The following is a 72,089-nucleotide window of genomic DNA, read 5'->3' as shown; positions in this document are numbered from 1 at the left end:
ACAAATTTTATTGCCAGTGTTAGAAATTGATTTTAAAGTCATCATGAAGATTTATGTTCTCCAAAGTGCTTTTCAAATGAAGATTTGAGGTGGAGCTTTTATTTTGTTCTCATAACGCCTAAGTCTCGTAGAAACTTTATCCTTTTCATATCATAATAATAAAAAAAGTTAACTATAACAATTTAAAATGGTCCAAGCTCCAAGTTGAATGTTAGTCTCCTCCAAGCTTCAAGTTAAAATTCAAATGGATAGTAATCTTAACTATTTTTCCTAAATTATCCTAATTTTAGAAAAAGATTTTAGAAAATATTTTTAACATTCTAGAAAATCTTATGAGTGATAATGTGTCACTAATTGAGAACAAAATCCAAAACAAATTTTCTCAAAAGCTATGATACATTTTAATATGTTAGATTTCACATCCAATCGCTAAAAAAAGTTGACCTTTTTGTAAAAAAAATGAACTCTCTCATATTATACAATCCCATATTTAATTACAGTTGTACTTATATTTACATAATTATTTTAATATTTTTTACAGTATTACAATCATATTATTAATGTTGATTTTTATATTATAATAATAAAAAATATTAACTATAATAATTTAAAATAGTCCAAGCGCCAAGTTAATTGTCAGGTGGAATTTGATAACTTTAACTACAGTTTCTCTAGAAAAATCCCTGATGTTAACTTTCTTAGATTTTGGAAAGCAGATAGAAATTGGGAGCCTGAAAACTAGAGACCTTGTTTGATAAACTGTGGTGCTAGTATATATAGAAAATCATCTTGTTAGCCCATGGGCTGATGGATCAGTGTAAGCTCAACAACTCAATCTAGGCCGATGTGATGGTCACAACTTCAATTTGTAATATATTATATTATATTATCTAAAGTTTTAAAATTCGATAATTCCGATCGAAATTGGTTGGGCCAATCTGGTTCCTATTAGATACTAAGAACCGGCCGTGTACCGACCTGAATTGGCTGGTTTTGATAGGTCAGTATCGGTTCTCCGACTGAACCGGTAAGTGAGCCTTTATGACCTTAGTAAAATTTTTGATAGTTTTGAAATTTTTTAAGTCATCATCCTAGTTTGAAAGTTTTGAAATCTTTTTAAAGTTTTGTAAAGTGGACCGTGGTCCACATCATCACAATTTAGGGGCCAATAATTTCCCTCGTATGGGTAGGCATGAGATAAATTATTGGCCCCTATAGATAAGCATGGGGTAAATTATGCTCTCTTTCCCTCTTGGCATCTCTCCTTGGCATCATTACTCTCTCTCTCTACCATTGGCATTTATCTCTCTTTCCACTTGGCATTCATCATTTCTTTTTAGTATCTTTCACTCTTTACAAACAATCAATTCTATTAATTTTTTTTCCCTTTCTCTACTAACAGTCTCTTCCACTAAATTTGTTTCAAATAGTTTCTTTTAAAAGTCAAAACTATTAAGTTAATACAAAAATAAATAAATTGAGTTTGAAAAATTCATTTTTTCGTCTTGAGTTGCATTTTAAAATTCATTTTGACTATAAAATAAACTTAATAGACAACAAACACTCAACATAAGATAGATTATCAGCATATACATTATTTTGATACAATAATGAACAAGCATAATGTAATTCCCACTATTTTTTTAGAAAATTAGATTTTTGAGAAATTATAGTGATTTTTTGAAATTGTTTTTGGCTAAGACTGGCCGATTAGGCGGATTTTCCAATCCGGATAGCCAACCCACCGATTCGACATGGTTTTGGGGTGGCCGATCCAAGTCACTGATCCATTTTTTTTAAAATATTGATATTATTGAATATTATTATAATATTATATGTATTATTATTGCATTATTATATATATCATCATCATTATCATCATTTTAGCATTTTCCCAATTAATTGGGGTTGGCTACATGAATCCTGATTCTCCATTCTACTCTATTAAAAGTCATATCTTCAATGAGGCCATAAGTCCCCGTATATTTTTGGACTCCAACCATGTCTTTTTGTGCTTACCCCTTAACTTTTTTAATCACAATTTATATGTGTATAATATATAATATGACATTATAATATATTATATAATTATATTATATATAATATATTAAATATATTGTTTACAACATAATAATATTAAATTACATTATTATGTAATATAATATGTTATAATGTCATATTATAATATGTTACTATATTATATTAATGTATTGTAATATATTATATATAAGAGAAAATATCTCTATAGATTTCATTTTCAACTTTCATTTCTCCATTGACCCAAGGCTGCAAAACCTATCATACTATATAAAAATTCACTCTATTATATCTCCTAATCCTCTAAACATATTTTATTTATTATTTTACAAATCTTTTTTACTCAAACAAATTTAAAAAAAACATTGTTTCTAAACCCCCCTCTCTCTTGACATGATTCCCTTTCTCTCTTCCCCGATCAACCTCCCAAACCCACGCTAACTTTCAAACATGATTCACCCTCAAGTGTACTCTGAAGCACAGGCCTCCAGCCCCTGTGTTTATCACCATTTGTGTTCATGAGCTACTCGATCATCTAATCAATGAACATGCCATGAAGCTCCATCTTTCCCAAGAGCTCCTCAAGCCGTTTCTTACTGATTCTTATCTTCACCTCTTTAGAGTCCCCACCATCTTCTCTCCAGAACCTATTTTGCTCTCTCTCTCTCTGCCCAAACACACGCTAACTTTCAAACATGATTCACCCTCAATTATACTCTGAAGCACAGGCCTCCAGCCCCTGTGTTTATCACCATTTGTGTTCATGAGCTGCTCGATCATCTAATCAACGGACATGCCATAAAGCTCCATCTTTCCCAAGAGCTCCTCAAGCCGTTTCTTACTGATCTTTATCTTCACCTCTTTAGAGTCCCCACCATCTTCTCTCTAGAACCCATTTTGCTCTCTCTCTCTCTCTCTACTGAAACCCTAAACTCTCACAAAACCCATTTCGGTCACTCTCACAAAACCCCTAAATACAGCTTCCAAAAGGACTCAAGCTTCATCATTTTCTCTCTCTACCACAGGGGATGTGATATGTTCCACTCCCAGCTCAATCAAATTCCAAATCTGGAAATCTCTCCCTTTCGGACCGAACCACACCCATTTTAACCTAGCATTTCCAACAAGAGGGAAACTCCATCAGTGACTGTTTTTCTGTATTTCTCTCTCAACAAGATGGGATTTTTTTGTGTTTCTCTCTCTACAAATGCTTTCTCTCTCCAGAAACCTCTGTAATAGGGATGATGATTAAGAAATGGTGAGGTGGGCTTGTTTCATATATGGAGAGAGAGATAGAAGATGGCCTGGACTGATGGGAGAAGGGGTTGTTTTTTGTAATTCTCTCTCTAAAAATACTCTCTCTCTCTCTCTAAAAACCTCAGTGTGACAGGGATGAAGATTAAGAAATGGTGAAGTGGGTTTTGTTTTAATATGTGGAGAGAAGAGAGACAGAGAGAAGAGGGCTTGTAAAGATGGGAGGAAGGAACTGTTTTTTATGTTTCTCTCTCTAAAAATTCATTTTCTCAATCTAAAAACCTCTGTGACAGGGATGAGGATTACCTTCCAAACCCGCGCTAACTTTTAAACTGTTTAGAGTTAGAAAAAGATGTTTTTTTTAATTTGTTTAAGCTCGAAGTTGAAATAAATATAGATAAAGTTGTTAAGGAAGTTAGAAGATAGGTCTCAAAGTTGAAATAAATATAGATAAAATCATTAAGGCAGTTAGGAGATAGATTTTGAAATTTTGGGTTTAAAAAAAAGTAAAAGTTGAAAATAAAGTATATGGAGATATTTTTTTTATATATAATATTATATATTATATATTATAATATTATAATATACATTATTATAACACTATTGTTCCAGTGTTAACTTTCACTAATGGCGTGAACTAGTATCTGTTCCTTCGATAGAATAGTCAGGAGAAAATTCATCTAAGTTTTATTTACTGATATCTAGTTCAAATAGTACATTTACTTTTTTTCTAAAAGATAGTTTGAAAATTGATTGGTTAGGGTGTCAAGCTCATCTATAGATGTTTTTAGAGGTTCTTTTACTAAATTTGTTATTTCTGGAATGTTAGACATTAATGTAACTAGTAGTTCTATTTCAACGGGTAAAGGTTTTCTTAAAATACTTTTCCATGAACTCTGTTGGAATAAATATTTTCCTTCTTTCATAAAATTAATTTGTTTTATAGGCAATATATTAAATATAATAAATAATATTATATAAATTACATTACAATATGTATTATATGTTATATTATATAATATTATTATATTATATTATCATATATTGTTGCAATATTATATTATATGTAACAAGAAGAGTAGAGACTGCATCTTGTTCTGGTGGAATAATTATTTCAATTTTAAGTCAATGACAAATTATTTTTATATACAAAAAAACATATCATAATAATCAACCCTTTTTATTTTATATTTTTATTATTTTGATTATTATTATTTTTCTACATCTGTTGCAAGATGCAATATTTTTAAGACTCAAAATCTTTTTTTTTTTTCTTCATATTTATATATCTCGATGTTGAGATGATCAATTAGATGGTTTTTAAATATTAAAACAACTTTTTTGAAGAAATTTTTGAGGTACACCTTAATTCTACATTTTAAGGTCGCAATCTTATATAATTTTTTTTCTTTAGTCAATAAGTTAGTTTACTTATTACTATTGAGTATAAACTAAAATTGGCGGCAAAGCAACTTTTTTAATCAAATTAACAAAAAAAAAAAAAAAAAACGAAGGAATCCAACATTAGTATGGCTTTTCAAAATTGTTTGGTTTATTCCACGCTCTCAATTTTTAGTTTTCTTGTCAAGCGAAATTGAACAAACTTGGGGTCAAGGCTATGATGAAGGTCGTCCACCAGGTATTGGTGGAATCTATCCTTCTTCCTGCTTTGTTTTCGTTATATTTTGCATTATTTCTTTCTTTCAATTATCTACTCTTTGTATCCGTTTACTAGTAGATGGGTTGTATCCTGTGTGCATTATTTATTTATTTTTGACCTATCTGGCAATGGCAATTACAACATCAGACAGGTTATATGATCTAGTATACTTTAGGTTGACTCCCTTGGAAAAAAAAAAACCGACTTGGGTATATCTTTTCAATTTTGAATAGATACCGTCCAATTTTTAGAGGTTGAAATCAAAGTGTTAAAAAACTCAAATTTTAAATTCTAGCTTTTGAAAATCGTCATCTAATAACTATTAGGTGGTTCCCAAAATTTTAAATTGAAAAAAATCATCCCAAATAGGTCTTTTTACTGAGGGAGTAAACTTAAACTATACTCCCTCAAAAGTACATCATTTTTTCATTTAACTAAAAATGTATTCAACAAGCCTGTGGGTTTTATCACCTGTCCGGGTGTTGTAATTGCCGGGCAGGTGGGAAGTTCATGAAGAAAAAATGCACGACGAAAGGGGGTGCTCCTTGTAATTTTTCACAAAAGGGAACCTGTATGGTAATATGCCCGTACATAAGTCACCGGTTGCTTTTGTTCCATACTAGCTGCACAATATTTTCTTTGTTCTTCCAATGGATCCCATAATGCTATCTCTCTTTCGTTCTGCGAAGGATTAATAACCAGGCATATTAGCAAAATTTAGGTATTCATAGGATCGGGATATGAGAACATTATGGTATCGAATTTAAGAATTTTGAGTTGCAATAATTTTTTATTAACTTGTAAGGGTGTATAGAAAGAGAGAGAGAACATGGCATCGCATTTTTTGGATCAACAGGAAGAAAATGAGTAGCATATTTGGGAAAAGATAAGGCATCAATGTTATCTTATAAGGAGAGAACATGGCATCGCTGTTATATTAAATTGAGATATGTGTGCGTCGTTCAGATAAATGGATGGTAGGACATTGTGTGACATCATGTTAAAGTTACTATTTTATTGGTAAAAAATACAAACTATTTGCTCGTTGGCTGGAAGCGTGGCGTTGGCTGGAAGTAAAGTGAAGGCTACTACATTATATCTAGAATTTTTTTGAGTAATTTACGTAAAGGTATAAAAAAAAACCGAAAATACGAAGAAAAAAATTAGGCAGAAAGTCGGTCAACCCCCATTTCTTTATTTTTCAAAATTACTTTGTAGTTTGATGATGCCATTCTTGAACTACTTTTTTTTATTTATTTTTTATACATTTTTCGAAATAAGGTTTGTGCCCCCAAGTTTTATGGCACTGCCCAGCCAGTCCAGGGAACAATCCGAGGTTCCTATCTTCGGATAACCTTTCTCTTCATTGCCAAATGAGAAAATATGGATGGTTCATGATGGGAACCTAGGACCACTCTTTGGATTGAGCAGAGCACAGTTCTGGAGCATTCAAGGTTCTCATCCTCGGATTGCTCCTTTTTTCATTCCCAAATGAGAATATGGGTTGTCCGAGGATGGGAACCTCAAACCCCTCAAGAACATAGCTCTGCTCAGTCCAAGGAGCGGTCCGAGGTTTCTATGCTTGGACCGCCCATTTCTTCATTCCTAAGTGAGAATATGGGCGTCTGAGATGGCTTGGGCACTGCCCTAAAACTTGAGGCATAACCCTATTTCGAAAAATGTTTTAAAAAAATAAATAAAAAGTGGTATGAGGATGACACCCTTAGACCGAGGGGAAATTTAGAAAAAAATAAAAAAATGTGGGTTACCAATCTTTCACGTAATTTTTTCTCAAAATTAGCCCATTTCGTAGTTTTTTTTCTTTTTTTGAATATGTACGTAAATTACTCTATTTTTTTACTTTACTTTTTGTTTTTTTTAAACCAGCGCTAAACTTGGACGAGTTACTCAGCTAAGGTGTGATTTCTTAGTTGGTTGCCTTGCTAGTTCTTTACATTGTTTTTTCCCATTTCAATGATATTTTTGCATACATGCACAAAATCCCTAAGGAATCACTTGGAAAAGATAGAGATTAACAGCAAGACAGCCTTGTAGTTTTCAAGTTCAGACCATACTCCTGATCATCTACATATAAATCCAAAACCACATGGAATCCAAAGCTAAAAATCTCAGAGGCGAGTTGAAAGTTTGTTGAGAAATCCGAAGCTATCAATCTCAAAGAAGGTACGAGGTTTTGAAGGTCAGAACGAAGAAGAGAGAGAGAGGGGTGAAGAAAAGGCTTGGTTATATTTGGATGCAAGATAATAAGATTCATATGTTTCTGGTGGGTGGTGATACATATCCAGATTCCAGAGCGTGAAGAGATATATGAGGCTCTTCATGGTTTGTGTCTGAAGCTATGGTTTGGGGGGGACATATCTGATATGGGCAGCGGCAATTTAGTGACTTAATACATTGATATGGTTCTCTCTCTCTCTCATTCATCAGTAACTAATCAGTTCACTATTGGAAATTCTTTTATTGTTCATGTAATTTAATGAATTATTTGTGAATTTGTTAAAGTCGGGAAAGGTGCGGTTTATATAGAACTGACGTTCTAAACAATCAAAGTAAAGCCCACCTACAAATAGTAGCGAGAAATGTGGTTTCAATACCTAAATCTTTATGATAGCCTTGAAATATATTTTCATCTTTAATTATAAAATTTAAAGCTTAAAAAATAGTGTAGATCGAACAGATGTATAAAAACTTGAAAATGTTGAAAATTATCGGTAAAAAAATGTGTTACATACAGGATGCACTATTTTTAAAACTTGAAATCCATTTTTTTTCTTTTGTTCATGCATCTTGATGTCGAGATGATCAATTTGAGGATATTTGGGCATCAAAACAACCTCGAAATTTTTAAGGTGTGCTGTAATTTGATTGTTTAGAGCATCGGCTATGTATAAGCTTTTCCCATAAAAAGAATGGATTCCTTGCTGTAAAACACTGATCTTTACAAATTAAAATTTTATTCCACTGTTTTCTTCTCTCTAAATTGAACTCAGCAATGACAAAATTCAGTCCCATTTTTGGAAAACGTTTATATAAGGATGCAACTTTATAATGTAGAACTATGGATGCACTTCAAAAATCCATTAGAAAAAGTAGTTTTAATGTTGAAAAATCCTTTGATTGATCATCTCGACCTCGACGTCGAAATATATGACCATGAAAAATAAAAAGATTTTAAGTCTCAGAAAGAGTGCATTTTATAACATATTATCTACACCGTCTATTTTCAAAATTTTTGTATATTTATAGATCTACTTGATTTTAACCATTTTTAAAATTTAAAATTTTATAATTAGATATAAAAATAGATTTTGAGATAATCCTAAGGACATTTTACATCAAAATTATATACCATGAGAAAATTTGAAGCTGCACCTTACCTCTACACCTACGGATGTATCCGTATGCGAACTGCACCCCCAATTTTTCATATATTTATCTTCTTTCTAGCAAATCTTCTTTGGACTGAGTTACACTTAGGCACTCCGTGTTTCATTCTCAGGCTCAGTCAGTGGCTTCCAGATGGGAAAAAAAAATCAACTCGCCATGTAATTAGGTTTTGGTCGTAAAAACCTTTCTATATAGTAAAAAATTAAAAATTTTTCCCTTAAAAATATTAATTTAGTGACCTTAAAATGGATCTCAAAATTTTAGATAAAAAATAATCATCGGTACCTTTTCTAACCTTAGGGAAAAAAAGTATAGTACACTCCTGCAAGAGCACATAAAATGGTTCCTCCCAAACTTTACATTCCCCTGTGTACGGAATCGAAACACTTACTATGAACACGTGGTTTACGCTTTACGGTTACCTCCCTCATGTGACTGATCAAATCTTTCCATAGAAAGACATGGTATTAATGGAAAAATTAGCATATTTTATTGAAGGGTGCCGTTCGTAAAGAGTAAGGCTCTAAACAATCTCGAGAAATTTTGTTTTAATGTTGAAATGTTTTTTGATAGCCTTAAAATGTATTTCCATTTTTCATTATAAAATTTAAAATTTAAAAAATAGTGTAGATCAAACGGATTTATGAAAACTTGAAAATCTTGAAAGCTGACTATCCAAAAATGTGTTACAAGATGTACTTCTGAAATCCCTTTTTTCTTCATGTAAACGCATCTTAACGTAGAGATGATCAATTTGAGGATATGGGCATGAAAGCAACTCTTTTAGTGAAATTTTTGAGGTGGGCTCTAATTTGATGTAAAATATGTTAATATTATCGAAACGGATAAACTTCTAATTTTTTTTTTTTTTTGCCATTATAAAAAAATATCTCACAAATTCTAATAAAATATCTCACTTGTAAAATTATTTGTTTTAATCTTATTGAGTAAAGTGGTGATAGGCTTGGTTATAGTTGGATGTAGATAATAAGATTCACATGTTTCAGGTGGGTGATGAATAATATCCAGAGCATAAAGAGACATAAGAGGATCTTCCTCGCCTTCTCACCGAGTGAGTTTAAGAATTAGTTGGTAGTTGAGGGGGACTCAACCTTGGTGTAGGTGTCCAGATTCGGTGAGGTGCAACCACATTTTCCGAGAAAGCAATATGGAGGCCGATCGACTTACCAAAGAGGTAACAAATGTTATAGCTGCTTTTCTTTCGGTGCTTCCTCTTCTTTGTTTCTCTCTTTCGTTTTCTTTGCTGTTTCTTCTTCTTTGTTTTTCTCTTTTGTATTTTCCTTGCAACTCTTCATTCACTCAATGAAAATTTTTACTTACGGTTTCAAAGATATATATAAAAAAAAAGTTGGCCAGTTGGTCGGTGCAATAATAAAGATATCAGACTGCACTATTGGCCTTGTTTTCAGAAATTTCAGTAGGCTGTGGTATACATCAGATCATGTACCTTCAAAACATTATGATCTCGTGGACATCAAACCATGTACCTGCAAAGAATTATGATCTCATAGACATCGGACCATCTACCTTCAAAAAATTATGATTTTGTAGACATCAGACCAGGTACCTTAAAAAATGATGGTGGTGTCGTGAATGTTTTCAACATCGGACAGGTTTGTATATTTCAAAAACATTAAAAAATAAAATAAAAATCAATCCGATGTCCAGGGGCAAAAAAAAAAAAAAAAAATACACGAGAAAAAAATAAAAGAGATAAAACTGATCTCCATAGATACAATATGGACGTAAATTTTCCATAATTGATTTCTCCAATTGGGCTCAAAATAGAGATAAGGATTTGAAAAAAGGAAAAAGTTCGGCAAAATGCTCGAATTGAGGTGGTCAAAGGAAAAAGTCTTTCTGTCGCTGTCGCCACGCACAAATGGAATCATAAGGCAAGTCTAGTCAGATCCGGATCAGTAAGTCCAAATCCTCAAATTGAGTCAAATTTAGCAAATAAACATAACAAATGCTCAATCTGTTGAGAAAAACAGCAGATCCCCAGTAATGCTTATTTTGGTTTAAATGGCAATCAATCGGAAAGCTTAGTGTCCGCAAGATCAGCATTTTCTTCTATACAGGAAAAAGTGGTTACCTCAAATTATGCAAAATTCATTCGGAATGAGCTCCTGGCAACTTTGGATAGAGACACCACATAAAAAAAAGTTCATATAGGGTTGGGCATGGGTCGGGAGGCCTGGCTTGGCCCGATCCTAAAAAAAAGTAAAGCTTGGGCCACCAAATGTTACCCCAGGGTGGGGCCAAGGCCAGGCCGGGACCTTTATTTTTTTTCTTTCTTTATTATTTTTACCTATTTTTTTTTTTTTTTTTTAAAAAAAAATTTAGCCTGGCCCTACCAAGACAAGCCAATGCCATGGTGGGGGTGTTGGCTAGAGATTAACCTCGCTGGGGCCCAGGCTGGCCAGGTGCTAGCCCAAAGGTTATGCAGGTCCCATAACAATCTATCATCCTTCCAAGATAAGCAAGAGAATATCTTGCCATCCATGGCCTTCATGGTTTGGAATAAAACCATATCCTTTGAGCCGCTGAGTTGCTTTGTCGAACACAAGCCGCTGTGCCATCATCACCATGTGAAAAATTTCATATCATAGGTACAAGTCTTGGTGTGCCATCTTTCAAAGCATTATCCCATGCATTACTTTTTCAATGATTCTATAAAATCTCAGATAAATTATATCAATTTATAATTTCTACGAGTTGCAACACAGTATGCCTAGTCTATGTATAAGCACAAGATTGCATCTTTTACGATACTGCGCAGGGACCTTTGCAGCACCGACCAGATAATAATTTAAGAAGAGCACAAGGAAAAACTAAAACTACAAAAGTACGATCAGATCACAATTTAACTTTATCCTTAACTATTTAAGAAGAGCACAAGGAAAAACAAAAACTACAAAAGTGCATACTGCTCGGGATGCATAAAACTCCATAAGGACTTTATTCTCATATTATACACTGGATAGAAAAAAAATAAAAAAAATGGAGGTGTCCAATTTATGTAAAATCATCTACCAAACTTCGAGAAAGTATAGAATGTGAGAAGACAGTCCAACAGAACCGAATCAATTGGCCACTTCAAACCACAAAGCCAGCGTTTCAGCACAACTCACACCACATGTAAATAACAAGCAGTCAAAACTGTCTCACTATAAAACACGGCGTTATAAAACAAGGAAAAAGTTTATATACGTGTGAGACTCTAAACAATCAAATTAAAGCGTATCTCAAAAATTTTACTAAAAGCGGTTGTTTTGATGCTCAAAAATCCTCGAATTGATCATCTCAATATCACGATGCATGGACATAAAAAAAAATGGATTTCAAATTTTAGAAATAGTGCATCCTCTAATGTATTTTTGGACCATCAATTTTCAAAATTTTCAAGTTTTCAAATGGTGAGCAAGGGTACAAATCAAAGTTTTAAAAAATGGATAGGTAGATCGGCAATCTGGATCAGCGATCGGCCAGTTTCAGTCTCAAAAGTTTTTCAAAAAATCACTAAAAATGGTATCATTTGAGTTTCCAAAAAAAAAAAGGGCAAAGTGAATTATGGACCTTCGATATTTAATACCTACATATTGAGAAGTTTCCTGTCTGAGTGTCTATTGATATTAGTTTTGATATTAATTTTTTATATGAATTTTGATAAAAATTTATGCTGATTGTGTGATTTGTAGTGAAGAAAATGAGAGAAAGTGATTTTTGTGTTTTTTTTTTTTTAATATAATTTTTTGAAAACTAATTGCCTTGGTCATGTATAATCAAAATGGATGAGTTAAGCAAATGAAACTTAGATTCTGAGTTCAGTCTTTTCTTTTGAACTTATGGTTTTCTTGCTAAGCAGGTCTTTGTTGAGGAAAGGGATTATAAGAAATGGGCAATAGGGGTTTGAAGAAATCACGGCCAATCCAAGGAGGATGACTGCCATGCATAAGGAAGAAAGAGGAACGGAAGGTTGCAGCACCAATGAGAACTAAAAGGTCATGTCGAGAGTGTCCGACTGTGATGCGGTTCGAAGAGATGATTAGTTAATGTCAAGGAAGATGCAAGGTACGGTTCGAAATTTTGGATATTTTACAAGAGAGGTGTCTTTGGGATGGGGGATTGGGGGGAAGGTGGGGAGTGGGAGATGATAGGTGATGACAGTCTTGAGATAGGGAAGGCTAAATGAACTTATTCTTAGCTCTAGAATGCCATGTAGTGAATATAAGTAGTCGTCGTCATCATCATCATAATTTTTTTCTAATTAATTGGGGTTGGCTATATGAAACCTGATTTACCATTTGCTCTATTAAATGTCATACCCTCAATGAGGCCATAAATCCATATATCTTTTCGGACTACTTCTAACCACATTCTTTTAGGCCCGCCCCTTGTTTTTTTCGATCCTTTTACTTGAACTAACTCGCACCTCCTAACAAGCACTGTCTTGGTCAGCGCCACACATGACCAGCCCACCTGAGTCTACTATCTCTATCATCTTATTGCCTATTGGTGCCATACTTAAATTATCCCCAATGAATTCATTTCGAATTCTATCCCTCCTTGACTTACCACTCATCCATCCCAACATCTTCGTTTCTGCTACACTCATTGTATGTGTTATTGTTTTTTGTCCAGCCAACATTCTACACCATAGAGCAAAGCTGTCTCACAACTGTCCTATAGAACTTGCTCATCAACGTCATTTATATGCGGCGATCACATAAAATTATAGTTACACATCTCTACTTCGCTCACCTAGCTCTAATTATGTGTGTGACATATTCCTTAATATCTCAATTTTCCTAGATTACAACCCCAAGGTATCGAAAATGAAGTTGTTTTTTTACTTTCTGGCAGTCAATCTTAACTAATTCCCCATCTCTACTCCTATTATTACGAAACTTGCATTCCATATATTCTGTCTAGTCCGAACTAATTTTAAAGGGAAAAGTTTATATAGAGCCTAGGCACTAAACAATCAAATTAGAGCCTACCTCAAAAATTTTACTAGAAGAGGTTATTTTGATGCTCGAATATCTTCAAATTGATCATCTTGGCATCAAGATGCATGGACTTGAAAAAAAGTGGATTTTAAGTTTGGGAAATTGTACATCTTGTAACGCATTTTTTGACTGTTAATTTTTAAGTTATTCAAGTTTTCATAGATCTACTCGATCTACACTATTTTTGAAGTTTTAAATTTTATAGTTAACGACGAAAATATATTTTAAGGTTAGTAAAAAATTTCTAATATTGAAACCACATTTCTTGACACTATTTGAGGGTAGGCTCAAATTTGATTGTTTAGAGCCTCGGCTCTATACAAATCGCACTCAATTTTAAAACCTTTGGATTCTAGAGCTATAACTAGTATAAGTAATACAAGAAAAATTAATACTTTTTTTATACATAAAATATATTCATCTTGACATGCATGGATGGGACAAAAAATGACTAGATTTCAGCAGCTAAAACTAAAAGAGTAAAGTCTCCTTAAAATCTATAGAATCCAACACCTACTAAATCCAGGCACTTCATCAAATAAAAGATATAGCTAAAAGATTGCACTCTCTACAGCGACCTCCAAAAGCCACCCACAATCTTACTTTATGAAGCTTGTCAAGGTGAACAAATGCTGCTTTTGAGTTAGGAATGCAATACAATGGCTTGCTAGACCACTTTCCTCAAGTAGTCCCACCACGGCCAGTTGTCAGAGAGATTCACCCCACAAAATCATGAATTTCTTATGCACAGTGTTAAAAAAATTGACTCGGCCAGTGTATTTGGGACCTGGTCGAGGTAAGTTACTAGGATAGGAACTCGTTCGAGTCCAGGTCATATTTTTTTTTAAAAAAATGAAGAAATAAACTGGTTATATATTATAAGGGCCTCTTTTATGAACAAAAGAAGTAAAGTTTATTCGTTAGAGCTAACCAGTAAATCATTTTGACTTATCTGATATAAATATGAGTAATATTATACTTCAAGCTTAAAAACATTGTGTACAACTAACTCGCCCAAAGCTTGTCTCACCCATGGCCCTCGGCCGAGTTTTAGAACGCGGCTTATGCACTAGCAAATGGAGTATTAAAATCTGAATTTCTTAATAACAAAGGAAGTTAGTGTCAATTGTCTCTCTCTCTCTCTCTTTCAAGTCATTAACCTCTCTCAAGCTAGTAGCCATGCTATATGGCCTTAAAATTTTAAATAGCTTGAAATGGATAAATTCCCAAATTTCCTTGGAGAAACTCATCATCAACTACTTTTCAAATAAAAAAGAAAGCCATCATGGAGTGTGGTGGTTTCTTTCTTCAAGGTTTTCTAATTGGAGAGAATAAATATCAACAACTGAACCTCTTAGTTATGGAATAGCATCTAGCAAAACTTTTGGATTCGTTCTGTCAACAAAAGGCTATGGATACTTATCAAATATATGATCCACATATTGCCCCACTTAATTATCAGGTTCCTGAGTCTGAACTATAAATTAATTTTTCAGTGTTTTTGCATGAGAGTATCTTTTCTGCTTAAAGTGTTTTTGCATGAGAGTATCTTTTCTGCTTAAAGTGTTTTTGCATGAGAGTATCTTTTCTGCTTAAAGGTGTGTAGTCCCTTATGTCTCCTACCATTGTTTAATTTAGATTTGATAATCTATCTTCCAGTAAACATGACATACCAAAATATTCTTTTTTTCCACTATTTGGGATATGTCTTCATTTTTTCAAAGTTCCTCGTAAAATGCCAATCCATTCAGAAATCTGATTGTCAAACGCCGATCCCATTATTGTTGCTTACCACAATTAACCCATGGACAAAACCCCAATCCCATTATTGTTGCTGACCACAATTAACCCATGGACAAAACCCCAAATCCACCTTTGAACAATCAAAACTTCTGTCATATTCTCACAATTTGATCGTTAGTTTTAACAAAATAAAGAAAAAAAAAAGTATAGAATGAGACCATTTTATCTTTGGTACAAAGTGGTCACATTAATTTTGACCATTGCATGTGAAATTGGATGGCTGCAATTATTCTATTGACCAATCTCAAATTTTAAAATAAATTTTTTCGAACTTTGAAGCACATGCAAGCTTGATCAAAGGTAAATGACCTCATTGTATACAATCCCCAAAGAAAACAAGAGGATGAATTCACATGGAAGACCGAACAAAAAAAGCCTTATTTTCACCCCTTTATGAGAGGCAACCCTATAGCAATAACTATAATTGTAGAGGGAAGCCCAAATCTTAAGTGGCTCCAAAAGGAGAGGGTGTAGCCAAACAGCTGAGGGCGCCTAGCTTGCTCACAGACGATCAAGTTGGAGGCAGATCCGAGCAATGTGAGGTTCCCCGCCACTGTGCTCACCCACGCTAGGATGAGCCATGAGCGTGTTTCGCTCCCACCAGAGATTGAGGCCGCCGATGCAGCCACACGAGAACCGAGAAGGAGAACTGAGGCCATGTATTTTCAGAGAGAGTTTAGCATGTGAAGTAGTGATTACATTACTGATAATGCAAAATAAAGTTTAGGCCAATGTAGTTAACTCATAGAAAAGTTAACAGAGAGAGAGAGAGAGATGATTTTGGTAATGCCATGGTTACAAGTTTTATCACCATCCCATCCCATCAATTGATGGGTTAGTGATGGAGGGAGAGTAGGTACCACCAACTACCTCATTAATTCAATGGCATCCCACTCTCAATCCTCTGAAACTGTTTGAGAAGATGATTATCAACGTAACATTAATATGATCATATAGATCAGTGTTCAAAAAATTGATTTTACCATGGTACTCAAGCCCTGGCCGAAGCGATTTATTTGGGCGAGTTTAAGTAATTCTCTCGAATCCAATTCATTTTTTTTTATAGAACAATAAGATAAAATTCAGCTATATATATTATAAGTGCCACCTTTTTATCATCAAGCAACAATTGTTGTGTTAGTTATTTCTTTATGCTTAAATAGGCCACTTTGCAGGAGATTTAGACCCCCATTCGGTTAAAATAACGAAAGACGTTTTCAAAAGTGGGAAAAGGTAGCTACCATGGTTGAACTTTTAAGACACTTGAGCAAATTTGATTTAGACTTGATATATTAATATAATTAAACTAAAAGAAAATATAATGTGCAACTGATTCGCCCAAAACATAGGGCGACGTCGAGTTTTCCAGCCGAGTCCGAATTGCCTTGGCCGAGTCTTAGACTGTTGATATAAATTATATACTATTATCTTCCCATGTATAATGCATATCATAAGTAAAGGTGATTTCTTTTTATGCATGATAGAGAGAAGACAATATCGTTTGGGCACTCACTTCCAAAATACCATGTCTCTAATGATGCAACGAGTACTAAATATGGACGGTATTTTTAGTTCCTTGGATGTACTAGGAAAAGGCAGTGATTTGAAAACAGGAATCGGGGTTACTCACTTCCAAAAGAAAATTGAACTAAATTGTCGATTGCAATCCATCTCACTTGATCTTGGAGAATAGGCAATTCCAGGTTCCTTGAGCTAGAATCGCAGACCTCCTGATCTCGATTCAACTTGGGTTATACTGAGTTGTATCGACAATTTTCAAATCACCGACTAAAGTGCCCTAAAACCCATCACACAAGCTACATCATTCACTATTTTGCAAGAAAACCACACCACACCACACCACACAATTCTAAAGCTTGCACCTAAAAATGTGCTATATCTTCTAATCACTACTGGGTCGTTTGGATCCTAGGGTATCCAAATCCATGTTTTGTATACTTAAGGTATCTTGCATTAAAACTTGTTTTACAATCTTTTTTGGATATATAATCATGTTTCTGTAACTAAGAAAGAGGGCCAAAACATGAATACACAAAATCAAGAAAAAAATTGGGTTATCCAAAACATGACCCTGTGTAAGAATGAAAGAGAGAATACACTATAATACATAATATTATTTTTACACACCAGAGCTGCACACTTTATTAACTATAATTAACTCTACCAAAACATCCCCAAAAATTAGAGAGAGAAACTACATCAAATTTTAAGTTTTAGAGAGAGAAAGTATCTTAAAGTTTTAGAAAGAGAGACTATATCAAATTTTTGAGAAAGAAACTACTGAAAATTTTTAAAGAGAGAAACTATCTCATATTTTTAGAGAGAAAAACTATCTCAAATTTTTAGATAGAGAAACTATCTAAAATTTTTTAGAGAGAGAAATTATATCAAATTTTAAGTTTTAGATAGAGAAAGTATCTTAAAATTTAGAAAGAAAAACTATATCAAATTTTAAAGAGAGAACTACCTGAATTTTTTTAGTGAGATAAAATATTTCAAATTTTAGAGAAAGAAATTATCTCAAATTTTAAAGTTTTAGAGAGAAAATGTACCTTAAAATTTAGATAGAGAAATTATATCAAATTTTAGAGAGTAAAATCCCCTGAAAGTTTTTAGAAAACGAAACTATTTTAAAATTTTTAGAGAAAGAAAGTATCTCAAATTTTTTAAGCTTTAGATAGAGAAAATTTCTTAAAATTTTAGAGGGAGAAACTATATCAAATTTTAAAGAGAAACTATCCAAAAATTTTTTGAGAGAAAAACTATGTCAAATTTTTAGAGAGAGAAATTTTCTCAAATTGTAAAGTTCTAGAAAAAAAACGTATCTTAAAAATTTTAAGAGAGAAACTACATCAAATATTAAATAGAGAAATTGCCTGAAAATTTTTAGATAGAGAAACTATCTTGAATTTCAAATTTTAGAGAAAAAGTATCATGAAATTTTAGGGAGTGAAACTATATAAAATTTCAGAGAGAGACATACTTCCCATAATTTTTTAGAGAGAGAAACCATTTTAACATATCAAATTTTAAAGAGAGAAAGTATCTTAAAATTTTAGAGAGAAAATGCAAATTATAAAGAGAGAGACTACCTAAAATTTTTAGAGATAGAAACTAATTCCAAACTTTTAGAGAGATAAATTATCTCAAATTTCAAGTTTTAGAGAGACAAAGTATCTTAAAATTTTAGAGAGAGAAAATACCTGAATTTTTATAGAGAGAACCATCTCAAAAATTTTCAAAAGAGAAACAATATCAAATTCTAAGTCTTAGAGGGAGAAATAACTTGAAACTTTTTTAGAGAGAAATTATCTCAAAATTTTTAGAGAGAGAAACTATATCAAATTCTAAGTTTTAGAGAGAGAAACTATATCAAAATTTGGAGAGAGAAATAACCTAAAACTTTTCAGAGAGAACAGTCTCAAAATTTTTAAACTATTTCAAATTTCAAGTTTTAGAGAGAGAGCATCTAAACATCTTAGAGAGTGAAACTATAATAAATTTTAGAGAGAAAATTTTTAGAGAGAGAAACTATCTCAAATTTTAAGTTTTTTATTTCAAATTTTAGAGAGAGAAACTACCTAAAAATTTTAGAGGTAGAAACTGTCTCAAAATTTTTAGAGAGAGAAATTGTCAACTATCTTAAATTTCAAATGTTTAGAGAGAGAAATTGTCTCAAATTTTTTTGGAAAGAAAAACTATATTAAATTTTTTAGAAAGAGAAACTATCTCAAAATTTCAAGTTTGATATATTCTCTCTCATTCTATAATAGCAAACTAGGTTATACAAAAATGATCTAAACATGAGATTTGCATAACGTGGTTACCATTCAAAGCCATCCAAACAAATCCTGTTTAAGTAACCGGGTTTTAATATAATCAATGACATAAAAAGGTTTTGATTCGAAACCCGGGTTTGTTAACCATGGAGCAAAAGGAGCCCTAAAGTTTGCACCTACTATATCTTCAAAATCCCTAGGTCATCTCCAATCATGCACCATCTAAGTGGGGATTTCATTCTTAACAATATCCTAAAGCGATGAAACTGAGGCATAAGAACATCGAGGACTCTTATGGAGTAAGCTTGAAAAGATAAAAAATTTGATGGTATATGCTGATGATGAAATCTTGTGAAATAGCATCATGCTTTTCTAAGTGTAAACTATGGTACATGCTCCACTTGGTTCCTTTTACAATATATGAATACTTCGAACAAATCTTTATGCTTTTAAATGGCAGTAATTTAATACTACAGTCCATGCAATGAGATTTGAGGACATACATGTCTTGGCCCCATGTGTCATATGAAGAATGAAGCTCTCAATTGTATGTTAGTCATCTTCCATTTCATGATAATAAATACAAGGAAAATTGTTTTGCAAATTTATTTATTTTTTTATATTCATGATTTTCATGTTAGAGATTACATGTCCTTAAAAATTAAGTCTTAAAATCCATCTAAAAAATAGATTTATTAAGAGGCCTGCATTTCTACCTATGCAGGCTTGACATAGAAATCGGGTCCTAACTCCTAAATACAAAAAGCTACTAACAAAGAGGCTGCTCATGTAGGCAATTTTTGGGTTCAGTTGCACTAAACATGGTCGGACTTGCAAGAACAAATTTAGCTGGAAAATAGTGAAAAATCAGTCTATAACATCATCAAATTTATAAAAAGTAGAAATAAAGACGCTAAAAGCATCAATCTCAACAATACCAATGCAGTTCAACCTGTCAAAACTTCATGCAACGGCAACAGTGGTAACAATTCTTTTACATTTTGAAAATTGAACTAAAAATCAAATAAATAAAGATTCATACAAAATGTAAATTTTTACAAAATATTCTTTGGCATAATAAGGACTCGTCATGAATTTCTTTTTGAAGTTGAGGAATACTGTGCATCTCAATGAACCTAACGGACATGGCAGTAATATCAATGTCCAGTGGACTATAGAAAAATGCAGTCCACAGAGTTTGCGACTGTCCTACAAACGATGAATGGTGATGGAGAAAGAGAGGGATCCAATATGGTCGTTTCATGTTCTTGTGGGTCCAGCTCAATCTCCATGACTATCCATCATTACATTGTACGGTCATAGCCTCTATGGACTATAGTTTTTTATGGTTCCTAAAATCATCACATCATCATCATCATAGTTTTTTTCCAATTAATTGGGGTCGGCTTCTTGAGAGCATCATATACATTTCCTACAAGAAAGGCTAAAAAAGGTGAACATAGACTTACCTGTGGGAACATTCGAAATGAAGTTCGAGAGCAAAACAATTACTACAGTGAGAACTGCGACCCCACCAATGCTATCTATCCTTGAGTGAGGCTCCATGACATCCCAAAAAGCACCGGGAATTCCAGTATTTTCAAGCCCATCAACAGTGATGAACATGCCACAAAAGAACACCAAAAGGGAATAGGAAACCTGGCTTGGGACATCATGAGAAACCAATCAATATAAGTGAAGCTTCTCTTACTAAGCATCAATGAAAATAATTCAACTAAATATTGAATAGGCAAATTAAGATGGAGATAACCTAAAGTAAGGTTTGGATATAAGGGAAACTGTACTATAATATAATATAATCTAATGGGCTATGGAAAACCATGGTGATATAGTTGAGTGGGGTCATAACTGTTTGGTGCAGAGGGGGACACACCATATCAAATTTCTTTAAGGTGGATGCTCAAATTTCAGAAGAACTGGAATTCAGGGCATTATCTCACTAATAGAAAATCCAGAACATAGTAAGAAGAACAATTGTTTCATGCAAGCCGGACCGCACTCTACAATATGCGGTCCAGAGGTACAAAGCATCCATCATAAAGATAGATGCAAATAGGTGGTCCATCTAAAAACAATTGTAACTAACGGTTCAAACGTTTTCTTAATATAAGTATTATTTTTAGTTTCCAAATTTTATTTATTTATTCATATTCATGATCTCTATGTTAAAAATTATATATTCTCTAAAAATTAGGACCAAAATATATTAAAAAATATATTTATTGCTAATAGCATTTCTACAATATGTGGGCTGGCAGCATGCTCACCGCATCCTAGTAAGAAACTGAAAATATTTTGTCAAGAAGGTGCATCTCTGGAGAAATTTGCATACAACAATCATTTCTGGAAATAATAAGGTGGGTGACCTGCTTTCCAATTTCCGGTAATGTTTAGAACTTTTATAGTATAAAAAAACAGAAAGAATCACAGCCATTATTTCTTTCCAAAATTCAACCAAGAAAGATGTCATCTTAATCAAAACAAATGAAAAAGATGAAAACTTGACTTGAAAAAGGAAAATAAAATTTGTTTACTTCAATGGCCCAAAGAATTCAACTGTCTTGCAATGCAAAATGCAGAAAATCAACAAGAATGCTTGTGATCATCATAGAAGCAGAATTCAACTGTCTTGCAATGCAAAATGCAGAAAATCAACAAGAAAGCTTGTGATCATCATAGAAGCAGAAGAAAGGGATGAAACTCTAACCCGTACATATTGAAGGCAGAAAAGGAAAATAAAGTTTATGTACCTAAGGGATGAATTCAAGTCTCTTGGAGGGCAAATTGCAAATAATTATGTAAAAAGTCCACAATATTCATATACACATTAGCAAAGGAAAAAAATGAAAAAAAAAAAAAATTGAAAAAAAAAAGAGAGAAATAAAGGAACGTGGAGGTCACAGATATTTTCGCAAGATTAGGATATCATGAAAGAAACATATAGAGTGATGATGTTAGGAAAGGCTTTAGGATTACATAGTATTCCTATTGAAGTTTGGAAGTGCATGGAGGAGATTGACATATACTGACTGCTCAAGTTTTTCAACAAGGTTTTAGAAACAAAGAAAATGTTAGAAAAATGGACAAAAAGTATTATGGTGTATATTTACAAGAACAAATGAGACAAATAGAATTGGACTATTTGTTAAGGGTTCAAACTTATGTGCCACACTATGAAGTTGTATGATAGAGTTATTGAGCAACAACTGAGGCATGAAACGAGTATTATCAAAAAATCAGTTTGGCTTTATACTAGGGAGGTCAACAGTTGATTCTATTTTATTCTTTAGTCGACTGATTGAGAAATTTAGGGAAAAGGGAAAAGACTACCACATGATCTTTAGGGTATGTTTAGTTCATGCATAAATATTTACACACGTAAAGTATTTACATATGTAAACAGTTTGCTGCAAAATATTTGCATATACATTCTTTTTACCATGTTTGGTAGCATATTTTAAAAGCACTTTGTAATCAGTTTCCTACGTTTGGTAGGCGCTTGCTTGATGTGAAAATATTAGCACAAAACCTTGAACATATATATATATATATATATATATATATATATATATATATATATATATATATATATATGAAAAGTCTTCCCAACGCCTATAGGAAAAAATGAACAGTGATTTCGCCTATGTTCATCACCGTCCAAAGTTCATCGCAGATCACGATTGTTCAATAGTATTTTCATTTTTATTTTTTTCTATAAATCGGAATGATCTGAAATTTAGAGCGTGTGTACATCTTAGTGAGGTGCATCTAATAAAAATATGAAAATAATATTTTGTAAAATATAAATTGATCAAAATACCCCTATAAATTTTTAGGGGTATTTTGATCAATTTATATTTTACGAATTATTTTTTATATATTTTTATTAGATTCTCCTATTTTTGATGAACACATGCTCTAAATTTTAGATCATTATGATTTGTAGAAAAATAAATAAAAATTGAAACACTACTAGACAACTGTGACCGTGCGATGAACTTTGGATGGTGATGAGCATAGACGAAATCATTGTTCATTTTCGCCTATAGGTGTTGCGTAGTATTTTTCTATATATTTCAAGTGATTTGAATTTGTAGAAAAAAAATTTTTTTCAAACGCTACAGGATATCCATGATCGTCAAATCGGCCTAGATTCAATCTGGGCCGTTGGGCTCATATGTTCATATGAGCTAGTGGGCTAATTTCAGCTTTTTCCATTATATTATATTATATTATATTATATACATTATATAATACATTTATATTATATTATATTATATATATATATATATATATATATATATATATATATATATAAGATGTTATTTATGTATTATATATTAAATATTACTGAAATATAAACAAGTGAACCAAATGTACCCTTAAGGATTTCAAGAAAGCATGCGATAGGGTACTAAGAGATTTAATTTAGTGGGTGTTAGAAAAGAAAAGAGTCTTCAGAAGCTATATTGACATAGTGAGAGATTTATACGAGGGAGCACTAACTAGTGTGAGGACAACTAGTAAAGTGACAAGTGAGTTTTTAGTGATAATAGGCCTACATCATGGCCTACATCAAGGGTTAGTGATGAGTCTATATCTCTTTGTTTTGGGTATGGACGAGTTTATTAGGCAACTAAGAGATGAGTTACCATGGTGTATCTTTTTTGTGAATGGCATAGTTTTGATTGCTGAGACTAGAGTTGGTGCCATGCAAAGTTAGATATTTTGAGCGATGATCTAAGATCTAAAGTTTTTAAAATTAGCCAAACTAAAATAGAATATATGGATTGCAAGTTTAATAATAATATGAGGAAGTAGTTAGGATTGATGGTTACAAAATACCTAAAAAAAATTGTTTTTGATATCTTGGATCAACAATCTAAGAGGATGGAGAGATTAAAGAACATGTTGTACATACAATTAGAGTTGAGTGGCCAAAGTAGAGATGTACATCCAGAGTTTTATGTGATCGAAGCATACTAATGAAACGGAAGGGAAAGTTTTATAGGACAACTATAAAAAAGCGTCATGCTTTATAGGACAGAATGTCGGACGGTCGAGAAATAACATACGTATAGGATAAGTGTAGTAAAATGAGAATGTTGAGATAGATGAGTAGCAAAAAAATAAAAGATAGACTTCGGAATAAATACATTCGAGGGAACAAATGTGGGGCTTTAATGATGATAAGATGACAAATTACTTATGTGGGATGGCAATGTACAGGGAAGGCCTAATGTAGCACGGGTTAGGAGGTGCAATTTTATTCAATTACAAAGTTCTAAAAGGACAAGGGGAATGCCAAAAAGGACATAGATAGAAATAGTGCAAAAAGTATGGTAACTTATCGTATACTACTGGTGTGACTCCTGATATAGTAGATTGGTGAACCAAGATTTGTGTATCGGACCACAAATAGTTGGGATAAGACTTGGATGATGATGATGATGATGATTCACTTAAGTACAAGGAAGAGAAATATACCTTCTCAAGATATGGTCGAGCATCTTTGAAATCAATAACCACAAGGACTACAGCAGCACTGATAGCAGTCCATGACATGTTCGTACCCATTACCAATGCCACGAGCATCCCAATCGTCACAAGATAAACACAAGCCTTCCAAATGACCTTCTTCCTTCTATCTCGAAAACCTTCCATCTCATCAGAAGTGGAATAATCTGAGCACATTTCTCTCAAGCCATTAATCACACTCGAGGGCCAAGAAGACATTTTTGACAAACCTTTATCTTCTCTTTGAATACGCCCCACTTGATCCATGGTTTCAGACTCAACTATACTCCGAATTTCGTATATATTATCAGTCTCACTAGCAATCATTCTACTAGTCATGCTCTCAGGATCACTAACACCCATTTGATCCCTCAAATTTTCAGCCATACCCAATTCAGTATTAAGAGAGGGACCCTCCAACAGCCTATCAAAATCTTGAGAAGTTGAAGATGTTATATGTGACACGGTAGCTGGTGAAAATCGATGATACTTCACTTCTTCCTCAGTTATAACTTCTGAAATTGTTCCTTCTTCATCCATTTCGATTGATAAAATCTTCCAAAACATAACCAAAAGAATGAGGCTATTAACAACAATTCCAATGAGCATGGCAGGGATTATCCCTTTAAAGAAATCACCAAAAGATATGCTGCTCTGAACCGCTATGACCAAGTTTTGAGGGTTCCCAATGGCAGTTGTTGATGACCCAATATTTGCACTAGAGGCCAATGCAAGGAGATATGGTTGAGGGGGTAGATTATTTTGTCGGGCTATCTTCAATACAAATTCAGTTAAAACTACACAGCATGTGTCATTGGTGAACAAGGCACTGAATATAGTAGAAACCAAACAAATTCTAAGGAGAAGGTCTCTACCTCCTTTACTCTTCCAAGAAAGCAATTTCCCCAAGTATTTCAACATGTCGGCCCTCTCGAGATATATACTAAGTACCATTGTTCCAAAGAGAAAACCAAGGATTGGGAGATCAATAGCTGAATACGCCTCGGCTGGTGTTATAACTCCAAAAACAACCATTAGCATGGCTCCTAAGAGGGACCCAGCTGTCCGACCGATAGGAAGAAAGGGAACAGCAGGGAAAACTTCAAGGACCCAAAACACAGAAAAGGCTATTGTACCCAAAACAACTTTTACAAGGTTTGCTAGGACCATTTCTAAAGCAAATTAATGGTGGAGCCTTTGAAACTCTTCTACACCTTTACAAACCCAGATATAGAAACAAAAATACCCAAAGGAAGTTTATCGCATTTGCATCTGATGAGAGAGCAGGAAAGGCAAATTACAGAAATTAAAGGCTACTAAGGCTCAAATGCAAGTAATTTGAATTAGAGTGGAGATCATGAAGCAGAATATAATGGAACTACAAGATGTGAAAGCCTCGCTCAATGTTTTTCCTCCCAGGCAATGAACAAAATAGCAAATTCCAGAAATCTAAACTCGATAGTTTCTATCAAAATGAAACAGAAAAATTCAAGAAGTTCTGAACTCAATGACACAGAAACCCAAGCTTTCCCCTGTCAAATTGGATAGAGAGCAATGCATCGATGAAGTACTTGATAACAAGAACGCAAAACCAACTTGTTCTACGAAATTGAAGAATGGAAGCCGTAATCTTATGAAACACAAAACCTAAAAAATCCAACGTTCTTTTCGACTTCTAAGATTGATGTGGACAAAGAATCGTGTTTTGAAACTAAGAACCCAAAATGCAGTCTGTTTTATCAAAATCTTAGAAAAGTATAAGAAACTAAAAAGCATGTATCTCAACTCTTATGCATTCACGACAGAGACAAGACACGGCATAACGCCTTAAAACTGGAAAAATAATGTCTTTTGGGATCACCTTTAACTGCCCAAAACCCAAAAAAATTCAAAGATCCAATTCTATTTTGGATAAAATTGGATAAACCTAACTACCCCAAATCCACAAGAGATTCAAAAGACCTAATTCTATCTTTCTTTGTGAGGAGACAGAAACCTTTATAGAGAGAGCGAGAGAGGAAAAGAATCTGCTACGCTATGGTGCAGACATGAAATATTTGAATCTCCATATTTCAAGGTGAAATATCTTTTTCGCTCTGATTGAAAGATTTGGCATTTCTTTATATTCTTTGTTCTTATGTGTGATGTGACATCTCCATATGTACTATATTCTTATGTGTACCAGTAGAATTTGTTGCATTGCAAGAAGAGAGGAAACACGAATCAGGTGAATATAATTGATGTGTAATGATCAGGAGAGTACGTTACATGGAAAACATATTCACTGTCCTATCTAATGACAAGTGTAAGAGCAATTATTTAATGCAACGGTTGTGTTATAGTATTATGCAACAACACTTCTAAAATTCTATGTTTGTGGTATTTGTATGACCCAAAATTTTGCACACACACTCTCTTCATCCCAAAAATCAATTCCCCGCCCCCAAAAAAAAAGGTTCAATTTGAACCCTAGATATGGTCAAAATAGGTCCCCTCCAAAAACGAATCTAGACCACTCACAAAGACATGAGTGGAACTAGTGAAAAAAGATATATGAACTTATAGCCTCACTAAGGGTATGACCATTAATAAAGCATAATAGTAGACTAGGATTCATATTGCTAACCCCAATTAGTTGAGAAAAGAATCCCACAACCCATCCCCCCACACCCAACGAACACTATTTTCTAAGGCTTCTCAAAGTGGAGTAAACTTAGGGATGATCAGGCCACTCATTCGGTACCGTTTTCCCCATCCGGAGCTTCCTTCTTCAACCCCTTCAAAGACATTCATTTTCTCGATAATTTTTTCCTTTCTAACTTTATGGTACATTTCATCATTTTAATGTTCAGCAAATAATATTATGTGCTTCCCATTTTATAACAAATTTGGGCCTACACGAAGATTCTATAACTTTCATGCATTAGGAAGGGAAATCAATGTGAGATTGTAAAGGATCATCATCTCTCATGGACCATAGTAGAAAGCTGGTTTTGTGATCTATCTCTCTCTCTCTCTCTGTATTTAATGGTTGGTGGAAAATCATATCATGTGGGTTGCGGAATTGCCTATTTATAGTAAAGTATGCTATGTTGTTTATCTTTTGATTGAATATTAAAGGAAATTAGGCCTTAGCTATGTAAGACCAAGTCCTTCAATTAGAGGTCCCACTTATGGAGGACTCCCTTTTAAGTAAAGGTAATCAGTGAAGTAGAAGTAAATACTGAAATGATGAGGACAAAAAATTGCTTTCATATCGAGAGCTTGTCAAGAAGTCAAAACGAGTCAAGCAACTCGAATGAGTAATGTAGTGATACTAATCTACTTTTGAAAGTCTGTCACCCATTATTTAGAAACATTTGGAACTGTGAAAAGAACCTGGTTGGCCTAAAACCTAGCTAACTTATCAAATAAGAAAACAAGAAAAAGGTCAGGAAAACGTCTAGAAAATCTCATTTTATTGGTAGAGTTTAAAAATATTATTTCATATTTCATATTTTACGCTTAGGTCGTGTTATTTAAGGATATATAGGTATTTCAGTTTTGTATTTTTATAAAAATTGGATTAAGTTTAAATTTGGTATTTACATACTTTTCATAACCACACACGTCAAACAAATACAAAATACCCTTGAATCTTGTGTGATATTTTAGTCATTTTTATTGAATTATTGTTTTTTATATTGTCGACAGATGTTCTTTGCTTCTAATTATGCTGACAAAATATGTCAAGACGGGGACAAAGAAATTCCCTCTAAATAGCGCAATGCAATGTTCGCAAGAACGGGCAGTCCGGTCAAGTCTGGGATCTTAAATAAATAAATTTTAAAAATATTTAAAATAAAAAATTACTTTGTAATATGTTTTGTATGTTCTCTATCATTTTGGTAAAGATTGAAGAAGTGTTTTGCTCATAAATACTTATTTTTACATTTTTTTTTTTCTTCTTTATTGGATAATTTCTAAAATATCCATGATCACAAATTATTATTTTTTAAGTCTATTCCTTCACTACTTTGTTAATTTTATTTAGATGTGATTTATTTAATTTTACTGTAAATATATTTTTCATATCTTTTGAAATTTTTTTATTTTCTTATAACACTCTTTAACCTCACCAAAACCTACCCAACTCAGGATTACCGAGACCAATCTGGGTTGCTCTGCCAGGCCTGCTTCAACGCTTGGTACCATGCCTGAGTCATGGGTTTCCTGCACTGGTGTAACGCAAGTCTCAAGGAAATCAAGTCAGGCTTTACAACAAAGACTGGGGGACGGTTGTCACGCTTAAACAGAGAGAGATTAAAGAGAAAGTATATAATGAGACAATTTACCTTTGGCACAAGGTAGTCATAATTAATCTTGACTATGAGATGCGAAATTGGGTGGCTGCATTTATTTTATTGACCAAACTCAAAGTTCAAAATAAACTTTCTCGAATTTTAGGACCAGCTCTTTTTTAGTCTTTTTAAAAGAAGTTAGTAACATCCGAATATTTTTTGTTTTATTTTACTTTTTTAAATTTTTTAAGTCCATGGATTGGTCCGATGTTGGCAATATTAGACCGGCCGGCACTTCTACTTTTTAAAAGTATGAAATTTCTAAATAAAAAAAAAAAAAGCACATAATGTAACGAAGGCCCCGATGTACCCCGAAAAATTTCGAAATTTTGCAAAATTTTGTGAAAGTCTAAAAGCTTAAGTAGACTCGCCATTTTGGAAAAGAGAGTGCCCCATGGGATCGAGGAACCGATGAAAAAATTTCAAACAAATAATTTATGATCCAGCGGACCATATGGAACACAATTTGATACTAGTGGAAGAAATAGTTGGTAGTAGCGCGGTCCGACTTTTTTTAAAAAACAATTTCAGTACAATTCTCCGACATTATTATGAACGGTTGGGTGGACTGGTTTGTACAATTCAAAAAATTTAAAAATAAAATAATAAGTATTCTAATGTTTTCGACATCATATCGAGAGGTAAAATTCAAAATAAATAAATAAAACGGCCAAATACTATTTGTATAAAATATCAATCCACAATTACTCTATTAAGATATAGTACAAACCTGATTTTTCCAAAATTGATTCCACCAATTGGGCTCAAAACAAAGAAAAGGATTTCTAGTGGAAAAAATTTTCTTACAAAGATTTGAACTCCAACGGTGAAAATGGGCAATCTCTCTCAAAACCGGCGTATGAAAAATCGAACCGGAATGGTTAATCGGACATGAGGCCGGAAGCGTTAAATTGGCCTAACAAGTAAACTGGCGACTTCAATTGGCCCAATAGGGCAAATCCATGACGGTCAAAAACTACTAAAAAAAAAAAAGGTGCGGTTTGTATAGAACTTGGGCTCTAAACAATCAAATTAGAGCCTACCTTCAAATAATGTCGAGAAATGTGGTTTTAATATGGGAAACCTTTGTGATAACCTTAAAATATATTTTTATATTTATTTATAAAGTATAAAGCTTGAAAAATGCTGTGGATCGACAGATCTATGAAAACTTGAAAATCTCGAAAATTGACAATTCAAAAATACGTTATAAAAACGTACTATTTCCAAAAACATGAAATCCATTTTTTTCCTCATGACCATTCATCTTGATGTTAAGATGATCACTTTGAAGATATTTGGGCATCAAAACAACCTCTTCTAATGAAATTTTTGAGGTAGGCTCTAATTTGATTATTTAGAGCCTTGACTCTACATAAACTTTTCACTAAAAAAATAGAAACGAAATACAAAAAAATCTAATAAAACATGAAAAATATATTAAAGCATGATTAAACATAGCACATCCAAATAAAGTTAAAAATTAATGAAAACATAGATTTTAAATAATCGATTTGTGCCAGGGGTATTTTTGAAATGTTTAAAAATAAGAAATGTAAAAAATTATTATTGGCCAAAACAATTTCCAATCATTTCCAAAATGATGAAAATCATTAAAAAATGCATTACAAACAAAATCCCTTAATTGTTTTGGATTTTAAATAATTTTTTTTATTTTTTTAAAAATACCTGGCCAGTTCACCAAAATTTTAGTCTAAAATTTTGAGAACCATTTAAAAATTACTAGATGATTATTTTTAAAAGTAAAAATTTGAATTTTGAGTCTTATGATGCTGAGATCTAGTCTTTTAAATTTTGGACAGTCTTTATTCAATCTTGAGGTATTAATTATTTACTAGTGCATAGAGAGTTTATTTCGTAAAGTGTTTAAGAGATTATTCTATGGATGGTAGAAATTACATCTCCAAAATTTGAAATCTGAAAAGTAGTATCCCTATCAATTGTCATGTACTTTGCCTGAGGGAGTAAATAGATGCACATTGAGATTTCGAAAAATTCAAACCCCATTTCTTTTTGGGTCTACGACACATACACTGAGACAACTGCGTATGTATGGTAGAGTATTTGAAGCGCTCAAGCTCTTAACCCTACCTTTGAAAACAGTTCTCTCCCTCCCAATCAACAAATGCTCAAGTTGAGAAAAATACATTGGCTAAGTTCGTTTCATAAGAGGATGCACCATTTTCTCATAGGAAAGGTTTCAATGCTTCCTTTATAGCATAGAAGCTCTATCTTCGTCTTATCATCCAGCCGTTCAATTTTGATAAAGAGAGCCACTTATCTTTATATCCGATGTCTCAAAGTATTTTATTTTTAATTTTTTTATAAAATATAATGGGGTGCACCTATAAAAAATATTAAAAATAATTTTTCTATAAAATATAATGATCAAAATACCCCTTGAAATTTTCAGGGGTATTTTGGTCATTTTATTTATTGAAAATATTTTTTATATTTTTTTCTAGTGCGAGTTTAATAGAGGAATGGACATCCAAATTTTGGTGTCAAAATAGTTTATAGAAAAATAAATTAAAAATAAAATAGTGTAGAGACGTGACATTTTGATTGGGGCAATCTTAGCCCTCCATTCAGAATGGACGGTTGGATAAGGAGGAGGATAGAACTTCTATGCTGTAGGGTAAGCATAGAAAGCTTGCCTTTTTCTGATTATGTGAGTGAGTGTTTGCAAACTCGGCCGGTCCAACTCAGAACTAGCCGGTCTAGTGTTCCTTTTAGATATCAAAAATTTCGCTTAGCTGCCTTCTACTAAGTTTGATTGGGAGCATCTATGTGTCGGCTTAGGGAGCCAAATCCATACAATATGTCCTAAACTTCCCACCAAGCTCTTGAGATAAGTAGATACCATTATAGAATTATCAGACTTCCATTCAACATGCATTCTATTGGAGTAGTTACCGAATTGTAAATTTCCATTTTAAAATTTTTGAGATACTTGGACAAATAAAAATTCTTTCATCACATTGTTTAACTTTAATTTCAAGAAAGTAATTCGTAAGTCCAATATCAGTAATTTCAAATTCACTGATTATGCACTATTTAAAATCATCAATCATGCTAAGGTTTTTTCAATGATAATTAAATCATCAACATATAAGTATATTATCAATATATCACCATCGCCATTCACATTCAAATATAAAGCATGATCATAAGGACACTTAGAAAGACTATTTTCTTTATAAGCATGATAATTATTTATCGATTCTTGTATTTCAAGCTCTAGGAGCTTATTTTAAACCATAAAGTGTCTTTTTCAATTTAAAAACTTTATATTCATTCCCCTAAATAATATAACCCGGTGGTTGTTTAGTGTAAACTTCCTCTTCAACATAACTATCTAAAAATGCAGATTTGATTTCCATTTTTTGTAGGCAGTCAAAGCAATGGTATCTAATCAAACAACACCGGAAAATAACTCTTGATAATCGATTCCAATTGTTGCTTATAACCTTTGGCCAACATTCTTGCTTTATATCTTTCAATCTCGCACTTTTTAGTTCTTCTTTGCCTTGAAAACCCACTTTACTCCGACTTTATCCTTGCAGAAGAGATGTGAGCTCCCGGGTGTCATTCTTCTTGATTGTTGTCATTTCTTCATCCATAGTTGTTCTCCATCTTTTTGTCTTGCTTCATTGAAGCCTATAGGTTCACAATCAATAATGAAACAAAACAAAGTATGTTGATCGTAAGTTTTCTCTGTAGGAGCCTAAACATCATTCAAGGTTCTTCTCTTGAGTGGCATTTCCATCATTCCCCAAGGAAGAGTTTGATGGACTTGACTCATGATATGGGGACAAGGGAGGAATATTTTGATGTAGTATCTCTTCTTCAATTCTTTACCTCCTCCTAACTCAATTGCCAAGTCATTTCTTTTTTCTCTGTCATTCCAATCCCATGAGGCTTCTTCATTGAACATGACATCTCTACTAAACATCAATTTCTGCTTGTTTTGATTTTTCATCATAGCCAATAAAAATATATTTTTGACTTTTATACTCTAATTTAGTTCTCATTTTGATTTGGGACACGAAAATACGCAATGCACCCAAATAACCTTAAATGTGCTACACTAGGCTTATGCCCGGTCCAACTAGGAAACCTATTCAAAATATAGACAGCACAAGAGACCGTCTCTGCCCAAATTCATTTGACATTTTTTTGTATTTCAACATTTTTCATGCCCATATCTAGAATTGTCTGATTTTTTTTCTTTCAGCTATCCCATTTTGTTGGGGTGAATATGGCGTTGTAAATTGATGAAGAATGCTATGATTTTTGCAAAAATCATCAAATGCCTTTGAAAAAGCCTCACCAGCACGATCTGCTCTCAAAACTTTAATGAAATACCCACTTTATTTTTCCACAAAAGCCTTGAAATTCTTAAAGACTTCAAAACATTGTGATTTTTCTTTAAAAAATAAACCTAAGTTTTTCAACTGAAATCATCGATGAAGATAAAGAAATATTCATGTTGCCCATAAGAAATTAGGTTGCATGGCCCACATACATTCGTATGAATTAGTTCAAGGGGTTTTAATGCTCTATGTAAAACACCACTTGACAAGCTTTTCATGGTGATGCTTTCCGAGCACATATCCGTCACAAAGTTCTTCTAGATGATCGATTAATGGCAGCCCTTTCACTATGTTTTGGTTATACAATAATTTCAGTCCATTACAATAGAGGTGCCCAAATCTCAAGTGCTTAGCCATGGCTTTTCCTTTGAAGATACATTTAGACATTACAAAATATCGGTTATATAAACAATTCTATTTTTTGACATGCCAACCCAGCATAGGAAAAATCGGGGCAGTTAGAATTCTAACCGGTAAAGATTAGAATTTTTCGTGGCCATCAATACTCATTTTTCCATCTTTATTGGAAAATTTCAAAAATATTTCTGGGCACAAATAGATTTTTTGAAATCTATTTTTTCACTAATTTTCAACTACATTTGGACATTCTTTATTTAATTGTACTTTAAATATACTTTTTATATTTTTCATTTTTTAATAGTTTTTTTACCACCCAGGACTTGCCCCGTCAGGCCAGTTGAACCGCTTCAACCCCATGTCCGATGAACCGTTCCGATTTAGTTTTTCCTACACTGTTGTCAATCCTAGCAATCAAGTTTTCATTTCTATCATTTTATGATGATGGCTAAATTCTTTACGTGAACATACAACCGATTTTCAACGGCTGCCCCAAACTAACAATGTTGTTTTTTACGTTTGGCATATATTAGACATTAGAAATATATTCATGCTTTACATTCTTCAGTAGAATTAAAATTGCACCTTTTCCTTTGACCAAAAATTTTGAGAAGTCACTAAATGTTGCATGACCATTCAATTGATTCATCCAATTCTATTAATATATTTTTGGGAAAATATCTCCATCCCCCATTTTTAAGTTTAATATCTCAATAGACCCAAAGTTTCAAAACATATCTTTGGTCATAAAAATTCTAAGTTTTGTATCTTCTAACCCCTTAAGCTGACTTTATACCTTTTAAAACTAATTTTTTGCCCTAAATAAATATAATAAAGACATATCTTTTCTAAACACCATCCTTTCTCTCTCTTCACGTGATTTTCTCCTAAATTTCTCTTTCCATGACTTTTCCCAAACCCCCTCTCTCTCTCCATGGTTTATTTTTCTTTATATAATTGCTTGATTTCTATGGATTGGTTGGATATTATTTGTATGGATGATTAAATGTATGTAGATTGTGCATGTTTAAGAGATCCTAAATGAGAAAGAGGGTTTTTGGAAACGCGAGGTAGAGAGAGAGAGAGAGAGACTTAGAGAGAGAAAGTGGGGGAAAATACAAAGAGAGAGAGAAAGGGTTTGGAAGAATCTCAAGGAAAAGAGAAAAAGAGAAAAATTTGGGAGAATATATCAGATAAAGAGATGAATGGTTTAGTATGAGCATGTCGTTTATATTTTTTAGGACTAAAAAAATAGTTAAAATGAGGTAGGGTTAGTAAGGGAGTTAAGAGATATATTTTAAATCTTTAGGTCTATTAAGATATGAAAACAAAAAATAAAGGGCATGGATCCCTCATATGTGGTTGCTTGCTCCACTATCAAGAAACCATGAGTTTGTATTTTTATTTTCTCATTCTTTACATACTAATATGAGAGTTGGCTCTATTTCTTCCCTTGATTCTTCTGCAAAATTCACCTGTTCTCCACTTTCATGTGAGTTGTTTTATTAACACTCAAAACTATAATGCCCAAATTTCTTACCATTAAAGCATTGAAGCGAAGATTTATCGTACCTTGTACGATTGAATGGTGGACTAAAATTGCTACCACCCCACCCCACCTCACCTCACCTCTTATAGATTGCATCATTACTCCTCTTCCGTATTGAAATTGCCAAAACCGGGTTTACCTCTTCCTCCAAGTCCTCTTTGGCCTCTTCCTTCTTTTAGTCTCCAAAGGAGGATTAGGTTTCTTAGCTATGAATTGTTCATGATATGAAACCACATATTTGCATGTCATGCATAGTATGGTCAAATTCGGCAGCCATGTTTTGCGTATAAGTTTAATGTAATGGTAATACCAATATATGAAAAATATTAGTTAGCGTTGGAAGAAGGTTTTTTAAGACTATTGTAAATGATGCAGGGAGACATTGTTGCATTCAGATCAAGGCATTGCTAAAGGTTGTAGAGAAGGGATACGATGAACTTAAAACCCTAGAGCACGAACCTACACTAATAAATGACCAAAAGAATGCCCTAAAGGAGTCAAGGAGGTTAAACGGAAGAGCCCTCTTCCTAATTTATCAAGGCATCGTTGAAGGCACCTTCGAAAAGGTTTCCTCAGCCACCTCCGCCTCCGCCAAGCAAGTATGGGAGATCTTTCAAACAATTTTTATGGAGAAGATGAGGTGAAGAAACTTTTTTACTCCAAATTTTTCAACCCCCAGTTTGAGACGCTGCACATGAATGAATCAGGATCAATTTTCAATTACTTTTCAAGAGTTTTGGTTGTAGTAAACCAATTAAAAAGAAATGGTGAGATTCTAGATGATCAAAGTGTCATGGAGAAAGTATTGAGATCTCTTACCCCCAAATTTTCATGAGAGCATATGCTTATAGAAGCCCTAGTAAGAACTATATAATTTTTTATCCGGGTACTATGATGTATTAAAAGAGGAAGTTATCCAAGTACAATTACGCACTGAAAGAGGAACATTGACTGAAAAAGATAAAAACTGTGGAATTCATCCAGCGCATTTGGGGGAAGGGCACTGAAAATAAGTTAAATTGTTAAAAGGAATAGAGACATCAAAGATTTTTAAGCATAGAGAAGCGAAGACAAGCTTATAATTAGTTAGTAGAGAATTTTCAGCCTACTTGTAAACTCATATGGTACAATAATATTGTAGCATTGACCACATAACGTTTATAACAATTAGACTGCTAGGGATGCATAAAACCCGAGGACACTTTTCTCATATTATACACTGTATGGACAAAAAAAAATGGAGGGTTCTAATTTATGTAAAATCATTTACAAAACTTCAAAAAGCATAAAAAGTAAGAAGACAATGCAAGAGATCCGAATGCAACTAGTCACTTCAAACCACAATGCCAAAGTTCAGCTCGCAAAATTGCCTGATCTAACCGCTAACCTACCTGTTAGATCGAAACCGGCCATTTGGACAGTTAGGGTGATCAACCGGTATTTTAAAAAAAAAAAATTAAAAAAAATATATATAAATTCTCAAAAATAAAGAATTTGATTTGTAATGCATTTTTAAATATTCTTTATATTATGGTAAAGATTAAAAATTGTCTTGGTCATTAATACTCACTTTTATCTTTTTCTATCTTTTTTAAAAAATTTAAAAATAGCCCTTCAAAAATATAAAAAGGGTTAAAATCTATTTTTTTATTAATTTTAAACTTCATTTGAATGTGTTTTGTTTTAATCATTCTTTATATAGTTTTCATATTTTAGAAGTTTTTTTCTGTATTTTTTTCAACACTTTTTTTTACCGCCCGTCACTTGCCCAGTTTGAGTGGTTAAATCGGTTGGTTTACGGATTAGACCGGTTAAACTGCTTCCAGGCCCATGTCCGGTTAATCGTTCCGGTTCGATTTTGCAAACACTGTTCATCACAACTCACGCCGCATGTAAGCAAGCGGTCAGAACTGTCTCACTAGAAAATAAGGGAATATAAAAGAATGACCTTCATTTTTTATCTTTTGAGAGATAACATAAGAATAACTTTCATTCTTTCTCTAAGAAATATACAATTACGACTAGGGGTGGCAATGGGCCACGCAGCCCGCCTAGGCCCAAAAAAGCTCAGGCCCGACACCTCTAACGATAAATTGAATACGAAACCTTTATAGAGAGAAAATATTAATAAATATATTAATGAGAATACTTAAAAAAATCTATAAATTAATTTTCAAGAAAAGAAAAACAAAGTGTAGGCAGGACTCCAGATCTTTACAAACACATGTGGCATTAGAGATTATACAAATACAGAAAAGAAAAAAAAAATTGAGTTTACGAGATTCTTTTTTAGGAGAGAAGTGTTTGGATAAATGCGGGAATAGAACGAGAGGTGTTTGGATAAACACGAGAGGAAAAAAGGAGTTTGGGGTACATAAATGAAGAGAGAAGTGATTGGGTTTAGAAAGAGCATGTCTTTCTCACGTTTGTTTAGGTTAAAAAATAAATTTTAAGTGACCAAGGGGTTGAAAGATATTTTTTGAAACTTTGGGTTTATTAAGAAATAAAATCAAAAAATAAAGAATATGAAAATATTTTCCCAAAAAACAATACGTGTAAATTTCAAACATTTTTTACAATTTTTTTGGTATTTTTTTTGGACTTTTTGTGTTTTTAAATATTTTTTACCAAAAGCATTTTTCAGAAAAAATCAGGACTAATCGACCGATCTAGTCAGAATCGGTCGGACTAATCGGATTGGGCCACAACCGACTAGTCGGCCCGATCCGTTGTTTTGAACAACTCTGCGTTCTCGATCTTCACAATTTATTTGTATGCTATGTGATATAGTTATGGTACATGTGTAAGTTTGATATAACTATGATGATTAAATGGTAAATGACACAGAAGAAGTAACTGCAGAAGGAGTTTTAAGAAAGAACTGTTTTGTAAGGAAACAAACTAACAATTCGTGCGCCTAGTGATCTAGGTTATATGAGCTTCGGGTGAGGGTATATAGAGGACTTTCTCGGTTGTTAAAAGATATTTCTGTAGTGATGATTTTGGCATTAGCTTAAAAAGTCAGTTGCTCTATCCATTTTGCCTTTTTTTCGTTTTAAGGTAAGTAGGGAGAGCGCCTTTTATTTATTTATTTATTTATTTATTTATTTATTTATTTATTTATTTTGAGCGAGTGGGGAGAGAGCGCTTACCCTTTGTAAGAGGTGAGCCTAGAACGTAGCGCTGTAAATCATCAAGCGCCCGCTATTTAGTAGTAGGCACATCCCATCCCCGTCACAAGGTCCAAATGCTCAAATTGAGCTAGATTTGGCAAACGAACATGACAAATGCTCAAACTATTGAGAGAAACACCAGATCCCCAGTACATTGGCTAAGTTCATTTTACAAGAGCCTAATACTTTTCCCTAATAGGACTCACATCTATGTGAGTAGCCATCTTTAGCATCAAAACCCCACAAAATAAATACTTATTTTGGTTTATATGGAAATCAACCAGAAAGCCCAGTGCTCGCAAGATCAGCATTTTCTTCTATATAGGAAAAAGTTGTTGCATCAAATGCAAAATTCATTCAGAATGAGCTCAAATAAATCCACCAACTTTCCTCAAGCCAGTATAAACATATCCAACATGCTGTCCCACAAAGAAAACAAAGGAGCTCTGGGAATCCATAACTTGAACGCAAAAAATAGGAGTTAGCTGTCTGTTCGTCGCAGTTATGAGCCTTCGCGATCTTCGATACCGGTCGCTGCGTTTTGTAGCTCTAGGAAAAGATAGCTGAGCTCCCAAACTCTATAGAATGACAGTAGCTTAGATCAGCCCATACTTCCTTTGTAGTAGCCTGGCTCCACTACCTTTTCTTAGTTAGGGTCCACTACCCCGCTACCATTTTACCTGCGGAAAGAACTCCATAGACTAACTAGAACCCATCACTTGGGAGGCATCGTCCCCTACTTCAGGCCTAGGTTTTGCAACTTCTACAAATATCAGCCTTCCACCAAGGAACTGTTGCCAATCCATGAAAAAACAAATGTACATAAGCATTTTAGAACGGGAAAATAGCAGCATCTATGATTAGACTTTCAATGAGCCTAAACGCAGACCCCAAAATCTTCACAAAAAATTCCATTGCTAAGTCATCTTATAGGGCGGCATTTCTATCCTATACTTGTCAAACACTAGGGACAAACACTAACACAACGATAGTAAATGGCAGCAAAATAATAAACACTACAATGCTGCAAAGTTACATTTGAAAATATTCACAAGAATACATGCTCATCGAGGTCCAAGAATCATATAAATTCATAAATTCTTATCCGAGTACTGTGATGTAATGAAAGAGGAAGTTATCTGAGTACAATTATAATTATGTATTGAAAGAGGAATCTGGACAAAAAAAAAGGGATAGAAATTGGGAATTCATCTAGAACATTTGGGGGAAGGTTACTAAAAATATGTTAAATTGAAATCAATGATTTTTAAGCCTAGAAGCGAGGACAAGCTTATAAATAGAAAAACATTTGCTTGTAAACTCATATAGTACAGTAATGTAGCTAAAGTGCAATCTACTCACTTTTCAGGGTCGGGAATTTCTGTCATTTGAAAATTGAGGTTACTTTCTTCTTCTTTTTTCTATTTAAATTAATACTACTAACTTGGACAGAGTAATCCAAATCATAAAAGTTGATATAAGTTGATATAGGGCCAGCAATGGGTCCGGTGGACTGGCCTGGTCGGGCCCTGAAAAAGTACAGCCAGAACCCGAGGGCAGGGTCAAGGCCAAGGCCAGGGCGGGGACCCATATTTTTCTTTGCAGTTTTAGCTATTTCTTTTTTTTAATTAGGCATGGCCTGGCCTGGATAGGGCCAAGATCCTGGTCAAGGTGTTGGGCTAGGGATGACCTCTAGGGATCAAGGCTGCAATGGTTAGGCCGGTTGCTAGGGCAAAGTTTATATGGATCCCATAACAATCCATAATCCATCATCCATCAACTAAAGTAAGAGAATACCCTGCCATCCATGGCCTTCATGGCTTTTTGTGCTTCTATTTCAGATTGATATCGAATAAAACCATATCCTTTAGGCCTCAGAGTCGCTTTGTCGATCACAAGTCTGGCTGTACCATTATCACATATGAAAAATGTTAGAACAACGTTTTTTTCCTCTTTTTTATATGAGAAAAAATAAGTAGCCAGCTGTAAATAACAAGCGATTTACTATCATCTAGTGTGTTTCTTTTTTATTTTGCTTTTGGTCGTAACAAGCGTTTGTGTGTGTATTTTGGTTTATATCGGTGAAGGAGAGATAACATGTGAATTTGTGAGTACTTACAAATCTATTATTGATTTTTAACTTTATCAATGGAATAAATCAAAGTCTATAAAAACAGATCGGTGACCAAGATTGACCACCCAACTCACTATGTCGGATCGGTGGATCACGAACCGGATTTGATAATATCTTGCATCGGCCAGTTTCAACCTAAAACAGTTTAAAAAAAACACTATAATCTTTCAAAAATCCAGTTTTTTAGGTTTCTAAAAAAAAATAGTGGGAATTGCATTATGGTTTTTCATTATTGTGCCAAAAATATGCAAATATTGAAAACATACATCACGTTGAATATTTGTTATCTATTAAATTCATTTTATAATCAAAATAAAATTTAAAATGCAACGTGACAATAAAATGAATCTCTCTAACTCAATTTATTTATTTTATTATTATATTGACTTAGAAGCGTTGATTTTTGAAAACTATATGGAACAAATTTAATAGAAAAAATTGTTAATAGAGAGAGAGAGAGAGAGAGAGAGAGAGAGTTATAGTTGAATTTTAGGGGAATTATTAATGAAACAAATTTGATGGAGAGAGAAAGAAATGCCAAGGTTGGGGGAGAGGAGAGAGAGAGTCATAAAAAAAAAATAAAGGCTTTAGAGCTCTTGATTTTTAAGACTGATACTTAACCTCATGCCTTTTAAAATTATTATCAATTTAATTTAGCATTTAAGAAATGCCTCACGGGTCTTGTTTTCCTGATTTTCTATTTTTAGGTCTTTAACATGAGGTCCCCTTATCGCATACACGATTATGCATTCCGTCAAAAGCATGGTCAGGACCCTTATTAGCCATTATAAAAGCCCACACGAAATAGGGCATGGTGAAGCACCACAGTATGACGTTTGTTAAGTCAACAAATGGGGGATGACATCAACATTCATTCTCGGTGGGCGACCACTTGACTTTTTTAATCAAAAAAATTAATAAAAACGTGGGATCAAGTTGGGGAATCTGATTCTCCTCAATGAATGATATTGCCCAAACCGTGTTTCATAGAGAGTATCATCCGGATCCCAATATATTGAAAGATCTAAAACGGTGACCACGATTTCCGATCCAAATCGCTAAATTTTTAAACCTTGGAATAGATCATCAAATATTAGCGCACCCTTCCCTACATGGAGTATCTTAACTAGATGATTTTCGTACTAAACCACATTCTTTGATGGTGCATGCAAATTCAAAAACAATCAAAGAATTTCACATACCTTCAATGACTTCTCCGAAAGGTGAAAATGCATCTTTCAAACTCTGCTCAGTGGAATAGAAGGATAATCCTGCCACAATCAATGGACTTGAGCATTATCCCATGCATTATTTTTCAATGATTTAATAAAATCTAGTAGCAGATAAATTTTGTTCAATTTTAACAAAGATGACTTCCACCAGCACAATATGCCACGTCAACATATGACCACAAGATAGCATCATTTGCCATACTGCAAAGGGACATTTGTAACACCAACCACAAAACAGTGTACCTGTATCCTTAACCATTTAAGAGGAACACAAGGAAAAACAAAAACTACAACAGTGTATACTGCTAGGGATGCATAAAACACCAGGACATCTTCCTCAAATTGTACAGTGGATGGACAACAACATAATGGAGGGTCTAATTTATATAAAATCATCTACTGTACTTCAAAAGATATAGAAGTTAGAAGACAATCTAGTAGATCCGAATGGAACTAGCCGCGTCACTCCACAAAACTAACATTCAGCACAGCTCAAGCCACATTTAAACAAGAAGTGGTCAAAACTGTGTCACTAGAGAGTAAGGCAATATGAAAGAATGAAAGTCATTCTGAGCGAGACATAAGAACAGTTTCATTCTTTCTCTAAGAAATATATGGTTAGGACTAGGGGTGGCAGTGGGCTGGACAGCCCAGCCCAGACCTATACAAATAGGGCCCAACACTTCCAGAGATAAATTAAATACGACACCTCTAGAGAGCTGAAACATTAATCAAAATATGAATGGAAATACTTAATTAATTCACCAAATTAATTTTCAAGAAAAGTGGATAAATAGAAAATGAGTAGGCTAGACTCCCTATCTTTACAAGCATGCAGTGCAAAGATTAGAAAAATAAAAAAACTCAAGAACAAAAATTAAAGAAATTTGTGTTAGAGAGATCCATTTTATATCAATGAGTTGCATTTTATATTTCATTTTGCCTACAAAATGAATGTAATAGTAAAAAAAACTCAAACATGAAACATGTTCTCAATATTTGCATATTTTCAATAAATTAATGAAAATCCAGAATGCAATACACTTTTTTTTTTAGAAACTTAAGAAAATAGATTTTTAAGAAAATTTAATAGTTTTTCCAAATTTTTTAAGACCAGAACAGGCTGATGCGGGAGATCCAGACCAGTTTTCCAGACAACCTATCTATCCCGCCTAACTGGCTTTTCAATCACGCTTTAGTTAGTTGAGAAAGAACAACAAGATGTGGCACGAGTAGAGAGGAAGCAAAGAAGATTGACATGATCCCTAATTCATTCTTGAGGGAGGGGCTGCACTCAAAGATTACACATTTATATTCTTTCTAACCCTAATTAATTGAAAGCTAGATATGGATACTAAAAAAATCTTGAAATAACATATTTCTCCTTCACAGTGAACATGAACTACAAATACAAGAATAAGTAATAACAATATACGAAATTACCAATATATCTTTGAACGATTAGGACTAACACACACACACACACACATATATATATATGGGAATGATTTCATGCAGCAGTTTTATAGTAATATAATGAGACAATCTTCAAAAACTATATTAGAATCATTTGTTTGACCCCAATTTTTAAGTATGCATTTTCTTTATTCTAACAAACAATCACAACAACAAAAAAATTGAAAACACACACTAGAAAGTGTTTTTATGGCCCAAATATCATAAGCATCCATTTTGGTGAGATACACAGATCTAGGCCTTAGAAGGATTTTTTCCCTTTCCAGAATTTTTAGATGTCTTTATTATTATTAGATGAACAATGTTGAAAACGAAAAAATAATTTTTAGTTCATAAAAGCCTAAATCTTAAATCTTGCCAAATGGAGAGTCTAGATTCATTGTTGGAGGAAGACTCATTTTAACCACATCTAGTGTGCAATTTAGACTTGATTAAAGTCTAGTATGCATATTGGATTTGATTATAGAGCTTGCATACTGTCAGACCATTTACCTTGGTACAAAGAGGTCACAATCACCCTTAGCTGTCTGATGTCAAATTCAAGAGCTTGAAGTCTATCACAAGGTTCAGAAAATTTTCATTTGAACTTTGAGACTAGTCAATGGCACACCCTCAACTGCCCGATTTCAAATCTAACAGCCAAGGATGACCGCAACCTCCTTATACCAAAAGTCAAGGGTCTATTGTAAGCTATTTATCAAAACACACCTCATATTTCAACTATTTAATATTTACCCTTTTCTACCATTCTAAGTCAAAATCATGTGTATTTTAGATTATCGATTATCCCATACCTATTCTAAGTTTTAACAAAACATTTGCATTTTCAAAGGCTGTTAGGTTTAGATTATCCATATATATATATGGAAAATGATGTTGTGAGCCAGTGGACTCACAAGAAAAAATGAGCCTAACGGCCCAGAATGAATCTGGGCCGATCTGACGATCACAGATGTCCAGTAGTGTTTGAATTTTAATTTTTTTTCTACAAATCCAAATCACTTGAAATTGGAGCATGTGTACATCAAAAATAGGTGAATCTTTGAAAAATATCAAAAAAATATTTTGCATAAAATAAATTAACCAAAATACCCGGAAAAGTTTCGAGGGTATTTTGGTCAATTTGTTTTTGAAGAATTATTTTTTATATATTTTTATTAGGGACGGCTTGATGAGAAGAACACACGCCTAAAATTTCAAGTGATTTGAATTTGTAGAAAATAAAATAAAATTCAAATACTACCAGAAATCTGTGTTTGTCAGATCAGCCCAAATTCAATATGGGTCATTGGGCTTATACTATTCCATGAGCTACTGGGCTCACCCTAGAGAGAGAGAGAGAAATGATCTAATGCAACAGTTGTATCATATTATAATGCAACCACACTTCTAGAAAACCATACTTGTGGTATTTGTACGACCCAAAATTTTGCACACACGCTCTCTTCATCTCAATAATCAATCCCAAAAAAGTAAAAATTCAATTTGAACCTTAGATATGGCCAAAATGAGTCCCCTCCAACAACGAATCCAGACTATTCATTGGTGAATTTCAAGATCTTAACCTTTACAAACTCAAAATCATTTATTTCTTTTTTAACATTGTTCATCTAATAATAATATGTCATCTAAAAAAATTGGAAAAGAAAAAATCCTTCTTAGGCCTAGATCTAAGCATCTTATCAAAATGGACGGTCTATGTTAATTGGGCTAAAAAAATGCATTCTACGTTGAGTTTTCAATTATTAGTTTTTTTGTGATTGTTCATTAGAAAGGAAAGAGTGAATATTTTTAAATTTGGATCAAACAAATGGTCCTAATATTGTTTTTGAAGATTGTTGCATTATGTTACTATACAACAGTTGCATGAAATCACTGTCCCATATATAAATGGGTGCAGTTGGCATACGGATGCATCCGTAACTGTAGAGGTAAGGTTCACCTTCAAATTTTATCATGGTATATAATTTTCATGTAAAATGTTCTTAGGATTATCTCAAAATCTATTTTTATATCTAATTATAAAATTTTAAATTTCAAAAATGGTTAAAATCAAGTAGATCTATAAACATATGAAAATCTTGAAAATGGACGGTGTAGATAATATGTTGTAAAATGCACTATTTCTGAGATTTAAAATCTTTTTATTTTTCATGGTCATACATCTCGATGTCGAGATGATCAATCAAAGGGATTTTCAACATTAAAACTACTTTTCCGATAGAGTTTTGAGGTGCATCCGTAGTTCTACATTATAAGGTTGCATCCTTATATAAACTTTTTCCTATATATATATATATATATATATATATATATATATATAGGGTTTTTTCTAGAGTTAGCAACCCCTCAAAATACAAAGGTTAAAGTTAGAAGGGGTTGTGATGGGTGTATTTATCAAAAAGACGATTACTTTTTATTTAAAAAATTATTTTAATAGGTAACTTAACCATTAAGCAAGTGCAAATTTGAAATTTTTACAAAAGTACAATGGCATTTTGAAAATTAGTGTCCTGAAATTTTATTTGTAGAGTGCCATTGTCTTTTAGTAAAAATTTCAACTTTACCCTTTATGAAGATAATAAAGTACTCTTTGTCGTGTAATATTTACAAAATTGCCCTTACTTAATGATGAAGATATAACAAAAAGTAACTTTTTTAAAAAAAATAGGCTATAAAATTAAGAAATCCACCCTTCACAACTCTCTGCCCTTACTTAATGATGAAGATATAACAAAAAAGTAACTTTTGTTAAAAAATAGACTATAAAATTAATAAATCCACCCTTCACAACTCTCTTTGTCTTTAACCCTTGTAATTTGTGGGGTTGTGAAGTTTAGATTATCCCTGCATCTATATATATATATATATATATATATATGGAAGATACTACAAAATGCCCATAAGTGAAAATGAACAGTGATTTCGCCTACCTTCATCATCATCCAAACTTCATCGCACGATCACAGTTGTCCAATAGTGTTTCAATTTTCATTTTTTTCTACGAATCGGATGATCTGAAATTTGAAACGTGTGTTCATCAAAAATAAGCGAATCCAATAAAAATATAAAAAAATAATTCTCAAAATATAAATTGACCATAATACCCCTGAAATTTTACGGGGGCATTTTGGTCAATTTATATTTTGTAAAATATTTTTTTCCTATTTTTATTAGGTGCACCTCACTAAGATGTACACACACTCCAAATTTCATATCATTCCGTTTTATAAAAAAAAAAATGAAAATTGAAACACTACGGGACAATCGTGATCGTGCGATGAACTTTAGACGGTGATGAGCATAAGCGAAATCACTGTTCATTTTCACTACAGGTGTTGGGAGACTTCTCTTTTATATATATATATATATATATAATCTACAATCCACAACCCCTCAAAAATACAAACGTTAATGTCAAAATGGGTTTTGATAGGCGTATTTCTCAAAAAGCCATTACTTTTTGCTTAAAAAGTTATTTTAATAGGTAGCTTCATAATGATGTGAGGGTAAATTTAAAATTTTTAAAAACATACAATAGTATTTTAGAAGTTGGTATTCTGAGTCTTTAATTGTAGAATATCCTTGAGTTTTAGTGAAAATCTTAACTTTACCCATTATGAACATGACAACAGTACCCCATGTCTTTTAACAATATTTACGTAAACACCCTTACTTAATGAGCAAGATACAACAAAAAGTAACTTTTTTGAAAAAAAAAAGCCACATCGGAAATCTATTCATCACAACTAATTCTGACATTAACCTTTGTATTTTCAAAGGTTGTAAATTGTAGATTATCTCATTGAAATATATAGGATAATATAAATCTAACAGCCTTTCAAAATACAAATGTTATATTAAACTTAGAATGGGCTTTCAAATTACAAGTGCTAATATTAGAATGTGCTATGAAGGGTGGGTTTATTCTACATGCTTTTTATGGGAAGCTTGGCCATTAAGTATGGCTATGGATAATTCTCACTAAATGACAAGGTGTACTTGTGCCACCTTTATAAGTACATGATCGAAAATATCACTAAAGGACAAGGGTATTTGTATTAAAACAAATTCCAAGACGCTTCTAAAATGCTATTGTACTTACTGTTCAATTTCAAATGCACCCTCTGGTTAACTTATCTATTAAAATGACTTTTTACCAAACAGCAATATTTTTTGGTAAACACCAATTACAACCATTCTAACATAGGGTGAGTAGGATGCCCCCTATTCTATTTTGAGAATAGTTATATAGAGCCTAGGCTCTAAACAATCAAATTAGAGCCTACTTCAAAACTTTCACTAGAATAGGTTGTTTTGATTCTCAAATATCCTCAAATTGATCATCTCGACATCAAGACGCATGGACATAAGAACAAAATGGATTTCAAGTTTTGGAAAGAGTGCATCTTGTGACACAATTTTCGACCCTCAGTTTTCATAGATCTGCTTGATTTACACTAATTTTTGTTTTATGCTTTAAATTTTATAACTAAAGATGAAAATATAATTTAAGTCTATCACAAAAATTTCCAATATTGGAACTATATTTTTCGATACCATCTAAAGGTAGGCTCTAATTTGATTGTTTAGAGCCTTGGCTCTGTACAAACCGCAGCGTTCTATTTTTACCTTAAATAGGGAGTAAACAACCACAATATCCCCCACCATAGGGAATTTTCTGCCGTAGTGAAGGGTTTGCCTAAGGTGCTCGCTTCAGTTGAGGTGTTAACCTGGTGCCTTAGCTTAGGTAGGCACCTCAAATGAGGTTCCAGCCACCGCCTCAAGCACCTAGGCAACTGCCTAGGTGGGGCGTCCTTGCCCTAGGTGAGGGAACTAGGCAGCCACCTCGCATTTCGGTCTAGGAGCCCAAGGCAGGCTCTCTTTAAATGCAGTATTGCAGAGATATCTATTACATATAACAATCTTCAAATAATCCTTTTGTTATGCAAATCAAGTCATTGATCAGTCTCCGAAGTCTCCCATTTAACATCCAAAATTTCCAAGTCATCTTTTAAACCAATCTTTTAGAACCTTCGAGTCGACTCCAGACTCACCTGAGTCAACTAAAGTTGGCAGCCTGGCAATTCTTGAGGTATTCAAGAGACTTGCATGAATCAGTTTATTTCATACATTTTTTTCGATATACACAGCAATGTCGGCTCAGTATGACTGAGATCAGGAGGCCGGAGAAGCCTAATATGTGCTAACCTACAAAAACTTTGTCTTAAATGCTTCCCTGCCAACATCTCTCTCTGTAACCCACTGTAATCATCTATCTGCACAATAGGGGTATGTTCTTGAATTTAAGATCCTTGTAGAAATAGTTCTGGTTTGAGACAATTAACATCAATCTATTAAAAACATGCCCCACATTCTCACAAAGATTCAACTTCACTAGAATAAAGTCACAAGGGCAATGATGCTTTGTACAGATGCGGAATAGTGCGAGTATTCTAAAGAATACAACCTGCATAAAGGACAGATAAAGGATATGTATAGCAGCAGTCCTTTGCTACCTTGTTAAGTTTTCAATCTCAAAAATCCCAGGTTGGGGCACATATATCAAGCACTGTGAACTTGTCTAAAGGGTATTTTATGGTCTCCTATTGGATACTCTGTAATGTTGATCCTCGATTTTAAGGGGCCTGAATGACTATTCACACCACCTATTCCCGCTTGAAATGGAAATCTGCTACTACGTGGGTATGCACCAGGAGAACAGAGCTTGAGGTATGTAGATGGGCTACCTGATTGTAAGTTGTAACATCAAAAGCTCATGAAGTGATAGACTAGCATTCTCAGATTTGAAAGGAAGATTTCTAGGTATAGTTGCACACAAATGTTTGAAGCGCTATATTTTGTTTCAGCCCTATGCCTTGCCACTGCACTATGTCTCTTACTCTTCATGTGACCAAGTTCCCCTCCATCACTCCACTTTCCGCCTCCATCCCCTTGCCCTCATAGAGCAATACCCAACGTTCTCCCTCATAGAGCAATACCCAACGTTGAATGTTCTATCCATAGGACACCTTGACCAATCACGAGGCGGTAATTCTTGAACTCCTTTTCCAGAGAGGATTTCAAGCATCCAGTGTGCATGTTTAGCACGTACATTCATGCTACTCATAATAATTGTGATATGAAAGATATGACTTTCTGGATGCATATTTACCTGTCCAAGAGTTTTTGGTCATGGCGCAATTAAATTATTTCAGCGACGAACTTGCTACTCTCCTTGAGTAAGTTCAAGGTGTACTTCCTCTAGTAGAGAAACATCCATTGCCTTGACCTGGCAATTCAATCCCAAGAAAGTATACGAGGATCTGGAAGTCCTTAATATTAAAAGCTGGATGAAGATAGTCCTCAGGTGCTTTCATTCCCTTGAGATCATGACCCATGACCATGATTTTGTCAAAAAAATAATGAGTTACACAGACCCTTGACTTTTCCTCCTGTATCGCATCTCAGCACGTGCAAACCGTGTTGGACACGCTATCCATACGTGCCTATAATTTTCCTGATTTTGACATGGCATCTCGACACTTGTTAAGGAATGTCCAATATTAAGACACACGGTATCATAATTTTATAATAATGAAGAATGCGCTTTAGTTCGTGGGACTTCAACCCATGAACACTCGTGCCAATGCTAAAAGTAATATCCACCAAACCGCCAGTTTATATCCCAAACAGCCAGTTTATATTTGGAACATTTAAAAAGTTAACAGTAAAGGCTTGCGGTAAATTTATTGCTGCATCTACTATATATACAAAGTAAATCAATATTTAAATTATATACAATACTCAAGAGATCAGTGCTTTTAATACATGCACATGCATGAATCCATAAATAAGCTTAATATGCATATTTAATATGTGGTTAACTTATTATTATTCAATATATTATTATTATTTATGGCTACATTCAATATATATTTGCTAATAGTTAACTGACATTAATATGGTCCCATATTATTTAATGTGTAGGTCAATATCATAGGTTCTACCAACAGAAATATCAATGATGTTTGACATATTTATAAAGAGAAAGCTTTCTATACGCCAATAGGCATAGGGAATTTATAAGTGCCACTCTCTCCCAGCTATCGAAATGAATGGCTGATATAACTTGAGCCATAATGTCACAAGTGAGCCTTGACCCTTTGATCTAGATCTGATGACTTGGAGAATTTTATTTCTAATTTTTTTCCATAAATCAAATGAACATAAAATTTGGTGTGTGTGATCATCTCAATGAGGTGCACCTAAATAAAATATCAAAAAATACTTTGATCAAAATAAAACGACCAAACTGCCCCTGAAAATTTCAGGGGTACTTTCATCATTTTATTTTCTACAAAATATTTTTGAACATTTTTAGTAGGTACGAGCCTATCGAGGGATTGGACGCCCCAAATTTGGTGTCTATATGATTTGTATTAAAGATAAAAAAAAAATAGTCGTTAGGCATGATATTGTGATTGGGGTCATCTCATCTGTCCATTCAGATCGGACGGCTGTGAGAGGGGGGGCATATATATATACTCCCTATACCTAGCAGCATATAGAAAGCTTTCCCATTTATAAAAGGTTATTACTATTAGCATGATTTACAAAAATACCAATTGTACCATAAAAGAAATGGAAACAGATAATGACTTGAAAAAATACTAATTGTAACACAAAAGAAATGGAAACAAATATTTTTAACTTTTTACATGAAGTGAATTTATATTTTAAAGTTCTATATTCTATTGAATTTTCATTTTCATTTTTCATATTTTCTACATGTAATATATACAATTTTAAAGACATGTCGGTGCCGTACTGGATTTCTGGGCTGACATACTAGACACTTAAGATACACACTAAATATGACACCCGTGTCGGTATCCACATAACAGTGATTGTAGCCCCTTGGTCCTCTTTTTCTGTCAAGCATCAAGAAGTCATCATTGCTAATTTCAAAACTAATGGACATGATAGCATGGCTGAACTCATCAACCAAGCTCAAGAAGACAGCTAGATGTTATGAGAAGCCTGAATAGAAGGATTGACAATGGTATCATGCACTCTTCCAAGTCCTCATGAAGGAAAGAATTACCTAAATCTAAAACCCTCCAAAGAAGAATGATTAGCTGGCATGACAGATCTCATAATACCAAGCTCCTATCATAACTAGCCAGAACTAAAGGGTGAACCCCCTACATCAAACACCACACCATGCTACAACTTGCTCATTGAAGAACCTCCAATGCTATTTTGTCAAGAGCACCTTATTAGTCTTGCAAATCTACTAATCCAACAGGCCTCTTTCCACCCTAACTTGCAATTTTCTTCAATTGTACTTAGATGGAACTCAAGGATTGGCATTGTTCCCTTGCCCAAGGAAGCTCCCGGCAACCTTTCAATATTCTCCACAATCTCCAATGGAACTTGGCACAAGGGCCACAATGCTTGAAAAGGTAGACTAAACAAACCAAAGGCAAAAGTTCTCTGTACACTCTCCTAAGTACAGAATCCCAAAGGCATTTTGTTGACTTTCCAACTCAGGGAAGACCGAGGCATTTTGAAAGATATTACTGCACAATTTTAATGGAAGTAAAAGTAGTCACAAGGAGTTAAGACTACTTATGGGGAACATATGAAGCTTTGCGAAGAGATCTACAATTAAAAAGAACTCTTAAGGTTTACAATTGATTAGGCATTTAGGCAAAAGTATGTAAGACCACACAGTTACAAGCCCATTTCTGCAACTCACTGTACAGTTGGGAATGGCTCATGCGTCTATCAGTGCCAGTCCAATTGTTAGAATGGTTATTAAACCCTTGGAAATAAGGGACTGTTATCTTGAATATGCTGGTACGTTTAGTTATTTGAATCCTCCCAAATACAAGTGCCTAAAAACCGGTTTTTTTATTGGGTAAGTGACTAAAAACCAGTTTAACTCCACAAAACTCACCAAGTCAAGTTGATTTGGTCAGATCCCGTGTTTTATGAATGAAAAACTCGGATACACCCAAGTTCATAGATATATAGATGCTCCTTTGTTATTTCATCAACTAATGCAGACTCCAAGGTGGTAGAAATGTTTTTTAACTTGGTGATAAGCACGTCAAACCTCATCCTGTAGACAACAATGGACTTTTAACCATCTTCACAAAAAAAAAAAGAGCCCAAATTTTTTAACTGTTGAGCGTTCAACCCTGCGAGCCAACTCAGTGTTGGCATGGACTGAGTTGACCACCAATTCATGTTTTTAAACACTTACAGAGACAGTGGTGCAGTATATATAATAATTTGGTCTTTATCTGCCCCTCCATGTCACATAGCTTTGCTCCTCTGTTGCATTTACATTGCTCTATGCGATGTCTACTGATTTATAGAGCTGTTTCTTATATTCGAAATACCTGTTTTTAGTATATTAGAAAGACATCAATATTTCTTGAAGTTCATTGGCAACTTTTCAAACAATAATGGATAGAAGAAATTTCAGGAAGGTCAATGTGGTTTTTATTTGTACATCTTTTCAAGTACCTTTGGCATATAACAAGGAAATTTTTCATATCGGATTTAATTACCAATATTGCAAAGTAAGTACTTAGTTGTATTCTGGAAGCAGTGTGACCAGTATCCCCAGTTTCAGCTTAGGAGAAATCAAACATAGCAATCTTATATGTTTCTCTAAGCCCAATTAGACAAATTGTCTAATATACTATTTTCGTTGTTTTGCCAAAAGGAAAATGTATTTAGTGTAATTATACTCCAATATTTCAAAATAATATTTACTAGGAATCAAATTAAGCAGATCCAAAAAAAAGGGGACATGAGAGGCATACCTCACAAATTTTAACACATTGCAATTTATGAGAAGTTTGTTGAAATTATAAAGTCAAACTTGACATACAAGTTATAAAAAAGTATTCATCAAAAGTGTGATGGAGACTGCTGAAGGTATATGTTGAGAATGGGCAAAACAAAATAAATTTTTTATAGAAATATCAAAAAAAAAAAAAAAACGTCAATTTGAGCAACAAATGAGCTCCAAGAATTGGAGAAAAGAAAAGCAATTGTCAGAAAGATATTTAATTGCTAACCATCAATCACATCCATTCCACATAACCCCAATGACATTAGCCACATCCATTGTTAAATATAAAACACCCACTGCCTGCAGATTGCAGTAGTTCATAGTTGAGAGAACTTACCCAATGGCTGACTTTGCAATAAGACAACAAATGCGGTAGATGAAAACCAAGCAATTGGAGCTGTAGCCCATGGATATAAATGATGAGAGAAAGCAGTTATGAGATGGGAGGGATTAACCCAAAGATTTATTTTACATATTGATTTTGTCTTATGTTCCAAAAACCACGTATTACTACATAAATTCACAAACAACCACAATTTCACTTTCTGATTGCTCCATTTCGGATGACAACTATTGAAAGGTACATAATGACTAAAAATTTGTTTCAGGCACTTTTTTTTAACCTAATGTCCATAATGTGTTTTATCACTATATAGTAGAAACCATCTTGTAACATTGCATTTCAGACCCATCAGGAACCTAGTTGTGTACAAATAGCACTTATTTGTAACGTTCATAACTCTCATGTCCCAGTAGCCAGAGTTTCTAATCTATCAATGTCAACACTTGTCTTCATACACAAGGATTTTGAAAGGAGAAAACCCTACTTCTTCTTCGTGTCATATGCTTTGCATATGGTTCCAAAGTGCTTTGTTTACCTCTCCAAAAATCCATGATTCCACATAAAAAAATCAACACCGTATTGTGTATTGAGGATCATTCTTAAGGTGTACAAACAATATGCATACAGCAAGTTCAACTAAACTCGGTTGCATCCTAGAGATACTTCATTTATAACCCATGTTGCATCCTAGAGGTTTCCAAGCGAGCGCATCAGTAGTCTTGAGGATAGCTACTCCAAAAAATGCATTTAAATGCATAAGAACACGAATCCGATTCCCCTAAATCCGGTACCCAACCCCCAAAACCAACATATTCGTACCTAACAATGATTTTGCTATAAAACCCAACCTGACGATAGCCTCACTTAATATTGAATTTTTCAAAATGCAACAACTGGCCTATGGAGCTTAATTGTGCAGCCTTAAATGACATAAGGCAAATGCCCCATGGGATATCCAGAGATGGCATGATACTGGATGGTTAAGAATGGGCTCGCCCACTCAAGCTGAAATGTGTCCAAAGCTTTTGGAGATTTCTAAATCTCATGGCTGGCTTTTTCTCGAATTGAGGGATCAACAAAAGTAGATATGGGGAAAAAAACAACAAACTGAAAGCTTAATTTGTGAACTTTTATATCCATAGGCACATAAAGGGATTACAATATTCAAAATACCTGATGCCCCAACTTGGAGTACTGGAATATGCACTCAGGTTACTCGTTTAGTTGTCTCCACTATACAACTAAGCCCACTCAAACACAATGTTATGGTTATTGGTTGCACACCCAAAGAACAATCCTCACTACATTATATGTTATTGATTTATCCACATGAACTAAAGGACCTTTTGAAAAAGAAACAAAAACACAAACTATATGCAAAAAATATAACATGGAAAACTGGAAGAATTGGTGTCTTCTCCTCAGCAAAATCCCTCTTGTACAGAAACATGTAACATGGAAAACTGGAAGAATTGATGTCTTCTCCTCTGCAAAAATCCCTCTTGTACAGAAACATGTACAACTGCGAACGTTATGAGATCTGATTATTGGGATATTGAATTTTGACGAACAGGACATGAAAATAGAAATGTAACTACTTAATCAATGACTAATTCCCAATGAATTGGCCTCAAATAAATCCCAGTAATATGGTATAGGGGGAGAGATAGTGCACAAATGGTTTGGAAGCTTTCTCAGCAAATGAAATGTGTTTGCAAGGCAGTGAAAAATAGTTCACACGTGAAAACACAATAAAAAGTGAAACTCTGAACCTAAGCATAGAAGAATCAGCATCGATCCTTGGTGTGACGACTCCCATGACCATCACATAAAACAATAAAGAAGTAAATCAATTACCAAGATGCGCAAATGAGCCATAGCCACAGCCCATAGCGACATGCCACTCACTGGAAGCCTATCTAATAAAGCGGGGGTCACAATGATTTGCAATGCACAGGACAACTATTAGAAGCACCCAGACAGATCCCCTCTCTGTCAGTAGAGCTTCTAAGGCATATGCAACCTAAGATGTCTATTTTCCAGAATCCTTTCATCAAAAGCAATATGTGTAGATGAAATACTATTTTCTAGCCCTTAAACGATTTGCATAAAACTCTACACAAAATTCTTTTGGAACAAGACATCAACAATGTCCATAAACAGCATGTGGGAACAATGAAGGTTCCTCAAGGACTAGATCCCACCATGTAGTGTTCTATATCAAATTTACCAAAACGCTTCAGTAAACCAAGTGTTAAACCAAATATCATATATGTCCAAGCCGTACTACAGACCAAATACATTTTTCTATGACCTTGTGCCTACATATGCCACCATGTTGCAACCTTCAACCTCTATACCTATTTCATGAGCACCCTTGACTTTCATAGGAAGCAGCTGATGCAGGGAGAGAATAGGTACGTGAGGTTAAGAGATGGGGGTAGGTTGAGAGATAATATAGAAACGTGTTTATCTTTTTTTTTAGTCTATTTAAGGGAGATTTCCCTTCATTGTAAATCACTCTATAAATTGAATAAAAATTGGTCTCATGAAAGAGATTGTTCTGGGGTGGATTCCCTTGCAGATCTTTGAGAGAGGGTATTTTCTCTCAACCTTCCTTCTTTTTATTGTTAATTTTCTGGTTTTATTCTCTCCCAGCATCAATTGGTATCAGAACGGGTTCCGATGGCTTCATAAAAGACACCCTCGATGGATTAAAGGTATTGACTGGATTAGTTCAAGTCCTAGCAGAGAGAGTAGACTAATTCATGCATGTAGCTGCGAAAGTAGATGAGCTTGCACAAAAATTCGTGCAGCTACAGGAGGGAAGGAATCCTGAGACCGGCGTTGGAACTCAAGGCAACAGAGATGAAAGAGGTATGCATCTTGTTCCTAACCAACCCCGGGTGGCCACGGTTAATAACGAATTCAATGAACGAATTCTTCGGTTGTTGGAAAGAGAAAAAGAACATGGAATAAAAATTGATATTCCAGAGTTCCATGGTCGATAGCATGCCGATGATTTTCTTGATTGGCTAAGTAAAGTAGAGAAAGTGTTTGAGTACAAAGATATTACAAATCACAAAAAAATAAAATTAGTAGCCATAAAATTTTCTGGCCATGCATTGGTTTGATGGGAAGATTTGCAACAGGAACGTCTTCGACAGGGCAAGGAAAAAATTAATTCGTGGGAAAAGATGAAGGCGAAGATGCGTCGAAAATTTTTACCAATAAATTATGCCGAACTTTGTACCAAAGGTGTCAAAACCTTAAGCAAGGTGAAAAGTCGGTAAGTGACTATACTGAAGAGTTCTATATTTTGACATCTAGGGCAAATTTACAAGAGCATGAAGATCAAAAAATAAGTTGTTACTTGAATGGGCTAACTCAAGGCATTCAGAATGAATTAGCCTTCAAAGATATCTATAAGATGTATGATGCCTATACTTTGGCCCTCAAAGCCGAGGAAATAGTCAATTTGGGCCTTGGGAGAAACAGCTCAGTAACAAGAGGCTCTACGTCGATACAGGGGCAGCAAGCTTTAACCTTTAGAAGACCAACTACAAGGCGTAGAAACCAAACCTCTCAGAATTTCCCAACTAGGCCAAACCCTAATATGGGGAGAGGTGGTGTTGGGAGAGAGCTGGGAGCACCTAAGACATCTCGTGATAATACACAAATAGTGTGTTTCAAGTGCCAACAGCCTGGACATATGGCATTCAATTGCCCCTCACGTTAACCCCCTATCAAAGTTAATTTGGTTGAAGAAAATTATGACAAAGAAGTCGATGAAGGATACACCTATGAAGGCCAAGGTGATATTGGGACGAGCCAATCTTATGAAGGGACTGAGTCTTTCAAATGTGAGGTTGAAGAGTTGTATGGAGATGAAGAGGATGAAGTCTTAGTTGTCCAGCGAACAATATCATTAACCCCAAGACCTAGCGAGGATGAGAAGTGGCTGCGACACAATATTTTTTGAATAATTTGCACATCAGGAGGCAAGTTATGCATAGTACTAATTGATGGTGGGAGCAGTGAAAACATTGTGTCTAAAGAGATGGTGGATAAACTTTAATAAAAGGAACATAAGCACCCAGCCCATATCACATGCAGTGGTTCAAGAAAGGAGGTGAGGTACCAGTTCTTACCCGTTTAATATCTTTTTCTATTGGTGCTAATTATAAAGATAAAGTGTGGTGTGATATAGCACCTATGGATGCATGCCACATATTACTTGGTAGACCATGACTTTATGATCATGATATGGTGCATAAAACTAGACCAAACACTTATTCTTTTGTTAAGGATGGTATTAATATCATACTCCACCATATGAAGCAACTTCCTACACCCAAATCCACTAAAGAGGAGGGTTCAACAGTGCTTAATATGCAAAAATTAAAAGGGGATAGCAAGGATATAGATGTGATTTATATGTTGGTTGCAAAAGAAAATTCTACACCAATTGCAATTCCTAAGTCTCTTGAACCTCTACTTGATAAGTATAAAGATTTGATGCTTGAAGAATTACCTGATGGTCTTCCTCCAATGAGAAATATTCAGCATTGATTTGGTGCCCAGTTCTAGCCTACCAAATTTGGCCCATTATCGAATGAGCCCAATGGAACATGAAGAGTTGCACAGACAAGTTGTTGATTTGCTTAAGAAGTGATTGATTCGAGAAAGCATGTCACCATGTGCCGTCCCTGCATTACAGACTTCAAAAAAAAGATGGGTCATGGAGGATGTGAGTGGACAGTCGGGCAATCAACAAAATCCCAATCAAGTACCAATTTCCCATACCCAGGCTCAATGATATGTTAGATATGCTTAATGGAGCCAAGGTTTCTCAAAGATTGATTTAAGGAGTGGGTACCATCAAATTCGGATTTGTCCTGGGGATGAATGGAAGACCACATTCAAAACTCGAGATGGACTATATGAGTGGCTTGTGATGCCATTCGGGCTTTCTAATGCACCAAGCACATTCATGCGCCTAATGATTGAAGTACTCGTCCTTCTATTGGTAAATTTGTTGTGGTTTATTTTGATGATATTTTGGCTTTTAGTGTTAACCCACAAGATCATCTTAACCACTTGGAACAAGTTTTTCACGTGCTGAGGAAGGAATCACTTACTGTGAATTTGAAAAAATGTTCATTTATGACAAACAATGTCGTCTTTCTGGGGTATGTTGTTTCATCTTAGGGAATTAAGGTGGATCAAGAAAAAGTGAAGGCCATAGCTGAGTGGCCGCTGCCAAAGTCACTCACTGAGGTGCATTCTTTCATGGCCTAACGACTTTTTATCGCCAATTTATCAAAAATTTCAGCACTCTAATAGCACCAATGACTGATTGTATGAGGGCTGGAAAGTTTTCCTGGAGTCCCGCTGCTAAAAAGAGCTTCACTCTAATTAAACAAAAGATGATGCAAGCACCAATACTTGCCTTACCAGATTTTTCTAAAGTGTTTTCGGTTGAAACTGATACACCAAATGTTGGCATAGGGGCAGTTCTAAGTCAAGAGGGGCGACCCGTGGCCTTCTTTAGTGAGAAATTGAATGAAGCACGTAAGAAGTATTCGGTCTATGACCTCGAGTTTTATGCAGTGGTGCACGCCTTGCGCTACTGAAGGCACTATCTGATTCATAGGGAGTTTGTTTTATACTCAGATCATGAAGCACTCCGGTATTTGAGTTCTCAGAAGAAGTTGAATGCGCGACATGCTAAGTGGATGGCCTTCCTTCAAGAATACATCTTTCTATTAAAGCATAAGGCTGGAATCCAAAATAAAGTAGCTGATGCTTTAAGTAGAAGGGTAGTGTTGCTTAGAACTTTGTTTATGGCAGTGTTGGGGTTTGAAGTGATAAAAGATCAATATAAAGTTGATCCAATTTTCATCTAGGTCCTTGAAAGGTGTGTTGATGGGCAACACCCTATGGGTGAGTATCTCATGCATAATGGTTGTTTATTTAAAGGTGTGCGCTTATGTATACCTAATTGCTCCCTGAGGGAGAAGATAAGCATGGAGCTTCATGGTGGAGGATTAGGTAGGCACTTTGGGAAGGACAAAACTATAGAAAAATATTTTTGGCCACGTATACGGAGAGATGTTGATCGATTTGTGACCCGATGTCGAACTTGCCCAAGTATATAAAGGTCACACACAAATACAGGTCTTTATACCTCTCTTCCTGTTCCAGGTGCCCCATCGGCTGATCTCTTTATGGACTTTGTACTTGGACTTCCACGTACCACACGAGGTATGGACTCTATTTTTGTTGTTGTTGATCGATTTTCCAAAATGACACATTTTATTCCTTGTAGGAGAACTATGGATGCTACATATATTGCCAATCTCTTTTTCAAAAATATTGTAATGCTACATGGTGTTCCTAAGTCTATTACATCTGATCAAGATACAAAATTCTTAAGTTATTTTTGGTGCACTTCGTAGAAGCGCATGGGAACTAAAAATTCAATTTTGTAACGCCTATCATCCACAAACAGATGGGCAGACGAAGTAGTGAATAGGAGCCTTGGTAACCTCTTGAGGAGTATTGTTGGTAATAACATATCTCAGTGGGACATCGCTTTGCCTCAGGCTAAGTTTGCTTACAACAGTTTAATAAATCGATCTACAGGAAAATCACCATTTGAGATTATTAATGGGCGTACGCCTAATCATGTGCTGGACCTAGTGCCATTACCCATGCCAGGCAAGATCAGTGATAATGCCAATGCTTTTGCTGAGCATATTTGAGATTTGCAAGCTCAAATCAAGAAGAAAATTGAGGAAAGCAATGCAAAGCATTGAAAAGCTTCAAATGAGCATAGAAGAGAAAAAATTATCAAGGAGGGGGACTTAGTAATGGTGTATTTGCGAAAGGAAAGGTTTCCTTTGGGAACCTATAATAAACTCAAGTCCAAGAAGGTGGGCCCTTGCCGCATTTTGAAGCAATATGGGAACAATACATATAAGGTGGAATTACCAAAGGTATTGGATATCTCCCCGATATTTAATGTTGCTGACTTATTTGAGTTTCATGGAGACCCTCTAGAAGTTGAAGAAGAAGTAGTTGATATGATGAAGCAATTATCGAGAAAGAAAGCGGAGGAAATTGAGCAAGTTTTGAAGACTGAAAGCTTTCAAACTGAAAAAGGTTCCTATCACCAATTTCTAGTCAAATGGGAGGGCAGGCCATACTCTGATAGCACATGGATTTCTGAGCAAGAGTTCAAAAGAGTGGATCCAGACTTATACCGCGCCTATACTGAAGCCAACTTGCCGGAGTCGAGTTCCTTTCAACTGGGGGGGAATGATGCAGTCATGCCCCTTCGTGACTGCACCAAGAAGGGTCGTAGAGCCCAAGATGGAAATAAAGGGGTAATGATGTAATAAGGGGGATTCTTAGGGTTATTTTAATTTTTAGTCTTTTAATAAAAATAGGGAGTACGTTAATTAGGAGGGCATGAATTTATATTGTGTTTATCTTGTATCGATTGGGTTAGTTAGTTTGGGATATAAATAGTATAAGGTTAAAGTTAGGGGAGTTTTATCTTTATCACAATAGGAAGTCTTTGGATAAAAACGTGGGAAGCAAATCTTTTAGGTGGCATTGGATAAATCGTGAGGGAGAAAATCGGTACGTGAGGTTAAGAGATGGTGGTAGGTTAAGAGAGAAAATAGGAAAGTGTTTATTTATTTTTTTAATCTATTTAAGGGAGATTTCCCTTCATTGTAAATCAGTCTATGAATTGAATAAAAATGGGTCTCGTGAAAGAGATTGTTTTGGGGGTGGATTCCCTTGCGGACCTTTGAGAGAGCGTATTTTCTCTCAACCTTCCTTCTTTTTACTGTTAATTTTCTGGTTTTATTCTCTCCCTGCATCAGCAGCCCACTTCTCCATAAGAGTGAATCCATCAGCAATTTTGTCAGGCATATCACTCTCCTACACATTGACCATAGTATCATTAAGAGTCAAACTCATCCTCCTCATGTCACAAGCATAGGATCAACTAGGGAAGGGCACCACATTAATCTTTACAAATTACTTTTAATTTCTTTCCCCCCCATTTCTACCAGTTATCCAAATGATAGCACATGAAAATATTGGTTCAAAACAATAAAGAAGAAAGACCTAGGCATCAAAGAAAAGCCTCAGACTTATAGTGGAATGGAGATTTCTAACAATGCAATGTGCAGATTGAATTTTGCACGCAATCAAGAAGTCAGATGCACAGTGTAATATTCATTTTCAATCATCATGAATGGGAACTAAAAGTCACATACAGAATCTACTGTGGCCTGCAACAAAGTGACCCTCAATCATCTTTTTGTTCACCATTGATAGAAGATTTTAGAAGTAGGTTAGTAGAGTGACAACATAAGGGACTCATTGAAGGTTTAAGGAAAGCCCATGAACATGACGATACCACGTCTTAAATTTGTTGTTGATACATTATGCTTTTGTAATTCCCCACCAAATTGGGCAGCGAAAATAAAAATATTATTCTAAGGTGCTTTCATCTTATCTCAGGGATGAGAGCAAACCTATCCAAAGTCATAGTCATAAGGCTTGGCATTCTAGAAAACATGTTGGCCTTCTAATAATCAACATTTGAGTGTGAGGTGAGGGATGCTGAGGGCATTAGAATCCTTTTTTATGTGTTTTACTGCATCGTAGATTAGTGGCAGATGAAAAGTGAACACAAATTTTCAAAATAGCATTTTACCAGACACAGAATATCAGCTTGAGAAGTATGGGGATTTTGATGTTGACCCTACAAAGGTCAAAGACTCAATAATTATTTAGAAAATAAACAAACTCCCAGTGCCTTATGAATTTCACTAGATCTAAAGAAAAAGAATACATAGCCATCCAAACTCTTGCCAAAGAGAAAGTAAAAGCACAAAACTGTACAAACAATTTCAGGAAATTAACACGAACTTTGAAGCTCAAATTTTCAAATTGTCAAAAAGGAAAGGCTCACAGTTAAGAACATGAGGATCAAGTTTAACTGTTTTTCTCTTTTGCCTATCTAATATAGTGTTTTGAGGAACCATTTGAGCAAAACGGAATATTTCCTGCTCAAAGGCTTGACATTATTCATCCGAATAATAATAAACAAGTCTATCATAACCAGGCTACATACTGCCTTCAGATTATCCCATACATGTTTTTCAGTTAGGGATTCCAGTGTAAAAGAGTAACTTAACCATCAAGATAAATAAAAAGGGGGAAAATTTAGAACCTATAAAGGATCATCTTTTAAGCATTTAACCAAGAGAAAATCGTAAATTGGAGCATGTAGCATCCCTGATACCTCATCAGATCATCGAGGCGAACAAGAAAAGCACCAGATTAACGATAACTTTAAATGTGCACAATGTATTTACCTTAAAAAAACATAATAAACATGCAAAATAAAACAAGTTATTCAAGGGAATGGTTCCAAACCTGATATATATTTTCTGCAGAAATCTTGAATGAACTTTAATGAAAAGAACTGAATTTTACTCGTTAACAATTTTCTCTTGGTTACATGAACTATAATGAAAGTAACTTACTGCTAACAAAGAGCTCAGAGCTGAATCCCCTGGAGAAAGCAGGCCTATTTGACAGTAAAAGGGGTTTAGCCAAACCGCTTATAATCTTTGTTCTCCCAAGAAAGAAACCCATATGAGAGAATCCTGAAACTTCAGCTCAATAACCCATGATTCCAACTTTCCTCGTTGCACATAAAGGGCAAAGGTCTAGGGTTCTAAACTGCATGTGCGGCGTCTCCGAATGCGTGCAATTATCATATATTATTGAGAGAGCGTTGAGTAAAGTGCCCATTTATTTGGAGGGAAAGCTGTCCATGTTTCCCTCCAGCGTAGTTCTATCCTCCACTTACCAGCTAGCCGTACTTTTTTTATCACGACGGTTACTTACTACTTGATTTTAGATTCGACGTCTCAAAATATTTTATTTTTAATTTTTTTAATATAAATTTTTTAATATGAAATTTAGTACTTGTCATCTTCTCATTTAGGATGGATCTATAAAAAATATTAACAATAATTTTTTAATAAAAATAATAACTAAAATACCCCTTAAAACTTTCAAAAGTATTTTGGTCATTTTATTTTATTGAAAATATTTTTTTTATTTTTCGTTAGTATGAGTTTAATAGAAAAATGGACATCTAAATTTTGGTGTCAAAACAATTTATAGAAAAAATTTAAAAATAAAATAATGTAGAGACGTGACATTGTCATTGAGACAATCTTAACCTTCTATTAAAAAATGAACGGCTGGATAAGGGGGAGGATAGATCTTCTATGTTGTAGGAAAAATATAGAAAGCTTTCTCTTATTTATAATGGTACATGGCTCTCCCTATTTAATTAAGGGAAATTATGTCCATATCATTTTTATTTCCGATATAACATAAAGGTCCACACATATGTTTTTTATTTTTTCGACTTTGCCCCCCATTGAACACACTATTAAACTTTTATACATTTTATTAAATTTTTATTTTTTTTATATTCACACGCATGTCGTCAAAAAATTTTGGAACAGGCTCATTTATAGTGCAACCCGATGTCCTAAACATCAGATCCCTTCTTGGTAAATTTAATTTTTAAGCGGTAGGATGTTTTAGTCATCGTAATAGCGGGTGTGACTTAAATTCCCATATTGTGTGAGTTATTTAACGGTTCGATGATTCAAGTATCGAACAGCTTATTACAACTAAAAACTTTTCTTTCTAGGATGCACATATGTTGGGTGCGATGGCTTTTTGAAGTTGGAGGGCAAATAATAGATAAAGGGTATGCATTCTGGTGGTCAATCGTTGCTTGGTAAATAAACCTACGTATTCTTTTATGAGTAATGATCCTATGAGACCCTCCAACACTCATGTATATAGGATCTCAAAAGATCACTATTAAATTTGGTACGAATCTCTAAAAAGTTATCACATGGGTGTTGGACTGGACTTTTCTAAAATTATGTGCAAAATTTAATGATAATCCTTTGAGGTCCTACACACACATGGGTTTGGGAGAGTCTCATAGGATCATTAATCTTCTTTTATATCTATATTTCAACAATATTTAAGACTTTTATTTCTACATATAGATTCTTTTATACCTTGTTTAGTGTAATTCAGTTTGGCATTTAGGTTTCATTTGAGCTAACATAGGGACGTGTTGTAAACAAAAGAAATGGTAGTAATAAATGCCTAGATGTTTAAATCATCGAGCCTTATTTTTTTCTAAATAGTAAGAGTGATATTCCTTAGATAGTGGAGCAAAGCTCTTAACAAAATTACAAGACTAAGAAATAGGGAGGAGCACTCTCTAGATCCAAGATTGGCCAAACCTAACTCCTGGAATATAACACTCCCAAAAACTTCATCACTCCTACACCAAAACTACCTAAGTACCAACTAATCTCAACAAAAACTCACAAGACCCTCATCTTCTCAAAACAACTCTTCCGAGCTCCAACACCCAACAAGTAGCCCCAAGAGAGCACCTCCTTATCAAGGATCTCTGCATAGTCAAGATTAGGGCAACCAACAACCTACACCAGTCCGCAGCTGGGGTGACGGTGCTACAACTACAACCCAACAAAAGGACAAAAAATGGCCAAGAGGAAAAAGAGCTAGAAAAGAGGCCAAAGAAGAAAAAGGCTGGAGTAAGGCCATGAGAGGACCAGGAGGAACAAAGATGATGTGAGAAAATTGAAGTCATCTCCGTAAAAATTGTATTTGGCCACAAAATAAGAAGATTATAGCCACAAAGGAACCCCAACCTCCGTGACAGGGATCCCAGTGAAAAGCTTCATCTTAGGCATTAACCTATTGTGGCCTTATCCATAGATCGTCTAGTCCTCAGAAGAAACCCTGAGGACCAATCCTATGCGATAGGGCTCCCAGTGAACGAGTCTCATCTTAGGCATTAACCTAAAGTAACCTCATACAAATACCTTCCTGACCAGACAATCCAAAAAAAAATAACGACAAGTGCTGAACCCCAAGGGGTCACCCATCTTAGACGTTAACTTTATTTGGGTAGATGAGACAAGGGAAAGAGAGAGAGGTAAATAGGAAAAAAGAGATCAGGACGAAGACGAGGAATGAAAAGGATGGCAAAAAGGAGAAGATGGCCATGGAAAGGGTGGAGAGAAAAGACGAAGGAGGAAGGAGGAGAGGGGCACTGATGGCGGAGAGGGTCTCCACCCTCACCCCAACACTAAAGGTCTCTCTCTCTCTTTCTCTCTCTCTCAGAAAACCAAAAGGAAAGAAACTCCTAAAAGAGATGCAAAGAAAAGGGTCAAGAAAACAAAAAACTTTAAAAAGAAAATTAGGGATCAGCAAGAAAGAAAGGGAAAAGAACAAAGTAGAAGACATAGGAAAAAGACTCAGATCTGATGGTGGAAGCTCGAATATGAGCCCAAAAATAGAGGACCAAGAAAAAAAGATGTCGGGAGGCAAGGAAGCTACTGGAAGAAAGGATAATGAGATAAAAACGTTATTGGTCACCGAAGGTTGCTATTGCTGGTTTCCATAGGTAGCTGCTAGTCACTGCAAGGTTGTTGCAAGTCGCTAGAAGTTGTTGCGAGTCATCGAATAGTTGATGCAGAAAGCGGAAGGTCTCTCTCTTCTCGAGAGCTAAGGGCAAAAACTGGAGCGGTAGCTTGAAGGTGGCTGCAAGGGATGCTCGTTGCTTGCAGTCGTTGGACAGTGGCTGTTGGCAAGGGCTTGCAGGTGGTGGTTGGATAGTGGTTGGCGGTGAGGGTTTTCAGGCGGTGGCGACCTCAAACCCCACCACCTTCAAACCCTAACATAGCGTTTTACTATATGAAGAGATTACAATATCTAAGAGATAAAAATCATCGGACCTCATGATGGTAAAAGCGGTGTTCAAAGGTTAGGGCAGTCCGAAGTTTTAAACATCAACCCACCCTGCATATGTGTGTATTCTAAGTTTTTTTTATGGCAAAAAGTCCTGTAAAGATAAATAAAAAATTGAAAAGGAAATTTTATAAGCAGTCTGATATTTGAAATATCGGACCTAGTACAAAGTTGAAAAAAATAAAAAAATTTGGGAGAAAGGACCTCCACATAAATAACACATATTTATGGACTTTTCCATTCCTTAATTGAGAGAGAGAAGTATCGTATTTTCCCCATAAAATGTTTACTCAATTTTTAATGTCACTATGTGCAGGAGAGAGGGGGAAACATAAAATCAAAATAGAGATATGTCCGGACACACAAATGGTGCCAATAACCATATCCCCAGACCGATTTGAATGGAGGGTTTGATAACTTCAATTATAATATTATAAGTTTTTGAAGTGTCTGGTCTTAATTCGATGGCTCAAAGTTTTCTATTTTTTATTTTCTAATTCTACAAATCATTTTGTAACGAAATTTGGGGCTTGCATGCCTATGGAAGGGGCACAAATTTTCGAAGAAAGCGCACATGATAAAAATAAGAAAGAGAATTTTCAAAAAAAAAGACGACACGATTTGTAAAAGTCAATTCATGGTTATTTGACATTTCCTCAAGAACAATGCTATTCGAAAGGAAAGAGAATTTTCAAAAAAAAAAAAAAAGACACGATTTGTAAAAGTCAATTCATGGTTATTTGACATTTCCTCAAGAACAATGCTATTCGAAAGGATGTTGTATCAAACCATCTCCAATCAAGGTGAGAGTTGGTGAGTTTTTAATAAGTGTTTACAGCCCATCCTCAAATTTTCATGTCATTTCTTTATCATTTGACACATATTCCGAAGAAATAAAATTGGTGTTGACCCTTGGTTATTTGAAAAGAGCTAGTCTCTACAGCAATATGACACTGTTGCTCATATTTCTCCCCCATTTTTGGTATTTTGAGCTAAACTACGGTGAGATTAATCCTCCTTCACCGCTCGACAAAAATTCCAGTAATAATCACTGCAAGATTGAAAAGTGAACTGAAGATCAAACTAATGGTATGATTGGTTCATGTGAAAATATTTTCCACATTAAAAAATTCTCTTATGCGGTCAAATATGGTAATATTTTTATATCCATTGGTTTTAGTACATCTTTTCACACTAATTGACAACTAATTGATGTAAAAGTATTATCACATTTGACCACATGAGATAATTTTTTCATGTATTTTCGTGAACGAGAAGTGCCATAAAGGTTGATAACGCTTTTGTTATCAACCTTTTGTTGATAACGCTTTTGTTGGTTTTTTTTAAGAAAATTAGCAAAATGGACGTGCATTAGATGCATATTGAAGTAGAAAATGGTTTATAAAATTTATTTTAGTCTCAAGCGCTTATTTTGCTTAAATAAAAACATGTGATGGTTTATATATAAAAACAAAAAAAGGAAAATAATTTACACGGTATTAGTAAAACCTTGAGTACAGGGCATTAGCAAAGTTTTGAATGCACAGAGAGAGTTTTTCTTTTTTTTTGGGGGGGAGGGGAAGAGAGAGATGAGACTATCAATATAATTGAGAGTTATCCCACAAACGCCTATGCAGCCCCAATGTACACCACAATAGCACACAGTATAGTAAAAAAAGGATCTTTGGCCACAATTTTAGAGAGAGAGAGGGTCTGGTATAATAATAGAGAGATAGTGAGGTTTTGTTAATAGTGGGTTTAAAAAAAAATTTTGAATTGAAATTTATCTTTAAAAAGTTAACATGAAATCAAGAAAACCCATAAATAATATTAAAGCATGCATTAATCTTATGAAATAATGGCAAAAAATATTAATTCATATGATATACCTTTCAAATGAATTAATAATAAAAGTAATTCTTTATTTCAAATTTTCTATGTTGGAATTAGAAAAACCCTTAATTTCTAATTTTTAATATTAATAATCTAAAATTAAGATTTTACTGAAAACTAATAGATTTTATTGGGATTTAAATCATGACAACTTAATCTATTACATGTTAATAATAAAAAATCATGCTATAACATATTTCTTAATTTCTGAATTTCCATATCAAAAATTAGGAAAATCTTTATTTTCAGATGTCCAATTTTTTACTTTAGTAAAATGTGATGCAAATAACATTCTCACTAATATGTAGTTTAAATTTCAATATATAGGGCATATGGACTTGCCAAACCTTGCTTGTGTTAATGTTAAAAAAATAAATAAATATGGACTTGCCAAACCTTTTATGTGTCTTTGATTCTTAATTTTGAATCACATGCTTTTAATATAACACGCTTTAGAATAACATACTTTTGTTGTGATAAGTTCTAATTCTTATTTTCTTCTTTTTTTTTGCTATAAGCCTTTCATGCATTTCTCTACATACCTTCCAGCTAATTTGTGATGCTAACATTCAAAAACTAAAAGTTGAAGACAAATTTATTTAGCAAAAAAACGCTTGATGATTACATTGGAGGAAACTTAGAAGAGACTTATTAATGTTAAGTGATTTTTTTATTTTATACAATATTAACTAAAATATTTTAAATTTGAGTGATTCAATAATATTTTAAAAATTTGAAAAAAAAAAAATCATATTTGCAATTAAAAACTTGTTACATCTAATCATTTTAATTTGGTTAATTACACAAGAAAAATTGTTTCATACGGGCTGGACAGCATTTTTACAATATTCGGTCCGGACGTATAAAGCATCCATCTAAAAGATGGATGGAAAAAGGTTGTCCACCTAAAAACAATTGTAATTAACTGTCCAAATAATTTTTTAATATAATTATTATTTCTAGTTTTCAATTTTTTTTTTTTTTTTCATATTCAGGATCTCCATGTTAAAGATTATATATTCTCTAAAAATTAAGATCAAATTATATTTAAAAATATATTTATTGCCAAGCCTGCATTTCTCCAATATGTGGGCTGGCCATATAGAAACTATGTCCATTACATATTACTTAAAAATAAAACAGTCGAATATAAGTTTCATTAATTTAAAAATTTTAAAAAAGTTTAAGATAAGTTTGTTTAGCTAAAAAGCTTGGTGATTGCATTAGAGGATAAAATATATTAAGGCAAGGCATTATAGAGTTATATTGATTTTAAGTGATTTTTTTACTTTATATAATATTAGTATTATTATAATATTTTAATTTGAGTAATTTAATAATATTAATTTTAAAAAAAAAACAAATATCATATTCTCAATCTAAAAGTAGCGACATCTAAACATTTTAATTTGGGTAATTACACAATACTTATATATTAAAAAGGTATGAATTTAATTTTTATATGTTAATTTTTACTATTTTTGAGTAATACTTTAATAGAAATAGAATTTTAATATAAACAAATTAGTTTATAACGATAAATATTCCAAGAAAAAGGGCAACTAGAAATGTGAGAGATGCTTTAAATTAATCATTTAAGATGTTTCGAATTAATCTTAGAGAGAGATTTAGGGAGATTTGAGATATTTAGGAAACAAGAGAGATTTAGGAAAATGTCGAGAGAGATTTTAAAGGTAGATAAATAAGAGGGAGAGAGATTTTAGTAAAAATGTTTTAAATTGATCATTTATAAGAGATAGAGAAGAGAGAGATTTTTAAGGAGAAACTTTTGTGAAACGGTAGAGGTAGAAAGATTTTAAGAAAATATATAGAGAGAAATTTCAGGAAATCATATAGAGAGATACCTAACTATATACCTAGCCTTAGAGAGATTTTAAATTTTGATGGATAAAAAGGATAGTAATTTTAGGAGAGACATTTTAAATTGATATTTATGAGAGAAAGATATTAGAGAGATTTTTTAGTAGAGATATTTGTGAAACCCTAGGCAGAGATTTTACGAAACTTAGAGAGAGACACCTCTTGGCAATATTTATGAAACTTTAGAGAGAAATTTTTAGGAAACTGAGTGTGAAATTCAAAAAAATAATTAAAGTATAATTATGAAATAATTTGAGAATTGAACAAACAAAGTGGCCAACATAAAACATATTTGATTTTAATTTTTTTTTTACACAATATTCGTTAATAGTATCTATATCTGTAGTACATTATTAAGCCACATTTAAAGGGTGGATACGTGTCGCAAAAATAAAAAGGGATCCTAATTCTATAGAGGTTGTAGGAGATATTCTCATTTTTAAGGGAAGAATGAGAGATAGAAAATTGAGCGGAGACATGTTATTCTCACCTTTAAGGGAAGAAAGCGAGTACCGATTGTTTTGGAAATAGAGAGAGCCATCTTTTCTTCTAAAATTAGTGCATGATACCAACTAACCTTACTATTCCGTCCTTTAAGGGTGTGTAGTAGAGAGAGACATAAATTTTTTTTTTTGCGGAAAATTGTAGATACCCCCAAGATGAACTTTGTACACATCCTCCACCCCAATACTTTTAGGATCATACCCTAGACCCAACACTATTTTTTTTATATTTACCCCTACTCAAAAAGTCAAAACCATTAGGACTAAAATGCCTTTCTCTTCTCTCTCTCTACCAATCCTCTCTCTCTCTCTTTCTCTCTACTAGCTCTCTCTTTCTTTCTCTCCCTCTTTCTATCTCTCTCTATGCCCTCTCTCACTCTCTCTCTACCTGCCCTCCCTACCCACCGTCTCTCTCTCTCTACCCACCATCTCTCACTCTTTCTCTCTTTCTATCCGCGAACCATCCCAATTGCTTAAAACCTACACGCATGAACTGCAAAAAAAAAAAAAAAAAAAAAGAGAGACGGAAAAACACAAACAAAGAGAACCACAAATGAGGAGGCAAGCAAAATCACTTAAAATTAGAAGATTTGCTCACTTATTCATGAAAAAACCATTCTTCGAAAAAATTCACAAGGCCGAGTAATGGGTGGGCCTTGAAACCCTAGAAATGAAATCAAAGGAAGTTTTTGGTTGGGTTTCCAAGGGCAAGATACGTAGAAATGCTCAAGGCTCAATCAATGGATTCCATTCAAGAAGAGGGGCAACAATTCCATGTGCTTGCCATCAATTAAGCAATTCCTATGAATTTTGGCCATAGATTCAGGCAAAGTGTGTGTGAGAGAGGGGGGATATTAAAGATTTTTTCTCGTCTCTTTGCCCTCAACATCTCTTTCCCTCAGTTCATTCTCATGTTGATTAAAGATTCGAAGAGAGAGAAAGAGAGTTTGGGGGTAGAGAGCGATCAAGGTATGAAAGACTTGAGAGCAGAGAGAGAGACAGAAATGAGGCCATGAGAGAGAGTTGGGGGGTTAGAGAGAGGAGAGGGAGTTGGGGGCACAGTGATAGAGAGGGGAGGGCGGTAGAGAGAGAGAGAGGGAGAGAGTTCAATTGGAGAGAGAGAGAGAGGAGGGCGGGTAGAGAATTAGAGAGACTTGGCGGTAGAGAGAGAAAGAGGTAGAGTGTAGGTAGAGAGGAAAGAGAAAGGCAAGGGCATTATAGCCTTGATTTTATTGACGTTAAACCTGAGAAAAAATAATATTGGGGTCTAAGGTGTGATACTAAAAGAATTGGAGGTTTGATGTCTAGAAAGTTGATTTTGGTGGAGTATCTCTAATTTTCCCTTAAAAAAATTTCAAAACCCAAAAAAATTTCAAAAAAGGATGATGATGTCATAACTGGTTGTATGACATCATAACCAGTTTTTCATGATACTCATCGGCCCTTGACATCATACGGTCGTGTTGTGATGTCATCACACCGTGTCTGT

At 34.1% G+C, this 72,089-nt stretch overlaps 2 protein-coding genes across 2 annotated transcripts; both read right to left on the bottom strand.

Annotated features, from left to right (window-relative positions):
• Positions 1 to 15,266: 15,266 nt before the first annotated feature.
• On the bottom strand, positions 15,267 to 26,506 carry LOC18438350 (silicon efflux transporter LSI2). Its single transcript, XM_020669976.2, has 3 exons — positions 24,504 to 26,506; positions 20,465 to 20,654; positions 15,267 to 15,844 (listed from the first exon to the last, which is right to left on the bottom strand). The coding sequence occupies exons 1-3, from the start codon at positions 25,701 to 25,703 to the stop codon at positions 15,579 to 15,581; spliced, it is 1,656 nt and encodes a 551-aa protein (XP_020525635.1). The 5' UTR covers positions 25,704 to 26,506; the 3' UTR covers positions 15,267 to 15,578.
• Positions 26,507 to 38,642: 12,136 nt separating this feature from the next.
• Positions 38,643 to 63,323, bottom strand: LOC18438351 (organelle RRM domain-containing protein 6, chloroplastic). The gene is made up of 4 exons (XM_006848536.4): positions 62,984 to 63,323; positions 41,686 to 41,754; positions 40,147 to 40,253; positions 38,643 to 39,140 (listed from the first exon to the last, which is right to left on the bottom strand). Exons 1-4 carry the CDS (start codon positions 63,093 to 63,095, stop codon positions 39,051 to 39,053), a joined length of 378 nt encoding a protein of 125 aa, XP_006848599.1. The 5' UTR covers positions 63,096 to 63,323; the 3' UTR covers positions 38,643 to 39,050.
• Between the last annotated feature and the right edge of the window lie 8,766 nt (positions 63,324 to 72,089).

The sequence above is a fragment of the Amborella trichopoda genome, chromosome 8 (genome assembly GCF_054954075.1).
Source record: "Amborella trichopoda isolate Santa Cruz 75 chromosome 8, AtrichopodaSantaCruz75HAP2 v2.0, whole genome shotgun sequence".
NCBI classification, from domain to species: domain Eukaryota; kingdom Viridiplantae; phylum Streptophyta; class Magnoliopsida; order Amborellales; family Amborellaceae; genus Amborella; species Amborella trichopoda.
The sequence above is the reverse complement of the archived record's forward strand: the minus strand, read 5'-3'. Positions and strand labels throughout refer to the sequence as shown.

Excerpts from the sequence above, each read along its gene's own strand:
- LOC18438350 (XM_020669976.2), bottom strand. The coding sequence starts at position 25,703 with ATGGTCCTAGCAAACCTTGTAAAAGTTGTTTTGGGTACAATAGCCTTT. Across the intron at positions 20,655-24,503 it reads CTCGACCATATCTTGAGAAG|GTTTCCTATTCCCTTTTGGT; the intron begins GTATATTTCTCT and ends GTCCCAAGCCAG. Across the intron at positions 15,845-20,464 it reads CATTTCGAATGTTCCCACAG|TTCTCCTTCTCGGTTCTCGT; the intron begins GTAAGTCTATGT and ends ACATGGCCTCAG.
- LOC18438351 (XM_006848536.4), bottom strand. The coding sequence starts at position 63,095 with ATGGGTTTCTTTCTTGGGAGAACAAAGATTATAAGCGGTTTGGCTAAA. Across the intron at positions 40,254-41,685 it reads TTTCGGAGAAGTCATTGAAG|CCAGACTTGTGATCGACAAA; the intron begins GTATGTGAAATT and ends ATAATGGTACAG. Across the intron at positions 39,141-40,146 it reads TGAAGGCCATGGATGGCAGG|TTCCTTGGTGGAAGGCTGAT; the intron begins GTATTCTCTTAC and ends GATTGGCAACAG.